The following is a 72,089-nucleotide window of genomic DNA, read 5'->3' on the forward strand; positions in this document are numbered from 1 at the left end:
CTTAAGAGACCCCGTTTCCAAATAAAAAAATATAAAATAGGTCTGGAAGTGTAAGCCAGAGGTAGAAGGGTTTCCAGGAGTACCACCAAAAAAAAAAAAAAAAAAAAAAAAAAAGGGCTAGGGTGTAGTTCAATGCCCCTGGATTCTATCTCCAGTAACATAAAAAAAATTCCTCCTCATATTCCAGAGCAGTCTCGAAGTGACCCCACACCCACCCAGACTGCTACATTCATTAAGAACCCGTGGCGGTCTGGGCTCATCACTGATTCCTATGAAGGGGCGTGGGAGCTTTCATGAAAAGCTGGTGTTAGTCTACCCTGACGGGCGCTCCTAGGGAACATGAGGGGAAAAGGCAGTAGGTGAGGGTTAAGCCTCTGCATTTCCTCTAGGTTCTGGATGGAAGCCAGGGCCTTGAGCATGCTAGGCAAGTGCACCGGCCCGAGCAGTGAAGGCTCTGCACCAGCGGAGGGCGCTGCCAGCGATGGAGGCTTACTCCCGAGGCCCAAGCGTGGAGAGGCTGCTCTTTGACCCCGACACCTAGCCAGGACTGGCTGACCACCAGCTGGGCTGGGAACTAAGCCCTAGAGAGCTGGAAACAAAGACACATACACTTCCAGGTGTGGACTTTTATTTTCACAAAAAGACAACAATGTCTTTCCACATACAAGTATTTACAAAACCCAACTGATTCACCAATCTAGAATCTGGGTTTTTTCCACTTCTCAACATAGTTGGGAACATGGAAACAATAATACCCACACAATTCCCAGAGATGGAATTTCTCCATCAGACAGTGCAGATTACCTAGAAGTGCACTTACCTGCACAACTCAGTCTAAGAACCTCAGGATATAAACCTCATGGCCGAGGCTTCAGTCATCTATTTGGTTTCATACCATGCAAACCTGAACAAGTGTGCTGCTACACTAAACTGAAAACCAGTTCTCATTTTACACTTAAAAAGGTTCAACACTTTAACAACTATACAGAATATGAAGGTTTATTTCAAAAAAGATTACATTTTTTAAACCAGGATACACAGATGCACTTAACGTAACAGTACCTTTTGCAAAAATAGGTTACATAATACTCAGAAATGCAAAGAACAATCTTATTTTCTAAAAATTAGACAGCAGACCTAAGCTTACACAGCCTTCAGGACGGAGGCTGCAACCGCTCCGTGACGAGTGACCCCAGAGCCTGACACACCCAGCCATGTGCAAATCCCCACTAGCGCAGCTGCAGACTCCACACAGCAGCCGGCAAAGCAACTTCAGTCCAGTCTCCTCAAATGTGTCTTGGTGCTGTGAGAAAAAAGGTGAGTGATACACAAAACTATGAAAAGTTACAACAGAACTATTTAAACATCTTCTCTAAAATTGAGAAAAGCAATCATGTTAAATTTTTTAAAAAAGAAAAAAAGTCTGACAGAACTCTCAAGCAAGTCAGAGGTCCTCTTCACAAGTAGTCAAGTAAAGTTTACAGGAGATTTCAATAAATTATCTTGAAACCATGTGGAGAGGGCGCGCCTTCAAAATCGCCGTGGAGGTCCACCCTTAAATGGTTTAAACCCGGAGCTGCTTCCTCTCGGCATTGAATTGCCACTAATTTGTACAATTCTATTAATTGGAGATGTGTTGCTGAAAAGGTATGAGAGGAAAAAAAACTGTTAGAGAACAAAGAATGAGTGACTGTGGCAACAGCTGCGCGGCGCTCGCCGCCACCACGTGCCGCTCAGTTGCGTCATCTGCGTTACCTGACTTCCTGTGAGCACCACACCGTCACTAACCCTGGTGCGCTCACACCGTCACTAACCCTGGTGTGCTACCAAGAGGAGCCGAGGCCTGGAAGACACAGTCCTCATCCGAGGCAGAGGCCTCCTCAGCAGTGGAGTGGGAATCTAAACGCGGGCAAGCTCACTCCAGCCCCACCCTTCTTCAGGAGCCACTTGACCAAGAACACAGGAACCAGTGGTTCGCAGTGTGGACCCTAGACTAACAGCAACCCTCCCTCAGACCACTGCAAGGGAAACTGGGGGGATCCCCAGCGATTTGCTTGAGAGATTCTGCTATACACTAACGCTTGAGGACCCTGTTTCAAAATAAAGGATAAAAAATAAATAAAAAAAAGTAGAAAGAAAATTAACTTAGGAAACAGAAGAATTTCAAAATGAAGAAAATCAATGGTGTGAACAGAACTTAAAGAGCCTGAGAACTAAAAAAATTATCTCAAAAGTCACTGGTACGCTGGGCGTGGTGGCGCACGCTTGTAATCCCTGCACTTGGGAGGCGGAGACAGGAGGATCTCGCAGGTTCGAAGCCAGCCTCACTGGCTTAAGAGACCCTGTTTCCATATAAATATAAAATAGGTCTGGGAGTGTAGCCTGGAGGTAGAAGGGTTTCCAGGAACCCCAGTAATTTAAAAAAAAAAAAAAAAAAAAAAAAAAATATATATATATATATATATATATAGTCACTGGTGATCTTTTTGTGTGTGGGGATTGAATTCGGGGGCATTCTACCTCGACCTACAGCCTCAGCCTTGATGGGATCTCGCTCAGCTGCCCGGGCTGCCCTGAACCCGCAAGCTGCCTGCCTCAGTCTGGGTGGCTGGGACTACAGGCCTCCACCACTGCACTCTGCTAACACTGCTCTCTAATGGCGGGTGACCAACAGAACAGGTGTGCCGCGGCCACGCACCAGGCGAGTGTGTCCTTTAGCACAAGGGAATGGGAAAGAGAGGAGGACGAGGGGAGGGAGAAGCTGAAGATCTGCCACTGAAGGCCACAAAGGCGACTGTGTGAGGAGGAAAATCAAGCTCACCCCTTAGTTTATGAGGAGGCTGTGGATTAAATGTCCAAAAGTTCCGTTAGTTAATGGAGAGGGAGGAAACAGAACATACAACATATCTTCGGTTTCCTTGTGTGTATGTGTGTAGTACTCAAAACTGAACCCGGGGGCATTCTCCGAGCTAAAATCCCAGTCCTATATTATTTTTATATTTATTTATTTATTTACTTACTTATTTATTTATTTTTCAGGTCTGGGGATGGAACCCAGGGGCGTTCAACCTGAGCTACACCCCCTGCCCTATTTTTATTACTTACTTATTTATTTATTTATTTATTTATTTATTTATTTATTTATTGGTGGTACTGGGGATGGAAACCAGGGGCCTTCTACTGCTGGGCTACATTCCCAGACCTACTTTTTTTTTTTTTTGGTGGTTCTGGGGCCCCTGGAAGCCCTTTTACCTCCAGGCTACACTCCCAGACCTATTTTTACATTTTTATTTGGAAACAGGGTCTCCTAAGCCAGCGGCTCGTGGCTGGCTTCGAACCTGTGCAATCCTCCTGCCTCTGCCTCCCAGGTGTGGGGATTACAAGCGTGTGCTATCACGCCTGGCTTCCCAGACCTATTTTATATTTTATTTGGAAACAGGGTCTCGCTAAGTTGCTGAGAGCCTCACTAAGTAGCTGAGACTAGCTTTGAACCTGTGCGATCCTGTCTCAGCCTCCCAAGCTTTTATTCTTTTATTCTTTATTTTGAAACAGGGTCTCACTAAGTAGCTGAGGCTGTCTGCGAACCATGATCCTCCTGTCTCAGCCTCCCAAGTGCTGGGATTACAAGCATGAGCCACCATACCCGGCTATTTTTTATTTTTGCCATACTGGAGATGGAACCCAGGAGCATTCTACTTCTGAGCTACACTCCTAGCACTATTTTATTTATTTATTTATTTTTTGGTTGTGCTGGGGATAGAACCTAGGGGATTTCTAACTAGGCTATACTTCCAGACCTATTTTATATTTTATTTGGAAACAGTCTTACTCAGTTGCTGAGAACTTCACTAAGTAACTGAGGCTGGCTTGGAACCTGTGATCCTCCTGTCTCAGCCTCCCACGTACTGGAATTGCAAACGTGCACCACCATGCCTGACTTTATTTTTTTATTTTGAAACAGGGTCTCCCTAGCCTTACACTGTGATCCTGCCTCCCAAGTACTGGGATCACAGGCAGGCTATACAGTAAACAAGATGGTTCTAACATGAGGTTAATATTCATTACCTCCTGGATTCTGACACAGAAACATACATGTATCTGCATGGACTCCACAAAATGCCAACCCAATCAACTTACAATGATACTAACGCACAAATGAATATCAGCTGCTCTGCATACAGTACTTTGGGAATTCTGAGTTAAGATGGAGGAAATGTTTGGGCAGACCTAGGATTTGTATTAACTGCAATTTATCCGAGAAAGTGAGGACTATAAAAATGAAAGGATCAAGGTGTGCTGTGTGACGAGCTATTCACCTTGAATGCTGGCCTAGCATGCCTGCTCCTGCCCGGCTGTCGCCCATCCGCCGGGCGTCGTGATAGCTCGCCCCCTGAGAGGGCGGGCCGTGCCACTCCTTCCTTGGTCCACTTGGGTCCCGTCCGTGCCGTTCAACCACATGCCGCTCTTCAGGATAGTGCTAAAGAACAACAGGAAAAGAGAAGTCGTGACGCCGGTCTCACACCAACTCAAGTATACTGGCATGCCGTTCAAGCAAATTAAGATGCGGCCCGAGGAGGTAGGAGGATGAGTGATGCAAGCACCTGAAAAGAGCTCCTCTCCACCTCACAGCGAGAAGCGACTCGCTGCAGAGCAGGGAGGAGGAAACAAATGTGCACCGCTATCGCTGCTTCTCTATTCTCTAGCACCCCGGCACTTTTGGCCTTAGTACTTCAAAATGCCTGGAGCTATGTATGAGAAAACATATGTGCACACACGTAAAAACCTTAAGACAAAGCAGGGCGGGTACACGATCAACCTGCCAGGACGACACACAAACGGTGCACAAAGTAGCAGTGGTCCTCTATCTTACGTGGACTACGCAGCGCGACAGCTCTTACGGCGCGCTGCTACCTATGACGAGGAAGAACAGAAAGGGGAACATAAAGAAACCAAACCACAGACACAAGGATTGAAGGGAGTGTGACACCTAGTCTACAGGAAATGAAAACGAAGATACAGACAGAGTTAGCTCCAACACTGGCCAAACCACTTGCAGACCAACAGTATGAAAAAAGAGAATTTTCATGGGCAGGAACAAGATCTCCTCCTCAGGACATACTTTCTAAGAGGACGGCTGAATGCCGAAGACTCATCTGTGAGACTTAACTCTAATTAATGCAGAATATCTGGACTATGTATATATTCAGCTTTATAAGTTCTGTTCAAGCCGGACATGATGGCCCATGCTTGTAACACCAGCATTAAGGAGGCCGAAGGATCTCAGTTCGCAGACAGCCTCAGTTACTTATAGTGAGGTCCTTTGCAACTCAGTGAGACTTTGTTTCATAAAAATAAAAAGACTAAAAAATAGGAGGGGGGGGGTTAGGTGTTACCTCAGAGGTAGAATGCTCCTGGGTCCCATCCCCAGTACCACACAAAAAAAGTTCTGTTCAGGTTAAAAAGCCAGAAGAACTTGTCTATCAAACAAACACACCTGCTATTAGACACATTAAAACTTACAGAGCTGTGTACCCAAACCTGTTTCATATATGTGCTAAACAAAGCAATGTACAGTGATATTAGACAGAATGCCAAAAGATTAAAAAAAATGTTTTGGGCTGGGTGTGGTGGCGCACGCTTGTAATCCCAGCATTTGGGAGGCTGAGATGGGAGGATTGCAGCAGTTCACGGACAGCCTCAGCTACTTAGTGAGGCCCTCTGCAACTCAGTGAGGCCTTGTTTCAAAATAAAGAATAAAAAGTAGGGCTGGGGGTGCCACTAGGAGGTAGAGTGCCCCTGGATTCCATTTCTGGTACTGAAGAAAAAAAAAAAAAGTCAGCAAAGTGTCACAAAAATAAAAGAATAAAAAGCAATTTAAAAGCCAACCATGAGCCGGGCGTGGTGGCGCACGCTTGTAATCCCAGCATTTGGGAGGCTGAGACAGGAGGATCGCGGTTCGTGGACAGCCTCTGCTACTTAGTGAGGCACTCCTCAACTCAGTGAAACCAGGTTTCAAAATAAAGAATAAAAAATAGGGCAGGGGCTGTAGCTCAGAGGTTGAATGCCCCTGGGTTCCATCCCCAGAGCCGTAAAAAATAAATAAATAAATAAACAAAGCCAAGCATGGTAGTACATGCTTGTAATTCCAGTACTTGGGAGGCTAGAACCGGAGGATTGCAAGTTCAAAGCCAAACTCAGCAACTTATTGAGGGTCTCAGCAACCTCATGAGACCCTGTTTCAAAATAAGAAATAAAATCAGGCTGGGAGGCATAGCTTCAAAATAAGGCATAGTTTCAAAATAAGAAATAAAATCAGGCTGGGAGGTAGAATGCCTCTGGGTTCAAGCCCCAGTATATAAAAAAAGAAGGCAATTTAAAAACATAAAATATTCTAGCCATCTACCTTTAGAAACAAGAGAACAAAAACAACACAAAAAAATTCTTATTTTGGTTCTACACTTTAAGCTACCTATGAAGGAGAGAAAAAATAATAAAACAAGCAAATACATAAAACATAGCTATCATTAGGAAGGCTCAATAACCAAATATAACAATTCTCAAAGCATAGCAGAAGGTTTAATTAAAATGAAAAAAAAAAAAATTTTTTTTTTGCAATACCAGGGATGGAGCCCAGGGGCATTCTACCTCCGAGCTACTTCCCCAGCCCTATTTTTTAGTCTTTCTATAATTTTGAAACAGGGTCTCACTGAGTTGCAAAGGGCCTCGCTAAGTAGCTGAGGCTGTCTGCTAACCGCCATCCTCTGGTCTCCGCCTCCGGAATGTTGGGATTACAAGTGTGCACCACCACACCCGGCTCAAAAAAGTAAGTTTTTCAAAGCTAGTATCTTACTTCTTTAGATTACTGATGTTTATTCACCACAAAATGGAGAAAGATTAGGATCTTTTATAAGAACTAGCTCAGTCACTCCAATTTAACAAATGTAGGCCATATCAAAATGGCACCCTAGCTGGGCGTGGTAGCGCATGCTTGTAATCCCAGATCTTGGGAGGCTGAGACAGGATGACACAGGCTCAAAGCCTGTCTTAGCAACTGAGCAAGACTATGCTTTTCAATAAAAAACAAAAAAACAAGAGAAAAAATATCTCCTATATTATTTGTATTGACTTCACAGGTTCTAAAGTCTGCTTCTAAAGAGGCGCCGACACGCCTTCCTCGACACCTACCTGGGCCCCACCGCCCCGGTCTGAGATGATTCCTCGGTCTCCCTCTCTGCTTCCGTAACTCGCAGCACTACTCCGGCCTCCAGGAGGGGCACCTCTCACGCTGTGCCCGGAGACTTCCCTCCCGGACCTTTCTGGTCTTTCAACTCTGTTAAGGACACAAAGCCACAGCTGTTCATAACCCCATTATCATTTTTAGAGGGTAAATGCACGATCCTAGGGGCACTGGTGGCTACCTGGCATCCCGCTTGTCCGCAGAGAGGCCTCCATCGCTCTTCCAGGAGGCGGGTCGAGAGGGGTTGGGTCCGGCCTCTCGGGGGTGTCTAGGGTGGGCCAAGTCCTGCCGGTCATGAATGATCACCGCTCTCCTCTCCTCTCGCTCCCCTCGCACCTCCCGTCTGTCTGTTTCTCTGAGTTCACTTCGTGGTGGTAGAGGCTCATTTCTTCTGGAATCACTGAAGTTTTTGGGATACCTTTCAAAGCCTGGGTCTTCTCTTCGTGCAGTCGGCCGAGCTTTTTTCCCTTCACTTTGGCCAACAAAGCGTTCTCGCCTATTGATGAGAAACAGAGAACACAGGCCCTAAGCACTTCCTTGGCCTTTATGTCTTAACTTTTATAACCTATGTCACTTTCTGTGTGTGTGTGTGTGTGTGTGTGTGTGTGTGTGTGTGTGTGTGTGTGTGTGTGTTAGGAACTGAACCCAGGGATATTCTCCGACTATACCACCAGCCCTATTTTTATTCTTTATTTTGAAACAGGGTCTCAATAAGTTTCGGAGGGTCTCACTAAGAAGCCGAGGCAAGCTTCAAACCTGCATGATCCTCCTGCTTCAGCCTCCCAAGTACTGGGATTACAAGCGTGTGCCACCGCACCTGGCCGCTAATTACAGACAATAAAAATTTCCTTTTAAATTGAGCTACATGTCCAGTATGATAGATGGTATATGGTAGTTGTTTTTTTGGTTTTGTTTTGTTTTTTTGTAGTTCTGGGAATTAAACTTAGGGATATTCTACCTCTGAGCTATACCCCTAGCCCTACTTTTATTTGGAAACAAAGTTACATTAGGTTGATGAGAATCTCACTACTTGCTAAGGTTGGCTTCAAACTTGTGATCCTTCTGTCTCAGCTTTCTAAGTACTGGGATTACAGGCATGCATCACCACGCCTTGCTGATAGTTTTTTTTTTTTTTTTTTAAGAATCCAGGAAAAATGTTATAAAATACTGAAGTCACTACCAAACTGAAGACTGTTTTATTCTTCCTAACAATTGAGGCACAGTTTTGAAGGCAAGAAGATAAAGCCAACCCATTTAATTTTGCTATAATGGCCTATTGGACTAATTTTAAATACATACCCATATTAACAAAATCCTAAGCAACCAAGCATACAATTTGTTCTAAACACTTGGTCTGGCTCGTTACTACTGTGAGTCCTTTTTCTTCTGTGTTGGGAATCAAACCAAGGTCTTCATACATGCTAGGCAAGCACTCTACCCCACTCAGCCACATTTCCAGCCTCAGGACTTGGTGCTCTTTTTTAAAGTAGTACTTGGGATTGGACCTAATGGCACTCTACCATTGAGCCCCACCCCCTCAAACTTTTTATGTTTTGAGATAGCATCTCACTAAGCTGCCTCGGCTGGCCTTGCATTTGCACTCCTCCCATCTCAGCCTCACAAGTACTGCATCAGCATGCTTGGCCCCATGACTAAGTGCGTGTTGTGTGTGTGTGGGGAGGGGTTCTGGGGATTGAACCTAGGGGCATTCTACCTCTGAGCTCCACCCCTAGTCTTATTTTTTATTTTGAAATAGGGTCTCACTAATTGCAGAGACGATTCTCAAATTTGGGAATTCTCCTGTCTTAGCCTCCCAAGTACTAAGATTACCATGCTCAGTTGGCATATTTCTTTCCTATTTTTGTGTGTGTGGTTCTGAGGATGGAATGCAAGGGCATTCTACCTCCATGCTAAACTCCCAGCCCTATTTTTTTATTCCTTATTTTGAAACAGGGCCTCACTGAGTTGCAGAGAGCCTCACTACTAAGAAGCTGAGGCTGGCCGCGAACTACCATCTCAGCCTCCTAAATGCTGTGATTACAAGTGTGCACCACCACGCCCAACCTTAATTTTTTTTTTTTTTTTTTTTGGTGGTACTGGGAGGATGGAACTCAGGGGCATTGTACCTCTGAGCTACACCCCAGTCCTATTTTTTAGTCTTTTATTTTTTGAAACAGGGTCTCACTGAGTTGCGAAGGGCCTCGCTAAGTAGCTGAGGCTGTCCGTGAACTGCCATCCTCTGGTCTCGGTCTCCCGAATGCTGGGATTACAAGCGTGAGCCACCACGCCGGCCTCTTAATTAATATTTTAATAGAGAATCAGAGTTAGCATTAGCAAGGCACATATACTAAAGAGAACAATTTTCAACATGTTTACCTTTCAAAAGATGAAGACTGTACTGCTGAACTCTCTGGAAACCTGCCCCTTTCCCGGTGATCGAAGTCATTAAATCTGTTCTGTTGGCGAGAGTAGTCAGATCCATGGCTGAATCGCGCATCTGTATCTAGAGACAACTTTTTATTCTCGCTCCAGTAAGGATCATCTCGCCTTGAAGAGAAATTTTTGTTTATTTATAAAATTACTTTTAAAATAATAAAAAACCACTCACTTGGAGTCATACATACCAAATGTTAGAACTGCGTGCACAAGAATCTACTAAACTCAGGATGTAACACATTCAGTGAGGAGCACAAGCTAACAGAATCAATTGCTTAGTCACAAAGTTATATAATGTTAGGGAAGTTTAAAAAAGAAAAAAAGCTAAAAAACTGCCTGTTCATTTATTTATCTTTGTGGTGCTGGGAATTGAATCCAGAGGTATTCTACTTCTGAGCTATGTCCCCAGCCCTATTTTATTTTTTATTTGGAACCAGGGTCTCACTAAGCTGATGTGGGTGGGCCTCACTGAGTTGCCGAGGCTGGCTTCAAACCTGTGATCCTGTCTCAGCCTCCCAAGTACTGGGATTACAGGCATGCACCAACACACCTTTTAAAATGATGAAATGGAAGAAATAAGTAAAACAAAACCTTTGACACCATGTTAAATAAACTCTAATCAGGCCAGGTGTGGTGGCACAAGCTTGTAATCCCAGTAATTGGGAGGCTGAGACAGGAAATGTGGTTCTTGGATAACCTCAGCTACTTAGGCCCTCCACAACTTAGTGAGACCCTGTTTCAAAATAAAGAATAAAAAAAAAAAAAGATAGGGCTAGGGGTATAGCTTGGAGGTAGAATGCCCCTGGGTTCAATCCCCAGTACTGCAAAACAAACAAACAAACAAACAACAACAACAAAACGCTCTAATCAGCAGCCCACAACTTTTTAAGTTATTTTTAACTTTGGAAAGGCAAGTCTCAAGCACAATTCATTCATTTCACACAATTAAAATAAAGCACAGAGGACTTATTACAAGAAAGTTAAATAAATGTATTAATATTTTAGTATTTTTTTTTAAACTGGGGATTGAGCCCCCAAGGCACTGAGCATTCTACGACAGATCTATGTCCCCAGCTCATCCCCCACCCTCACCCCCGTACTGGGGATGGAACCCAGGGGCATTGTACCTCTGAGCTACAACCCCCAGTCCTATTTTTTACTCTTTATTTTGAAACAGGGTCTCACTAAGTTGCAAAGGGCCTCATTAAGTAGTAGAGGCTGTCTTCCTCTCTCAGCCTCCCAAATGCTGTGATTACAAGCATGCACCACCATGCTCACTTCTAGTTTCTTTATTTTGAAACAGGGTGCTCACTAAGTTGAGTAGGGCCTAAGATGCTGAGGCTGGCTTTGAGCCTGCAATTTTCCGGTTTCAGCCTCCCAAGTACTGCAATTACAAGTCTACACCACCACATCTGGCTTATATTTCAGTATCTATCAAGAAATATTAATGTTAATGTCCCAAAGAATCCGTATTTCAGTCTTCCCAAATTTTTGACTTCCATTTTAATACTATCTGGACTACTGATAAAAATTTTCACAACAAGTCTGAGTTTAAGAACCATTACCAAAACCTACTATCACAATGTATTCAGTCATAATGAAAATCATTCAGCAAATGGAAGAAAAGCAGGCTTCTCCTCCTTGGCAGGGCACTGTACCCACTTCAGTACTGGAATCCTTCCCACGTATGTTGGCCGTGACTTTTTATTCCAGGCATGTTAGATTAGACTTTTGTGTATGTGTGTGATACTGGGATTGGACCCAGGCACATTCTGCCTCTGAGCTGGCCCTATTTATTATTTATTTATTTCTTGGTACTGGGGATGGAGCCCAGGGGTATTTTACCTCCAAGCTACACTCCCAGCCCTATGCTTTATTCTTTATTCTGAAGCAGAATCTCACTGAGTTGCAAAGGGCCTAAGTAGCTGATGCTGTCTGCGAACCACGATCCTCCTGTGTCAGCCTCCCAAATGCTAGGATTTACAAACATGCGTCACCACGTTTGGCCCTAATTTTTATTTTGAAACAGGGTCTAAATTTCAGAGGACTTCACTAGTTTACTGGGGCCGACTGCAAACCTGTGGTCCTTCCTTCTCAGCCTCTCAACTGGGATTACAGGCCTGTGCCACCACACCTGGCTGGGAGCCTATACTTTTTTTTTTGGTGGTATTGGGGACAGAACTCAGGGGCATTTTACCTCTAAGTGACATCCCCAGTCCCATTTTTTTTCTTTATTTTAAAATGGAGTCTCATTGAGTTGCAAAGGGCTTCACTAAATAGTAGCTGAAGCTGTCCTCAAACCGTGATCCTCCTGTCTAAGCCACCCAAATGCTGGGATTACAAGTGTGTGCCACCACGCCTGTCTTGAGCCTATGCTTTTTTTTGAGGGGGTGGTGGTCTGGGGATGGAACCCAGGGGAATTCGACTTCCAAGCTACATCTCTTGCCCTATTTATTATTCTTTATTTTGAAACAGGGTCTCACTAAGTTGTGGAGGGCCTCACTAAGTAGCGGAGGCTGTCTTAAGTGGGGAATCCTCGGTCTCAGCTTCCCGAATGCTGGGATGACAAGTGTGCGCCACCACAACCAGCTTGAGCCTATACTTTTTAACATTTTAGTCTTGGCTCAATGGAAGTAAGACAGCAAATATAACTGTAAAAGAAGAAAGTAAACAAGTACCTATGGTCTACATCACGAGGACGTTTCAAAGAATTCCTTTTTTCCTGTTCATAGCGAAGCTGTTGCTGTTGCCTCCTGAGCTCTTCTCGTTCTCGAGCAATTCGCTCAGCTTCCTTACGACGCTCCTTCAGGTGACATGAAGAACCAACCAATACAGAACGAAGACACGAGGTAAGTATACATGCAACTGTGTCTTACTCTGGTCATTAAAAACCATCATAGGTGAGTACTAAGCAAAAAACACACCTGGGATGAACAAATTTGATTTCGATAATCTAGATTATAGTTATTGTTCCATAACATTAAAAGGAATGGGTTGCATGGCAAGAATTTGGGAAGGTCAGATTTAGTTTAATCATTTGACTAATAAAAAAGCCCCTAAAGGGAATGAGAAATAAGATTTCTTAATATGTACAAAACTAAGTGCCTTAAACCTTGGGTTGCAATTGTGCAAAGAGAGGCATTATTTCCTTCCAGCCTTGGGAAATCATTCCCACTATGATATGTAAGAAAATATTTATTATTTCCCAAGACTGGGATAGTGACAGAGCCTGGATTACAACTACTCTGGACTCATAGTCCTATGCTCAGACTATTAGGCTGCCATTATATTGCAGAGCTGGGGTTATTACCAATTATCTAGAACAAAGTCACTATTAAATGTATTTTAACTAGTTCATTGTTGTCTTTCAGGGATACTTAATTGCTCATTAGCTGAATTCATTCTATGAAGCTTTACAATGAGTAAAGCAAATTTCAGGGCAAAAAAAAAAAAATCACAGGGTTTGGAAAAGGTGAGTTATTTAAGATGAAAAGATTTTCTGACTGCACCTGTTCAATACGAATGCGTTCCCTTTCCAAGCGTTCGCGTTCCATTCTCTCTCTCTCTAGTTTTTGCCTTTCAATTTCTAGGCGCTCTCTCTCTCTCTGTAAGCGTTCCCGTTCTTCCCGTTCACGAATTATTCTAATGCGTTCTCGCTCTCGATGCTCTCTCTCTGCAATCTCGCTTCGTCTAACAAAAATCAGTATTAGGAATACTTAAATTATGCTAGCACTGTGTAAAAGAGAATAGCTTTTGAATTTGAATTTTTCCTTGAGGTTGTCAATTTTAAACGTCAACTTAATCTCAATAGTTTTAATGTAAATGGAAAGAGAACTCAAAATAAAACTTTAAACAGATTCCATATTATTGCTTATTTATAAAACTGTTAACTAAGCAGCTAAATTTTTATAGAATAGTTGACTTTTAGATGATTTCTGTTTAAATAAAAACCCCACTATAATAGCCCACTAAATTGACATTCTAAAGAAGGATATAGTTTACATATGAGTTTTAAAAACTAGCTTCTATCAATTGTCTTTGATAGAAAACATTACAATGTCTACCATATATATTATCTTCTTATATATACTTCCTTTTGATGACTTAGGATTATTATCTTAAAACATCAATGATAACAAATGTTTTATATAATAAAACAGTGCCTTTAAAGGGCCTTTTGGAGTGGCCACTGGCTCCCAATAGATGGCTCTGGGTAACGTGCTTTTCTCAATCAGGGGCAGTTAATCATTTGCTGGGCTCAATTAGGCATATTAGATTTCTCAGAGTGTTCCTGTTGTTTCCTCACCCTCAGGCAGTCAGCATACTTTTATATCAATGAACATATCTTCCTCTAGCAATCCAGTGTCTCTCAGTGGGTCAATGGATGACTCTCATAAAAACTAACTGATGGGGAACTTTAGTGGCTAGGGACCAAGAACTCTAACTACCTTATGATGCATGAAGTATGAGGGTAGTCCCAACACTCCTCATACCTTTCACAAATGCCACACTGGACACTGATGTCATTTAAAAAACAAAAAAACCCCAAAAACTTCAGAAAACACCTGAACCTAGAACTTAACTCCATTTTTAATACATACTGGGCTTGTTTGCTGGCTTTTGCATAGTTTTTATATACAAAATTTTTCAGTAATGCAACTCCACATAAATAGAGGGAAAATTATTCTTTTGTGAGACTTCACCGAGAGTTGTTTGCCATTTCAGATGTCAACACTCTCCTGGTATGTGACTCACCAATCCAGTCTGTAATTGTAGTTTTCACAGTGAGTCTAGATAGAGTACAAACATCTGAGTATTTCATTAAGTCTTCTACAGTCATGCCTAAACATTTGCATCTGGAATATATATTTTGTTATGAATTACTTTTCTTATTTATTTACTTACTTATGTTTATCTGCCATACTGGGAATGGAAGCTAGGGGCATTCTATCCAAGCTACACCCTCAGCCCTATTTTTTATTCTTTATTTTGAAACAGGGGCTGAGTTGCAAAGGGCCTGAGGCTGTCCGTGATCTGCAATCATCCTTTATTGCCCTCCCAAATGCTGTGATTACAAGCGTGAGCCGCTTGCTTTTCTTATTTATATCATAGGTAAGTCATTACATTGATTTTCTGGAATTTATTTGTATAGGTAGGTGTGTTATACATCGATTTTATTTCAGAAGAGTGAAGAGGGAATCTGCAACAATTTTTTATTTCAAAGGGATTTAGGGCTGCATACAGTGGTGCATGCCAGTAGTCCCTGCTACTTGGGAAGCTGCGATAAAAGATCCCATGAGTTCAGGAGTTTGAGATCAGCCAAGACAACACGGTGATGCTCCATCTCAAAAATAAAATAGGAGTGTTGGTCTGCTAGGTTTGAGTCACTGCTCTAGAAGCTCCGATTCCCACACTCCTCTAGACCTTCTGTTAACAAATACAGGGAGCTAAGCATGTTGGGATTCTGGCTAAACAAGGGAGAAATGGGTTTGAGTGCTGTATAGATACTTTCCTTTTACTAGAGCTGTATGGTTATGGTTGTATTATCTAAGTTGCTAGACGCTAATACTTTTTTCCCTTTTGTGGTACTTGGGGATGGAACACAGGGGCATTCTATCTCTAAGCTATATCCTCAGCTCAATTTTATTCTTTTATTTTGAAAGAGGGTCTCCCTAAGTTGCAGAGGCTGGCTGTTAACCTGCCATTCTCCTGCCTCAACCTCTCATATACTGGGATTACAAACATGCGCCACCATACCTGGCTCCTAACACTCTTTCAAATGAAGATAAAATCCCCTAAGTAACCTGAGAAAATATAGGTTAACACTTGGAAAAAATATATTAAAAACCTGTTCATGAAAGTATTTCATTCAAGTGGCACCCAAAAATGGCTACATGAAAGTAAACTGAAACATGTTCATCTATTGAGAGAGCCTCACTAAAAATAGGAACATCTTTTAAAAAATATTTTCACAGTTTATTTTAAAGAGAATGCTTACCTAAGAATAAAGTTCAAATACAATAAGGCTCATGAAACAAATCTTTCTTCACTTGGGCACTAATCCAAATAATTTTTTTTTTTTTTTTTGGGTGCTAGGGATTGAACCCAGAGCCGTGTTACCACTGAGCTATAACCCTATTTTTATTTTTAAAGTTAGAAACAGGGCCTAAATTGCTGAGGCTGGTCATGAACCTGCGTTCCTCTCGTCTCAGCCCCCCCCCCTTTTTGGCTAAATGTGTTAAAAATTCATCACAGTATTTCAATACTGTAGCTGATACTTTGAAACTATTTTTTAAAAATCATTTTTTCCTAGAAAGTCTTTTTTTTTTTTTTTTTTAAATGGCAGCAGCTTTGGAGTAGAGGAAAGAGCATTGGACTTGGAGTCAGAAGACTTGGATCTGAGTCCCGACTCTGCCACTCATTGGCCATGTGGCACTGGAAGAGTCATTTAGCCTCTCTGGACCTCCGTTTTTTTTTTTTTTTTTTAATTAAATATTGAGCATAACTAACGCTAGAAAATTGTTAAATTGGAGATAACAGATGGAAAGCACTTTGCAAACTGTAGTGTTAAGAGAACTTAAGAAATTATTCAATAACACTGCACTTTTTTGGAGTGGCAAACAGTCTTCTCTGGGAATACAATTTCTAGAAATGCGGGTTTTAACTAGTATTAAAGATGTAACTCTACTTAAAGGTAAGTATAAAATAGACACTTCTCCTACCTTCTAAGTTCCACTGCTCGGCGCAGTCTTTCAAAACGAACTAAATGTTCTCTCAGCCTTTGTTCCTTCATCTTTTCAAAAGGCAAGATCTCTTTCCTTCTGTAGTCTTTGTCCCTTTTTTTATCTAGGCTAGCTCTTTCCTTCTCCTTGCTTCTCCCATGAATCTAAAGAAAAATAATTATAAGAACTAGAAGTTACAATAATTTGGGTTTTACTTTTCAAATTTCTTTTTTTCTTAGCTTTTCATGCTTTTTTAAATATGAAAGCATACAAAAATGGTTACAGAGATAACAGAATAATCTACTTTTGGAAACAACTGAAAGCATTTAGCATACACTCAGAGACTTACTTTCTCATATTTTCCTCTTCTTGATGGCTTACAATGATCTCCCTTAGTTTGGTCTAATATTACCATATGTCCTGGACTCTTTGAACCTAAAAGAAGAAAATTGAGAAATAAATACATGTCTAAAAATTTTTTATTGAAAAAGAAAATAAAAACGTATAAACTCTAAGTTATTAGGCAGACAGTCATAAACCAATGTATGAAATATAAAATCTACTTATTCTGAAAACTTCAAGATTTAAAATATTTTAATCCAATATACTTACAATTATACCAAAAGATCCTAGTTCAATATAAATCACTGCCCATTTTCAGTTAGCTTGAGTATTTTTACTATATCCCCAAGCTTAAGTCAGCTCACATTTAATAGTTAACTTTTTTTTTTTTTTTTGGTGGTACTGGGGTTCCCGGAAGCCCTTCTACCTCCGGGCTACATTCCCAGACCTATTTTTACATTTTTATTTGGAAACAGGGTCTCCTAAGCCAGTGCGCGTGGCTGGCTTCGAACCTGCGCGATCCTCCTGTCTCTGCCTCCCAAGTGCGGGGATTACAAGCGTGCGCCACCACGCCCGGCTAATAGTTAACTTTTTATATATTTTATTTTTGTGGTACTGGGGATGGAACCCAGAGGCCTTTACCTCTGGGCTATACCTCCGACCTATTTTATATTTTGTTTGGAAACAGGGTCTCAACTAAGTTGCTGAAAGCCTCACTATGTAGCTGAGGCTGGCTTCGAACCTACTCAATCCTCCTCCTGTCTCAGCCTCTCAAGGACTGGGATTACAAGTAGGTACCACCACGCCGGCTTTAACAGTTAACCTTTTAAAGGCACTTATCTGGAAGCATATATTTGTTTCTCAAGAGCAGAAGAGGAGAAGACAATCGACCCTACTAAGTCTCTTTTCCTACCAAAGACACCTAACAACAAAGTGTAAATATTCACCTGGATTTTTGATCTCAGGTTTTCCCTTCCACTGTAAACAGTAAGTATAGAATGCATTAGCAAGGGATCAAAAATAAAGATACATAGCATACTTATTCGCTTCTTTTCTTCATTTTTTTTAATTGATTCTGAAGCTTGGCCGCTTGCTCCATTATCATTCTTCTCTTCTTTACCTTCTACTTTCTTAGTATCCTTGCTTTCTTTTTTTTCGGATTTCTCAGATGACCTTTTCTCTTCTTTTTTGACAGAGGCTTGTGTCCTGACCATATCACCCCAGATAAGAAAACAGAATGAGAACTACTTCATTAATTAATGTACAAAAAGTCTATCTGCTTGTCAAAAAATATTTTAACTAGGCACCAAACAAAAAGTTAAATAAGAAATAAATCCTTACTTGTTACTTCTATCACTCATATTTTTTTTATCTCCAGAACTTCTTGAACTACTCTTTTCATCATTTTCTTTTTTCATTTCTTTCTTAGAAGGATCCCCTTTTACCTGAAAGGTTTAAATCAGAAAAAACAAATCTGTAATTTATTTTTCTTTTGGAGTGTGTGCGTACTACGGGGAGTTGAACCATGGGGGTGTTCTACTTCTAAACTACACTCCAAGTCCTATTTTTTTTTTTGGGGGGCGGGTCTGGGGATGGAACCCAAGGGCATTCGGCCCCCAAGCTATACCCCCTGTCCTATTTTTTATTCTTTGTTTTGAAACTGGGTCTCACTGAGTTGCAGAGGGCCTCACTAAGTAGCTACGGCTGTCTGCGAACCGCGATCCTCAGGTCTTAGCCTCCCAAATGCTGGGATTATAAGCATGCGCCACCACGCCCGGCTCTCCCAGCCCTATTTTAATTTTTATTTGAAACAGGGTCTCAGTAAGTTTTGTAAAAGGCTTCACTAAATTGTTGAGGCTAGTAGGCAACCTGTGATCCTACTGTCTCAGCCTCCCAAACACTGGGATTACAAGAATGCACCACACCATGCCCAGCTTAAAATTTGTAAGTTTTGAAGTTACACTTTCATATTTATAAAAAGTATGTTGAGCCAGGTATGGTGCACACACCTGTAATTTCAGTACTTGGGAGGATCAAGGGTTTGAGGCCAAACTCAGTGATTTAGCAAGGCCCTCAGCAATTCAAAATATAAAACAAATGGGACTGGGACTGGATGTGTAGCTCAAAGGTAGAATGCCCCTTAGGTTCAATCGCCAGTACCCCTAAAACTTATACACACAAGAAGTGTGCTGATGACAGACAAACTGGAAAAGACAGAAAATTATCAGGTAAATAAAAAGCTAACACATAAAAATAAAAAATCATTTCTAATTTTACTTCCTAACAGTATCATCTTTAAATCGAGAATTATGGATTGAATATTCCTTATCTGAAGCTCTTGGAGCTAAATGTATTTCAGGTTTCAGATTTTGGAGTATTTACAACACAGGCTTTTCTAGTTGCGTATTCTGAATCTAAAAATTTAAAGTTCAAAATGAGTTGGGTTTGTAATCCCAGTACTTGGAAGGCTGAGACAGGAGGATCACAGGTTCATGGCCAGCCTCAGCTATTTAGGCCTTCTGCAACTTAGTGAGATCCTATTTCAAAATAAAGAATTAAAAAATAGGAAGCTGGGCATGGTGGCGCATGTTTGGAATCCCAGCATTTAGGAGGCTGAGACAGGAGAACTGTAGTTCCCCAAAAGCCTCAGCTTTTAGGCCTTAGTGAGGCCTCACTTAAGGTGAAGCCCTTTTTAACTCAGTGAGACCATGTTTCAAAATAAAGAATAAATAATAGGGCTGGGGGTGTAGACCAGAAGTAGAATGCCCCTGGATTCCATCCCCAATATCATAAAAAAAAGAGAAAAAAAGAAAAAAGAAAAAGGAGATGAGAATATAGCTCTCAGAGGTCGAATGCCCCTGGATCCAGTCTCCAGTACCAAAAGGAAAAAAAAAAAAAAACGTCCAAAATCCTTCAAAGTTTGAAGCTTTTTGAACACTGATTATATTTAAAACTTTTCTGCCGGGCGTGGTGGCGCACGCTTGTAATCCCCGCGCTTGGGAGGCAGAGACAGGAGGATGGCGCAGGTTCGAAGCCAGCCGCGCGCGCTGGCTTAGGAGACCCTGTTTCCAAACAAAAATGTAAAAGTAAGTCTGGGAGTGTAGCCCGGAGGTAGAAGGGCTTCCAGGAACCCCAGTACCACACACACACACAAAAAAAAACTTTTCTGATTTTGTTTTTCCAGAACAGGAATATTCAACCTGTGCTGGCCATCACATTACTCTCCTTTTTATAAACTTTTGGACAAACTTACTTTTTCAACAGATATCAGCTGTCCATGTAGCTCAGTACGATGAAGATGTGCGATACACCTTGACACCTCTGTGCTTGAAGACATAGTTACGATGCCATAGCATTTTGCCCCAGGACTTCGAGCATTTGTAACTACCTTTGCACTAAGAACCTGTAAAATAAAATTACACTTCTTTTTAAAAAGGTTTACAATTGAATAACTACACACATTTCTAAACAGATGAACTTCAGACTTGAGGTTATTCAAATTAAACGGTAGTCAGGACATGTCAATTTAAGATAAATTCTGGGTATATGTTACCCCGTTTCATATTTTTGTGATCATCGTCTGCCTTGCTAATATGAACTTAGTAATTATTCACAAGAATAATTCAAAGTGCCAAAAAGTCATAACCCTGTTTTTGGTTTTCATTTGTCTACCCCCCCAGCAAATATACAGCCAAAACACACCAATGAAGTTATAAAACAATTAACAAAAGCAAAAAAATTAGGTTTGCACCACAATTACCTATCTGAGGTGTACTCCAAATCTCTTAGCAAGGTTCTATAGTTTAGAAATGAGTACTGACACTTTCCTGAGTCACTTTATATTTCAAAGCAAGTGTGTGTATGGGGGGGGAGGGCACCAAGTACTGTGTGCATGTATGTCACTGTCAACATGGTTTACATTAAGATGTGAGAGTATAACGCACCAATAAAAGCATATTATAAAAATAAAAATAAGTAAAGAACCAGTTCCAGGTAAAAAGCAGACCTAAAATATCCCAAAAATATATGCCCCCAAATTGAAAGACAATGCTTTCCACGTATGTGCTTTGAAATTTTTATTAACACACAAATGACACGTACTTTCAATTCTATAGGACGGATAGTTAGAAGAGACAAAACGAGGATGAATGAGTGAGAAGCGTGAGAACAATAATCTGGTGCTGAAAGACAAAGACAGTGCCAGAAGGGGTAGACAGGGAGTTTAGGAGGTTTTAAAGTGTGGATGCCTGGACACTAACAGGTTTTATCTCAACTCTGGGAAAGGCCGATTTGCCCCACAGAAATTTAGGTTTTTAAGCTCAAAGTTTTGTTATCAAGCAGATGGTATCCTAATATGATTTTAGTCCTAATAAATACCAACATTAATATATGAAGTTTTCAAAGGTAACAATAAAAGCACATAAAATAAAAAATAGAAGTTTTCATATCTTTAATAATACATTACTGAAAGCAGAACAAAAATTCTACAGCTGATTATGGAACTAAATTTTCAGTGTTCTGTATTGGACACATACAAGAGCCTTTTCTCAGGCAATCCTCAAAAAGAAAAGAAAAAAAAAAAACACACCAAAACCTCCTAAAATCAACAGGACAGGTTTTTATAACATTCATCAGTGGCTATTTATCAATATCAGTCATTCATTGTATAAATCCTTCAAGCCTATCCTGTACACAAAGTACAGCAGACAAGGTCCCTTCCCTCAAAAAGCTTTTAGTAGAGTTAGGTAAAATAATAGGATATATATGAAAAACTAAGGTAAGTAGAAAGCAAGAAAGAAACACTTCAGTCCAATGCAACATGCATTATATGAATATTCTTTACTACTTCTCTTCTTTTAGTTCTCCCCTTAAATGCCAGAGAAATCATTCCTAATGAATGAATCATAGTAAAGACCCTTCTTTTTCATGCTTAACACATACCACTTTTCTTTCACAGCATTTAGGACAACTTCTGGTTAAACACACACATGTGCATGTATGCGCACACATATATACATTTACACACACACACACACACACACACACACACACACACAGTTTTACATTTTTCTCTACCATTGAAATAATGGAATCTCTATAGGGGACATATTTGCCCTCCCCATTTATATATCCTACTGCCTGAGATCAGCATTTTATTTTCAAGGTGATCAAATTAGCCTAAGCAACGTGCTAGATCTTAGGCTAGGTACTAAAAAAAATCATGATTACTAAAACTCAGTCCTTGACTTAAATGGATTTAAGGTTTAGAACACAAAGATGCCCAGGGCTCAAAGTGAGGTTAAATGATAAAACACCATTCAACCCCTAACCCTATTGGACCATTATTCACAACTCAATAATTATACCTGTATCAATCCTAAGAGATAAAAAGTTAGAATATTTACATGATACTATTCGAATGCAATGTATTTCAAATACAGATACTAGAAAGATGAATACAAAGGTAAAAATAATGTACCTTTCCATATTTGCCAAAGAGGTTCTTCAAATCAGCAGCTTTGGTATTAGAAGAAAGTCCACTAACCCAGATATTTTTAGTTGAGCTTCCACTGCTACCACTAGTACTACTTGTACTTCCTAGAATAGATTTAATATCAAATGTTTAAGTATCTTACTCAGAATTATTTTTGCAAAATTACAAGGGGCATGTTCTTTCAAACTATAAAATCCTTCCTTTAAATTGATACTATTATTTTACTATATTCAAAATTCTATGACTTTGCTATGATTAAAATCAATCAATAAACAACATAACCAGAGAGGAAAGAAATTCTACTGCATGAGTTCTAAGTTAAAGTGGATGAAAAATCAGTTACACATCTTGGATTTTTTTTCTGTTAGGTTTTAATAATTTATACTCTAAACTAACTGTATTTAACACAAGCGACCAGGAAGCAATCTAGGAATGAACAGTCTGCTTAACTGCCTCTTCTGCAAGATTGTGGACTTTAGATCCTGAGAAACTAAAGTGGAAGAGGGAAAAGTCAGAGTAAATAATAAGTGTTTTCAAAGGTTAATAAAGACTAAATAGTTTGCCACCTTCAATCTCTTCTAGAGAAAGGGTAAGAGAAAATGAAAATTATATGCAGCTAGATAAGACTGATCAAATAAAAAACAATCTGGGGTGGGGGCTGGAGATTAGACCCAGACACATTCCACCTCCAATTTTTATTTTTCATTTTGAAAGATGGCCTTGCCAAAGTTACCAAGACTGCCCTTGAACGTGCAATCCTCTTACTCTCCCAAGTACTGAGATTACAGGCATACACCATCATGCCCCAGTAAAAAAGCAATTTTCTAAAACAAGAATAAGAGCCGGGTGTGGTGGCACACGCTTGTAATCCCAGCGTTAGGGAGGCTGAGACCGGAGGATCGTGGTTGGCGGACAGCCTCAGCTACTTAGTGAGGCCCTCTACAACTCAATGAGACCCGGTTTCAAAATAAAGAATAAAAAGTAGGGCAGGAGATATAGCTCGGAGGTCGAATGCCCCTGGGTTCCATTCCCAAACCCGAAAAAAAAAAAAAAAAAGAAAAAACATGAATTAGGCCAGAGATCTTGAAATCATTTAGCATAGGTAAATTATTATATGAATTATACTCTTCTATACTGTTTTCATGCACAATTCTTGCCTTCATAACATATAGACTGTGTATTTTAGAATACAAGCCCAGCCAGTCACCCTTTAGTGCTTTTTTCAAACATGCCATAGTAAAAGAAATAACTTCTATAACTCCATGCTATAATATGTGGGAACAATAATAAAATTTTAGTACTTTAAAAAGTTATATCACAGTATGAGTTGAAAAGTTACAGTGTTAAGTCAGGTGTGTTGGCACATACGCTTGTAATCCTAGCATTCATTCGGGAGGCTGAGACCGGAGGATCGCAGTTCGGGGACAGCCTCATCTACTTAGTAAGGCCCTCCGCAACTTAGTGAGATCCTGTTTCAAAATAAAGAATAAAGCCAGGCATGGTGGTGCACGGTTGTAATCCCAGTACTTGGGAGGCTGAGACAGGAGGATCGCACAGGTTTGAAGTCAGCCTCAGCTACTTAGTGAGGCTCTAAGTAACTTAGTAAGACCCTATTTCCAAATAAAATATAATATAGGTCTGGGAGTATAGTCTGGAGGTAGAAATCCCCTGGGTTCCACCCCCAAGTACCACCAAAATAAATAAATAATAGGACAGAGGGTGTAGCTTGGAGATTGAATGTCCCTGGGTTCCACCCCCAGACACAGAAAAAAAAAATTTTACAGCGTCAAGTTATACAAAGAGGAATCAATGGGGTTTTTTTGGTTTTTCTGTATTAAGGACTGAACCCAGGGTTGTTCTACCACTAGGCTGTACCCCTAGCCCTTAATTTTCATTTTTTTGTGATACTGGGGATTGAACACAGAGGCATTCTATCTCTGAGCTACCCTCCCAGGCCTATTTTTATTTTGAAACGGTCTTACTAAATTACTGCACACTGGCCTTGAACCTCCTGTCTCAGCTTCCCAAATACTGGGATTATAAGTATGCATCATCACACTCAAGTGAGGAATTGAGGTATTGACTAAATTTTAAAAAATATATATATATATATATTTTTTTGGGGGGGCAGTACTAGAGATGGAACCCAGGAGCATTCTACCTCCAAGCTATAACTCCAGCCCTATTTTTTAATTCTTTATTTTTGAAACAAGGTCTCACTAAGTCGCAGAGGGCCTAAGTAGCTGAGACTAGACAAGAACCCAAAACCCTCCTGTCTCAGCCTCTCAACTACTGATAGTACAAGCATGCACCACCACACTCAGCTTAAAATGTCTTTTTTTTTTTTTTTTTTTTCCCTGCGGGTTTGGGGATGGAACCCAGGGGCATTTCACCTCCGAGCTACACTCTCTGCCCTATTTTTTATTCTTTATTTTGAAACCATGATCCTCAGGTCTCAGCCTCCCAAATGCTGGATTACAAGCGTGCGCCACCTCACCCGGCTTTAAAATGTCTTTTTATTTTATTTATTTATTTATTTATTATTATTATTATTATTATTATTTTTTTTTTTTTTTTTTTTTTTTTTGGTGGTACTGGGGTTCCTGGAAGCCCGTCTATCTCCGGACTACACTCCCAGACCTATTTTTTATTTTTGGAAACAGGGTCTCCTAAGCCAGCACGGCTGGCTTCGAACCTGCGCGATCCTCCTGTCTCTGCCTCCCAAGCGCGGGGATTACAAGTGTGCGCCACCATGCCCGGCTTTATTTATTTTTTCGGTACTGGAAATGGAACCCAGGGGCATTCTACCTCTGAGCTACACCCTCAGCCCTATTTTTTATTCCTTATTTGGAATCAGGGTTTCATTGAATTGCAAAGGGCCTCACTAAGTAGCTGAGGCTGTCCACAACCTGCGATCCTATTTCAACCTCCCAAATGCTGGGATTACAAGCCTACTCCATGATGCCCGGCTCAAAATATCTTAAATATTAATGACTGATGTTTTCTATTTTAAGACAGACATTCACCTAAGGACCTGTTTTATCTTATGAAATGTGATCTTTTTTTACTAGTAATATTGATACCAGGTACACATCTACTTGAAGAAAAAATTTAAGATAGGAAAGTAGGCAGTATTTCTAAAATCATTAAGCTTCTAAGTTTAAAGGATAAGATTTTAAGCCGGGCGTGGTGGCACACACTTGTAATCCCCGCGCTTGGGAGGAGACAGGAGGATCGCGCTGGCTTTAAGAGACCCTGTTTCCAAATAAAAATATAAAATAGGTCTGGGAGTGTAGCCCAGAGGTAGAAGGGCTTCCAGGAACCCCAGTATCACCAAAAACCAAAACAAAACAAAGGATAAGATTTTATGAACATTTTGTATTTTATCTACGAACTCAAAATGTAAAAAAGTGAGTATTACAACTGTCAATTACTAGTTCAAATCACTTAATTTTCCACTATTAAAATACACTAACAAAACACATTAAATAAACCACAGAGGAGTCATATAATCCTCCTTTAAACACTCAAGAGGTATTTTAGGACTTTAAAGTTCCCGAATAATGTATTTTCCCTTAAAATACATTACTAGAAAGCAAATATTTTTCAAGTAGACATAGCATATATACAAGATAAAACCATTATACCGCATGGGCATAAGATAACTAGAGATTTTCCAAAACAAAAAGCAAACAAATACTGTATCGTAAAACTTTTAATTTAAAATAATTTTCCTATACAAGACAACCACTAACCCAAAATAAGTCAAATTAGGAAATAAATTTTAAAGCATTAAAATAGTGTATATACTGGTTATACTAATAGAATTATGGCCTGATTTAAAGAATAAAGAAAGAAAGACCAAATATTAGAGACTGATTTTCTTCTAAAACATTAAGACTTCAGCTGGGTGTGGTGGTGCTCGCTTGTAATCCTAGTACTTGGGAGGCTGAGATAAGAGGATTGAAGGTTTTCAGCCAGCCTCAAATACTTAGTGAGGCCCTCCACAATTTAGTCAGCCTCTGTTTCAAAATAAAAAAATAGGGCTAGGGTGTAGCTCAGAGTAGAATGCTCCTAGGTTCTAGTACCAGCACCACATTAAAAAAACCAAACCAAAACAAAAGACTTCATAATGCACAAGTGTTATTTATTATTTACATTTCCTCCTAGAGAACATGGAAGCAGATGTGATCATATAGAGCGGTTAAAAATCACTGCAACTAAAGATAAAATACTTCTTCTTCTTTTTTTTTTTTTTTTGGTGGTACTGGGGTTCCTGGAAGCCCTGCTACCTCCGGGCTACACTCCCAGACCTATTTTATATTTTTGAAACAGGGTCTCTTACGCCAGCGCGGCTGGCTTCGAACCCACGCGATCCTCCTGTCTCCGCCTCCCAAGCGCGGGGATTACAAGCGTGCGCCACCACGCCCGGCAAGATAAAATACTTCTAAAAATTATAATGTAAGAAAATGAAGTATCTATTAATATACAATTGATTCGCTCAAACCCGGTAAATTTCCCTAGCAAGTGAGCTTTTCACATACTCATCCCAGCTTACAAAATAGGTTACTGAAGAACAGCTTTAATCACAGAGTTTGCTATAATATATCGAACTTTATAAGTTACACAAAAGCCATCCAAACTTTTAAGTCAGTCAACAAAATGTTTAAAGACTAAATGTCAGAGAAAATACAGACAACTCTTTTTAGTGAAAATATGCAAAGTTTTTACTGAAGTAGACAGGAAACCGTTACCTTTGTCATCTTTAGAGGATATCTTGCTGTCTTTGGGTTCCTTTGAAGAGCTAAAGAGGCAAATCACCAGAAGAAATTGAAAACAGAAAACAAAAACAAAGCAAAAATCGAGCGTCTTGGTATTGACTACATTGCAATCTAGTGCTATTTTCACACAAATTAACAATTCCAAAAGCCTAGGTTATGTTTTTGAACAAATGACTCCCTTAGGATTCTTGCACTGATTTTCCCCAAGATGCCTGAAGATCTAGATTTTCTGACAATTCTATTCAGTGGATATATGGCCATCTTCTCCAGATTTCAGGACTGGGACTTGACTTCATTTTGTGTTCTTAGAACTGATAGTTGTTCATTAACCATCATCACAAGGATTTTAAAAAATAAAACAAAAAATTGTCAATTTGAAAAAAACAAAACAAAAACAAAAATAACCAGAAAAACCAAATATATGCTGACAATTCGACAATGCAATCAGTAGGACACACTGCATATTATGAAGATCTTCAATTTTTTTAAAAGTAACTTATGACGGTCAAAAATATTACAGGCAGGATCATAAGACACTAATTACTGTACATGGTCTTGAAGCCACCCCCTTAATGTAGAGTGATCTTATTGAATGCTGGAATTCAGTATCGTAAAGAACTGACATAGAAAAACAAACCTCTTTGCTTGACCTGCGGCCCCAGTAGACGAGGGCCCTTTCTTCAAAGTATCCTTTTCTTTTTCTCCAGATTCTGCTTTCTTAGCACTTTCTCTGGCTTCCTTCTCGGCAGGATCACCCTTCACGCAGTCTTCCTTCTTACCATCTTTATGGTTCGCATTCATCTCATAATCCTTGGCTTCCTTCTCCGGGCTCTGTGCAATGGCGTCCTGCCCATCTTTTGGCTTACTTGCTTCAGAATCTGTAATTTTCACATTTTTACCTGTTTCTAGGAGGTCATCACCATCAAAATCCAGAGTGATGGCATCTTCAGCCTGGATTGTGACCGAGATGTTGTCATCCTCAGCTTCTTTCACAGTCGCATTAGCTTCCATCTCTTCATGAGCTGTGTGATCAGCCTCAGCTAGGTTCCCTTCTGAAGGAAGAGGTTTAGATACTTCTTGTGTACCATCACCAGAACCTGCTATATCTAAGAGGATTTAACAGGAATAAATATGGCAAAACAAGAAGTTTAAACAATTTCATATTCATAAGCTAGAATAGGACCTAGAAAATATAAAGCCAGTTATTAGCACTGATGGAAGGTTAGGGGGAAAAAAAACACAAGGGTATTAACTAACATAAACAATCCTTTACCCAGGATCACTTATTCTTCATGGGAAAGGGATCTCTATATACAAACATCACATAATGATAGTGAGATATGGATCCATCCTTGAAGATAATAGCTCTTCCTTTCTGGTTTTAAGTTAAATGGAATATGGAAGATTTTTTTCCTTCATGGGATAGTGAGAATTGTGCCGATTTGTTTTTCAGTGCTCCAATCATCTTGGGATTTAACCCTTGTGACCTTCAGAGCTCCCACGGTGACTTCCTGGAAGGTCACATTCCGAGGAAATCAGTCTTCAAAGTGTCATCTTTCCAGGGTGTCATCTTTTTCTTTCTTCAATTCCTGGGTCGTCTGTCCAGCATCATATGGAACACTGCTACAGAAGGCTCCGAAGATGTTCCTGCTCCATAATGTCCAGGAGATTGGCTATTTCCAGTCTTCATCCTGTCCAGTCAGTCCACAATGACTGTTTTCAAAGATGTCTTGCATTCCCAAAACACAAAAAGGCCTCAGGTATGTGAGATTTTCAGTCAGTGGGTTGATTTCATTCCTCATTGCTTCAGGGTTGTTTATTCTGCCTTGCTTAGAAGCCTGTTCCACGTCCTTTCTAGTCCAGAGAAGATCCTCTGACTTCTGTCCAAGAGCTCAACCTCATGCTGATCACATGTATTGCTACTGATAGCTCTATAATTGTGTTGGATGAGATAGTTCTCCTAGAGTACTAAAACTGTCAAGACTGTGAATGTTTCTTTAAACAACAAATACAAAGTCAGTTTCCAGTTCACTCACCATTTTGGGAACTAGTTGCAGAATTCATTATGATTTATATACTAGAACTCCAATAAGCATGTAAGAGTTACTACAGCGTCAGTCTTAAGGACATAACTTACCGTGCGCTAGAAGTTATTTTTAAAATAAAATTAAAATTAAAGTAAAAAACGGCATTTTTCACTATAGTAACGGATATGTACTATTAAGTTAGAATCTACCTTAAGTGTTCAAAAGAAAATCAAGTGAAAAATTAACTGAAGATGCTAACTTAATTCACTAAATTGATAAATTTGAAACTAAACTTAATTTACAAGTAAGATTTCATATAAGGAATGTTTTCATATAATTTACTTTTCTAAATGTTAGCATGTTTTAAACTCTACTTAGCATTAAACATACCTTTCTCATTTTCTTCTTCCTCACCATCCTGAAATTTAAAGAATAATCAAATGTAAAATAAATTCATTTAAAGTTATAGTAATAGCACAAAATCTGTTAAGTTAAACTGGTAGATAATTTAATAATATTAATTAGGGATATCTATCACTAAGAAATAAGGATATTCCAATCAGACCAGGGCCCATTTAGAGAAATGTAGCACCTGCCTGGTATGTACAATTTTAGGAAAGAAAAGGGGAAATCTGTGGATGACTCCATCAACAAACAAGTAAATATTAGTTTCATTATTCAAAGCTAGTTTCTATAATCTATCAAAGAATAAAAAGGTTTCTAATTATCTTATATCACTAAGTTCACAGGTACTGTGTGTTGTATATATTACTGAGGATTGAAGCCCAGAGACATTCTGCCTCTGAGTCCTGTCCCCAGCCCTATTTTATTTTTTATTATGAAACAGGATCTAAGTTGTAGAGGCTCTAAGTTGCTGAGGCTGGCTGTGAACCTGTGATCCTCCTGTCTCAGTCTCCCAAGTATTAAGACTATAGGTAGATGTTACCGCACCTGGCTCCACAGGAACTCTATTGTCTAAAATACATTTAGTGTTCAAAATACACTTTTTCAAGGGCTTGAATGTACATTAGTAAAACAACAACAACAACAACAAAAAACACACTCATTAAGCATTTCAGACATGAGGAAGATGACCACTAGACTAGTTAGTTTCAAATTACTCTGTGTGTGTGGTGCTGGGATTGAACCAGGGGCATACTACTTCCAACCTACACTCCCAGTCCTTTGTTATTTTTGTTTTTAAATGGGATCTCACTAGATTGCTGAAGTCTCACTGCAGTGCTGAGGCTGTCCTCAAACCTGTGATCCCCCTGTCTCACCTCCCAAGTACTGGGATTACAGATGTGTGCCACTATACCCAGCTTCCAGCCAATTTTAAAATGGTATCTGTTGGCCGGGCGTGGTGGCGCACGCTTGTAATCCCCGCGCTTGGGAGGCAGAGACAGGAGGATCACGCAGGTTCGAAGCCAGCCGCGCGTGCTGGCTTAGGAGACCCTGTTTCCAAATAAAAATGTAAAAAATAGGTCTGGGAGTGTAGCCCGGAGGTAGAAGGGCTTCCAGGAACCCCAGTAACACCAAAAAAAAAAAAAAAAAAAAAAGGTATCTGTTGGCCGGGTGTGGTGGGACATGCTTGCAACCCCAGCATTTGGGAGGCTGAGACAGGGGGATTGCAATTCCAGGACAGCCTCAGCTACTACTTAATGAGGCCCTTTCCAACTCAGTGAGACCCTGTTTCCAAATAAAGAATAAGAAATAGGACTGGGGGTGTAGCTTGGAGGTAGAATGCCCCTGGTTCCATCCCTAGTACCACAAAAAATAAATAAATAAAAATGGTGTGTTATTACAAAAAAAAGGCACCCAACTCATTCGAAAAAAGTGACTTAAATTTTAAAATATTTAATATTTTTACTTCATGTAAAATATGCTATCTTGAAAACAGGAATGTGACACAGGGGAAAATATTTATTTTTCTATTAAGCTAGGCATGGTGGCACATGCTTGCAACCCCAGCATTTGGGAGGCTGAAACAGGAGAATCATGGTTCATGGAAAGCCTCAGATACTACTTAATGCAATTAGTTGAGACCCTGTTTCAAAATAAAGAATAAAAAATAAGGCTGGGGGTGTAGCTTGAAGGTACAGTGCCCTTGGATTCCATCTCCAGTACTAAAAAGGAAAAAAAAAAAAAAAGAGAGAGAAAAAATAATCAAAGAATTCTGAATTCTGACACATCTGGTTTCAAGAGGTACCATTAAGAATTTGTGACAATACTGGGCGCACGCTTGTAATACCCGGCCTTGGGAGGCGGAAATAGGGTTGAGCTGGTTTGAAGCTAGCCTTGCTGGCTTAAGAGATCCTGTTTCCAAATAAAAATATAAAATAGGTCTGGGAGTGTAGCCCAGAGGTAGAAGGGTCTCCAGGAACCCCAGTACCACCACCAAGAAAACAAACAAACAAACAAACAAACAAAAAAAAAAACTGTGACACCATTTGGGAGGCTGAGACAGGAGGATTGTCATTCACAGACAGCCTCAGCTACTTACGCCCTCTGCAACTTAGTGAGACCCTGTTTCAAAACAAAGAATAAAAAATAGGGCTGGAGGTGTAGCTCGGAGGTAGAATGCCCCTGGATTCCATCCTCAGTACAACAACAACAAAAAAAAAAAAAAAAAAGGAAAGAAAATATTACAAAAATCACTGAAGTAATCATATAAAAATAGAAACATTCTCCAAATATAAGGGCATGTAAAAGGCAAATATATATATATATTACTTTGTCGCAAATTAAAAAAAAAACTTTAAGGACTGTTTGAATATACAATGGTAATATGTAAATGCTGAGTAGTAGAAGTAGACGGTTTTAGGTCAGGTGGTGTAAGTCAGCAAAATCAAAGCCTTACAGCGCTGACTCTCAAACTTGAGCATGCATCAGAACCCTGGGAGGCATGTCAGACTGTTGGGCACTAACCCCAGGCTAGCTGATACAGAAAGTCTGAAGCAGGGCTAGAAAGTACACATTTCTAACAAGTTTCCAGTGATGCTACTAATGCTGCCAGTCCAGCGAGGACAGAGAACTATTCCTGCTTTAGAACTGACAACCTCTCAGAAAAAAAAAAAAAGAAAAACTTAAAGTAAAAATCAACAAATAAAGACTTTATATGGCACATTTATCTTACAGTCCCATTTTTGTTTCAAATATAAGCATTCATTCCTTAATATGTCAAATGTTTTACTATGTGCTCAAAATTATATCTCAATTACAATAATATTTCTAAAAAAAATTGTTCTTTGGGGAAATCACTGGAGATCGAACCCAGGGGTATTCTATCTCCAAGCTGCAAGCTACATCCCCAGCCATTTTTCTTTTGAAACAGGGTCTTGCTAAGTAACCACATGCTAGCCTCTAGCCTATTATCTTCCTATCTCAGCCTCTCATATATTGGGAATAAGAAATCACTGTAAATACTATTTTAACTAAAAATTAACATATGCAATGCATGGTGGCACACGCTTGTAATCCCAGCCTCAGCTACTTAGTGAGGCCCTTTGTAACTCAGTGAAACCCTGTTTCAAAATAAAGAATAAAAAATAGGGCTGATGGTGTAGCTCGGAGGGAAAATGACCCTGGGTTCCATCCCCAGTACTGTAAAAATAAATATTAAAATTAACATGTGTTAATGTAACTTCTATCCACAAATGAGCCATTATTTTACATGTTACAGAAACAATAAAATAAAAATACTTGAAATCAGGCTTAGGAAGTAGAATAAGCCAAAATTAATAAATCATTAGTGGCAATGTAAATAACTATAAGTATTATATTGCACAAAGAAAATTTATTTTTTCAGTAATGGGGATTAAACCCAGGGACAGTCTACCTCCAAGCTACATACCCCAGCCCTAATTTATTTTATTTATTTATTTATTTATTTATTTATTTATTTATTTATTTATTTATTTATTTATTTATTTTGTGGTACTGGGAATTGACCCCAGAGGCATTCTATCTCCCAGCTATATATCCTCAGACCAATTTTATTTCTTATTTGGGAACAGGGCCTCACTAGGCTGCTGCTGAAATCCTCATTAAATTGTTGAGGCTGTCCTTGAATCTATGATCCTCCAGTCTCAGCCTCCCAAGTACTAGGATTACAAGTGTGTGCCACCACACTTGGCCTTTTCTTGATTTTGAAACAGGGTCCCATCAAGATGTGGAGGGCCTCACTAAGTAGCTGAGGCTGGCTGAGAATCTGCAATACTCTTGTCTCAGCCTCCCCAATACAGGGATTATACCTGTACACATCATGCCTGAAATATACTTTTTTTGGGTGCACTGTAATTATACATGATGAGGTTCAGAGTGTGTGTGTGTGTGTGTGTATGCACTTAGTGTGTTTCCCTTCACATCCCATCCTAAGAATTTCTTACTAAATTGCTATATCTGAATTTACTTTTTTTTTTTTTTTGCAGTATTGGGATGAAATCCAGGGGTATTCTTCTGAGCTACACCTCCAGCCCTATTTTCCATTCTTTATTTTGAAACAGGGTCTCTGAGCTGCATAGGGCCTCACTAAGTAGCTGAGACAGTCCACGAACCGCAATCCTCCTGTCTCAGCCTCACAAATGCTAGGATAACAAGTGTGCACTACACGTCTTCCAAAGAATCTCACAATATAAGTTTCTTCACATAATGCTAACACTAGTCATACTGCATAACCTTAATTCTTATAGGAAAGAGGCTTGACCCAGCTTCCAGAAAATAAAAATGAAGATGGAACACAAAAGAAACTAGGGCTAGTAGAAAAGATGAACCACATATACAAGTACATATCACTTTACTGTGCACCATGTACAAAAACCTAACACTACTGAGGTGAAACCGAAGTCCTAAATAAGCCACAAATTCTTTGTAATAAGAACACAAACCAAGAAAGACAAGAATTTTTCCTATCTAAATCACACACACACATCCCTTATTTGAAAAGAACCCAGCCGGGCGTGGTGGCGCGCGCTTGTAATCCCAGCATTTGAGAGGCTGAGACTGGAGGATCACGGTTCGCAGACAGCCTCAGCTACTTAGTGAGGCCCTCTGCAACTCAGTGAGATCCTGTTTCAAAATAAAGAATAAAAAAATGGGCAGGGGGAGTAGCTCGGAGGTAAAATGCCTCTGGGTTCCATCCCCAGACCTGCAAAAAAAAAAAAAAAAAAAAAGAACCCCCCCCCAATTGAAAACAGATTCCTTTCAATTAACCAGTTTTGAGTTTAATTTAAAAAATATCAAATGCTCTAGAAGGCAGGTACTCATGCTGCTTACAGTGAGATAGATCTACAACCCGAAGACGAATCCTAAAAGACTTAATACAAAAAGCTCTTCTAATTCCATTTCACTGTAGGAGCAACAATGAGCACTAAGAGTCAAAGTCAAGCCTGGACATACTTTTTTTTGCGGGTCTGGGGGTGGAACCCAGGGCATTCAACCTCTGAGCTACACCTCCTGCCCTATTTTTTATTCTTTACTTTGAAACCAGGTCTGAGTTGCAGAGGGCCTCACTAAGTAGCTGAGGCTGTCCGCGAACCGCGATCCTCCGGTCTCAGCCTCCTGAATGTTGGGTTTACAAGCGTGCGCCACCACGCCCAGCTGGACTTACTTTTCAGTCAACTAAAAGTAACATGTATTTTACTACCTTCCCCTAGACTGATTTTGAGATAGGTATGTACAGGTGCTAAGAAGACACCACCTTGCCTCTGATATGTGAATACTGTATTCAGCTTGACTGAATATACTTCAAAATAACCTTAAACGAATAACTGCCTGCCATCTACCTGGCAATATGCTAAACCTCAGGAGAAATACAAAATGCTTGGCACAAAAATTTTTTTTTGTCAGTATTTTTTTTTTTTTTTTTGGTGCTGGGATGCAACCCAGAGGCGTTTTACCTTCGGGCTACACTCCCATACCTATTTTCTATTTTATTTGGAAACAGGGTCTCACTAAGTTGCTGAGAGCCTAAGTAGCTGAGGCTGGCTTTGACCTCTGCAATCCTCCTGTCTCGGCCTCCCAAGCACTGGGATTACAAGTGTGCGCCACCATGCCTGGCCACTTATTCCGTGTTTATCACTGACACAGTTTTGCTTTGTGGTATGTCATCCATCTAGACAAATTTAACATATAAAATAGAGATCACACATGGCATATCAAGAATCAAGTAAAATGATGGGTGTAAACAGTAAAGCACTACATAAAGAAAGCTTTAATGGGTGTATTCATTTCGAGTCACCCCTCCATGCCAGTCTGGTATGGAGCTGTATTTTTACTTTCTGTATTTCTATCTTTAATAAACTTCTTTAAATCTTAAAAAAGAAAGAAAGAAAGAAAGAAAGAAAGAAAGAAAGAAAGCAAGCAAGCAAGCAAGCAAGCTTTAATGGAGTAGAGTTAAACCCAACTTTGAGACACATGGATCTCATATGACAAAAATGGCCCTTTAGTTTAGTAAAACATTAGGGGCAAGGCAAAAATAGAAATCCTACACATAGCTGGGTGTGGTGGTGCATGCCTGTAGTGCCAGTACTTGGGAGGCTGAGACAGGAAGATCACAGTTTCTTGGCCAGCCTCAGCTACCTAGTGAGGCCCTCTGCAACTTAGCAAAATCCTATTTGCAAATAAAAAATAAGGCTGAGGGTATAGCTCAGAGGTAGAAGGGCCTTGGGTTCCATCCCCAGTACCACAAAAAAGGAAGAAAGGAAAGAAGGAAGAACAAATTGTATTAGTCCTAGATCCTGGCACATAGAACTGTGTGATTAGTAGTTATTTGTAATTTTTTTTTGTGTGTGTGTGGTACTGGGTGTGGAACCCAGGGGCTTTCTACCTCTGGGCTATACTCCCAGACCTTTATTTTAAATATTTTATTTGGAAACAGGGTCTCACTAAGTTGCTGAGAGCCTCACTAAGTAGCCGAGGCTGGCTTCGAACCCGTGCGATCCTCCTGTCTCAGCCTCCCAAGCGCGGGGATTACAAGCGTGCGCCACTATGCCCGACATTTGTAATCTTGTCTTACTGGACTGGAGATCTCAATACTTGAGAATTTTCTGAACATTTTTCTCTAAAATAATCTTGTTTCCTAGTGCTACTTCAATATTTTTTTTTGTGGCTCCAATTTTCACCTTTTTTTATACACAAAATTGACCAAAACAACCTTCCCAAAGGCACAATAGTATAATTAAACTAATGAAAGTAGAATCTGAATCAAATTCTATCTAGTATAATACATTTCACCTAAAGGCTAACACCTAAAGACTTTAGCCTCAAAGTCAAAACCTGAGTCCTGGCTCTGAATACATATATCCTTATCCAAGCAAACTGCTTATTATCTTTTAAAGGCAAGTAACAGAATAAATCATTACAATTTAAAAAGTTACTAAGAAAGGGAGGGCAAAGAAGGGTGAGAACTTTTTTGAATATCCCTCTCATGGCTATGACTCTGGAATCATGTAAATATTTCAATTAGATTAAAATTTCTAATTTTTTAGTTTAAAAATTACACTTACTTGAAGTAGGTTAAAGTTTAAAAGCAATACCTAAATATTGAAAATAAATGAAACACACCAGCCTAAATATATATGTTGCTGAAAGAATCATACAGAGCAGAACTAATCTAAAAAATAAGGGGCTGGCGATGTAGCACAGTGGTAAAGCACTTGCCTAAATCAGTAATTTGTTCATTCCTAGCATGGTACATCCTTATAACATACACAACTTAGAAAAAAATCTTAATTCTCAGTAATAATATTGGTGATAATGGTACTATTATTTAAAAACTATTTTGCCCGTGTGTACCATAAGATAATGGAAATTAATAACTTGGAAGTAGCTACATGAACTAAAAATTGACTTTATCTTTTCCTTTTTGTGGTAATGGGAATTGAACCCAGAGGCATTCTACCGCTGAGTTACACTCCTAGCCATTTTTATTTTTTGTTTTAAAACAGGGTCTCACTAGGTTGCTAAGAGTCTCTCTACTTGCTGAGGCTGCCCTCAAACCTAGGAATCCTCCTGTCTCAATCTCCCAAGTACTGAGATTACAGGAATGAACCACCATGAAGGCTGATTTTTAAAAGCAAAATAAATGAAAGCAACCAAATCTCCAACACATTCTCTTACACTGTAAATTGAAAAGGCATACAAACAATGAACAGCTCAGTACAAATGGACACCTCTACACCCAGATTGTTGCCCTAAAACACCATTTACAGCTAAAAGAAAGAAATGGCTAACTTAGGACAAAAGGAAGAAATGGAACATCTCTCTATATCAAAAATTAAGTAATCAATTAGACCACAAAATCATGTTGCAAAGATATGACATGCAGAGGCTATCATCAGTTAATGATGGGACAACTTAAACATTAAGTTAAATGGACATCAAGTATACATTTAACATATTCAACCCATGAATTCAAAGTGAAACAGAGGGGGGGCTTAAGAACTCACTGGTCACTCAGTGTTGGAGGTGCTAGCTCATTATTCTGAAAATTGGTAAATAAAAAGAAAGGTAGGACATAAATCCTGACTCTCTTTTGTAAACAGTATTACTAGGTAACCAAATAGACTAGGAAAAAGTTTTCTTTCTAGAGATATTCTATGACTGGTATCAAGAAAAGTCACAACCAAGCCAGGCGTGGTGGGCACATGCTTGTAATCCCAGCATTCGAGAGGCTGAGACAGGAGGATCGCAGTTCGCGGACAGCCTCAGCTACTTCGTGAGGCCATTTACAACTCAGTGAGACCCTGTTTCAAAATAAAATAAAAAAATAGGGCAGGGGGTGTGACTTGGAGGTTGAATGCCCGTGGGTTCCATCTCCAGACCCACACACAAAAAAAGTCACAACCAAACCAGGCATGGTGGCACTTGCTTGTAATCCCAAGACCTGGGAGGCTGAGAAAGGAGGATCACAGGTTCTCAGCCAGCCTCAGCTATTTAGTGAGGCCCTCTGCAACTTAGCAACTTAGTGAGACTCTATTTCAAAAAATAAATAAAAAATAAGGCTGGAGTGTATCTCAGAGATAGAACACCCCTGGGTTCAATCCCTAGTACCACCAAAAAAAAAAAAAAAAAAAAAAAAAAAAATCACAACCAGGTGTCAAGTATATCTAAATGAAAGAAAATAATTTGACCTATGAAGTGGTTATGTGTTTTAGGAGGAGGGGGGGTGTTGGCCCTTAATCTGATATAATGCCCATAGATCCTATAACCAATTTACCAATTTATAGTAAATACAGTAAGCCAAGGAACATAATGAACAACATTTCAGAATATAAGCAAAATCTAGATATTGGAAACTCAGCAACCCGAAAAACTGCACCAGATGCTTGTTTTTATAAATATTTTTACTGAAATACAGTCAAGCCCATTCATTTCTATATTGTTTATGACTGCTTTCATACTATAGTGGCAGAGTTGAATAGTTATAACATAGATCATATATATGGCCCACAAAGGCTAAAATATTTACTATCTGGCCTTGGTAAGAAAAACTTTGCCAACCCTTGCTCTACAGGATGAATAAATTTTTTTCAAGAAATAAAATACCGGGGGAAAAAATTAGAAGGAAAAACTACAGACCACAAGAAACCTAATAATTTCAATTAATCACTATGTAGGGATCTTATATCTAGATTCAAACAAGATCCATACAGAAAAAAACCCATAGCCGATTGAACATCACAATATTATCTGTAAGCCAAGCGTGGTGGCACATGCTTGTAATTCCAGCACTCAGAAGACTGAGAAAGGAGGATCGCGGTTCTCCGACAGCCTCAGCTACTTAGCGAGGCCCTCTGTAACTTAGTGAGACCCTGTTTCAAAATAAAGAATAAAAAAATAGGGCAAGGGGGATAATTCTGGGGTCGAATGCCCCTGGGTTCTATCCCCATTCCCTGACCGACAAGAATATTAATTGTATATTTAATGATATTAACATTTTAACATTAGAAATGTGAAAAAAAATGAGTTCTGTTTTGTGTGTTTGAGTGTGTTGATGGGAACTGAACCATGAGGTGTGCATCTTCGCTACTGGGGACTGAACCTAGGAGTGTACATCTGAGCTACGTCCCTTAGACATTTTTTTCCTTGCAGCACTGGGGATGGAACCCAGGGCATCCTACCTCTGAGAGACACACCCAGTCCTATTTTTTATTCTTTATTTTGAAACAGGGTCTCACTGAGTTGCAAAAGGCCTCACTAAGTAGCTGAGGCTGGCCGTGCACCTGTGATCTGGGATTACAAGCCACACCCAGCTCCTTAGACCTTTTTTAATTTTTTAAATTTTGAAACAGGGTCTCACTAGGTTGCTGAAAGTCTTGCTAAGTTGCTGAGGCTGGTCTCCGTCCTGTGATCCTCCATCTCAGCCTCCCAAGTACTGGGATTACAGGTATGTATCATCACACCTAGCGGAAAGAGGTCTCATTAAGAGATATAAGCTTAAAATTTTCAAGGTGTCTGAATTTGTTTCAAAATACTATAGAAAGGGGAAAGTGCATGCAGGAAAAGAGGAAATCAGATCAGCTATAAGTTGATAATAGTTAAAGCTGGGAGATGGTCACACACTATGTAACATCCTTAATGCATAGTCTGAATCTTCCTTCCTAAGCACCACAAATACTGGGATTATAGGCCTGTGCCACTATGATCAGCTACACTTAATTTTCTTTTCTTTTCTTTTCTTTTTTTTTCCAGTACTGGGGATGGAACCCAAGGGCATTCTACCTCCAAGTTACAACTCAAGCCCTATTTTTATTCTTTATTTTGAAACAGGGTCTCGCTAAGTTGCAGGGGCTTCACTAAATAGCTGGGGCTGGCTGCAAATGGAGATCCTCCTGTCTCAGCCTCCCAAGTATTGGGATTGCAAGTGTGCACCACCATGCCAGAGTTTCTTGATGTTCCACTACACATTGTTTATAAAGAGGGAAAAGGCCATTCTACTTAAGAGTAAACTTTTCTATAGATGTAATGTCCCAATCTTTTGACACAATATCACAATATGGTTAAATCTTGTCCTCTGAAAAGAAGTAACTTTTCTTTCACTATTGGGATGGAATAGGAGTAATGCCATGTTTATTATTTTTATTTTATTTCATTTTAATTTTTGGTGGTACTGGGGTTCCTGGAAGCCCTTCTACCTCCGGGCTACACTCCCAGACCTATTTTATATATTTTATTTATTTATTTGGAAACAAGGTCTCTTAAGCCAGCAAGGCTGACTACGAACCTGCGTGATCCTCCTGTCTCCGCCTCCCAAGTGCGGGGATTACAAGCGTGCGCCACCACACCTGGCGTAATGCCATGTTTATCTCATTAAAACTCGTAAAAACTAGAAAAAGGTACTCATCCCTTAAAATACTTTACTTTCATCTGTTAAGTTTGTAAAAGTAAGTCTCTTACTTTTTTACAGGAACCCTTAAATATGACGCTATCACACAACTTACAGTTTATACCAGTGTAGGAGGGGCCCTGATGAAAGTTAAAAAAAAAAAAAAACTAGTTGCCAAAAGAATATGAAGAGCTCTACTTCACCCTTTTGCAAATCATTAATCTAAAAAAGGCATGGCTCCAATCTGAAAGCTAATCTTCCTCATCTATTACCATGCAGAAACGAATGTACTTGGGGATAGGATGGATGACAGGCCTATAGACTTTCACAGTCCTAACATTTCTTTCCTGAATATTCCAATAACCAGAGACATTTCTTCTCTACTGCAATAAACAGAGACTTAATATACAGCCTCATTGACATCTGTGGGTGACCAGTATTTCAGAAAAGAGATCTGTAGGAAAGGCATGACCAGAGGCGACCAGCTAAGCAGTCTATGAATACAGCTCCACTAAACACTCTTCTCATAAACACTACAGAAAGGAAGGAAGTAACAGACTTGATCACTGTTCTTCTAAGTCTAGTAACCCAGGAACCGCTACCTCTACTTCAAAGTATAGCATTTGAAGAGGACACATGACATGGGTTAAGAAAGGATAATTTTTTAAATTATAGAAATTGAACTATAAATGTTTATTTATAACATCTATCTATAAACTGTTAAGCTACTTATCTATATATAAATCAAATTTTATCACACATTGAAGTGCATTTTCCATACATATACACCAAGTAAATGTCTAGAACGGAGATCTTTAAAATCATTTTTATTCTAAGTTCATCCTAAGAATGCTAAACTAACAAAAGTTTAAACAAATCTTTGAAAAAACTATTAGTACTTGTAAATGAGTTAGCTTATACCAAAGTGACAGTAAAAAAAATACAGATTACAGAATGGTTGGATGTTTTTAAATTCTGAAAATGATAGGAATCTTATAACTCCCAATTACCTTTTGGCAAGAGAAATGTCAGCTGCTAAAAGTATATTTGTATACACCATATAAATAATTCTACTAAATTTAAGGCAGTTTTATGAATTAAAGAATTATATAGTCAAAATAAGATCACTTTTCCAAGCCCTTCCACCCACAGTATCAAATTCATAGGACTAAATATAAACTTACTTGGGCTGTTAGAAAGGTATCATCTTCACCTTCTTGGGCTTCGATTTCCTACGTAAAAGGGTATACAATAGCTTTGCTTTACAAAATATCTGGGAAACATGAGAATATTTTTATGCTTATATCTGGTTATTATTTGCCTTGTATGTTGATATTGTGGGTACTAAATCAATGCTTAAAAATTTTTTAAATTAGCTACATTGTGACAGAATTAGAGAAGTCTTGAGCCTATCAGGCTAGGTGGAAGGGATGTATTTTTAGCATTATTTTCTTAAGATGTACTAATATGCTTCAAGCAGGATAAATGGTCTATTTCAAAGGAGAGATCTGAAAAATTGTCTGCCTTAAATGAGACTTTTGTAAGTAATTTTCCCATCCTTTATAATGAACTAAGAAATGCACATGAAAGTTGCTTATACCTACTAAAGTATAGGGGAAGGGGCTGGAAAAAAGCTGGCAATATCAGAGTGAAACTGGTACACTCATTCATAGTGATATAGAAAAAGATAACCTTAAAACTTCAATGCCAAAATTATAGGGGTTGTTATTAGATACACAGAGAGCAGTCTAATAAACATGAGGATTACGAAATCACATGTTACATGAAAGCACAATATAAAATAGCAATTTATGGCATGAAAACAATTATGTAAAATATATAAATATGTACAAATAAAAAATTTAAAAGGTCACCTTTTGTGATAAGGATTATAAGCAACTTTTAAAATATTTTTTAAGCCGGGAGCAGTGGTACACACCTATAATCCCAGTACTTGGGAGGCTGAGACAGGAGGATCACAGGTTTGAGGATAACCTCAGCAAGTAGCGAGACTCATCAACCTAGTGAGACCCTATTTCAAAATACAAATAGGGTTGGGGGTGTAGCTCAGAGGTAAAATGCCTCTGGGTTCAATCCCCAGTACCACAAAAAATAAAAATAATTTTTAATACTGAGACTTCCAAATTGAACTAGAAAATACTTATTATTTAAAACTTAATTTAGCTGTGTCAAGTTTTAACAAAACTGGCTAAAGACCTGACTTTCGATGTCCTCTTTCTCTATATCTTCTACTGCTTCTGCCTCTATTAATTCATGAGCTCTCTTGTTCTCTTCGGCAGAAAGTAATTCCTTGGAATGTATATTTTCTTCTTCATGTTCACCAAATTCTTCAAAGTCCTTTAGTTCGTCATTTCCATCTTGTTCATGTGCTTCTTGATTCTCCAATTCACAGTCCTTTTAATGGTAAAAAAATTTGGTACAACTCGAAGCAAAGTAGTGTAGGCCATCCACCAAATGTTTGTGATAATTTACATCTCTAGATGTGCCAATAATTTTTATATGATTTCCAGTGTTAAAGTTCAATCGTTTTACCTTACACATTAACTGTGCCTTTAAAATTAGAGGTCAGATCATTAAACAATGAATCTGAGTTCTCAAATCTCTCACAATGAAATTAACACTAATTTATTTAATTAGAGATATTTACCAAGCCACAATCTAGAAGCTGTCTAGAAGACATGACTTCAAAAAATTATATGATTTCAATTTAAAGTCAAAGTGCCCAGAAATCTTATATACTAAGACAGAAAGTTTATTTCTAATTAATAAGAAACTTCAAACTACTGTACCAATGGCTTGAGAAATATGCAAACAACTAATTTAAATATATTTTCAAATCTCTCAGTGCCACAATGCAAATTAGGTAGGAAAAATAGGTTGGATTACAGGTCTATGTGCCCTTCCAAGTTTATGGATATATGATATTTTAATGGAAACAAAACCAAGCAGTCTGCTTAGTTTCCTCTTTGATTAACTGTAGAGAAAGGGCTGAAAGCAATGAATATTTATTTCCCCTTCCTGTCCTACTCTTATAATAAGTTTAGCAGATTTGTTTTTTAAAGTTTCTGGTTCAAAGGGGGTAGGAGCAGGGACAGAACAATTAACCATCCACAACTGAACTGCAGTGAGGGAACTGAGATACCCAGCAAAGGAGGTGTGCAGGGAGAAGGGTTATGACTGCTCTGGGATGTGGACAGCGTGGGGAGCAGAATGCCCTGATTTGATCAATCTCATCAGAGTGTGAGTAAGGGAACCCTGTATTGAAATGGAGTAGCTTATTGTATAATGATTAAAAAAATAAGAACAAGAAAGATCAAGGGAACTTCACCTACTCTGAAGTGGCAGTTTTGACCAGTTGTCTCTCTTATCCACAGAAGCTACTTCTATACTATTCAGACATTCAGACAATAGGTGATATTTACCCACCACTATTGTATAAATTCCAAAATCACCAACACCAGGAGACAAGGAAACAAATTCACTTAATTCCTATTAAATACATATATTCTAGTACTTCCAAAGTGAGAAAATAAGTATTAAAAAACTGAAGATGTATTTAGAAATAATTTTTTTTTAAAATCTCCTTTGCTCTTCTAAGCATTATGACCCGGTTTGTTTAATAAAACAAAGGCATCCTTTTTAGCACATTCAAGAGAGAGTACTATTGTTCTTCCAAATAAAAGTATGTGAGTCCTTATAACATTTCAAACGACTAACATTTTTTAAGAGCTGAAGAACTAAAAGCATTTGAAAATTAAGATATTTCACAAAGTCACAATGTTTATCAGATTACAAATACTATACTTTTAATTATACACTTACTAGTGAAAACAATTAGAAAAATAACAAAGGAACATACCTACTGAAATTTATACTACACAAGTATAACCGAATACTCAAAATGAAGAGTTCTTAAAGGCTCAAACAAAAACTGATTATAGGCATGCCATCATTACTTTTAACGGATTTATGGGGAAATATTTTCTAAAATTATCTGCTTTCAAGCTTAATTTCTCAACTAAACGCCCTTTTTCGCTATGTCTGTAAAAGGTACAAAGTGTGAGCTGTGTGGTGCTCCATGGTATGTGTGGAGTGGGAAGGGTAGAGAGCTAGGAGATAGGACAATGAGGTGGGTGTGTGCACACGAGGTGACTTCATGGTGGAGCACAAGATCCAGAGACATAACAACAGGGACTGACTACACACAGAAAACAACATGGGAATAAAAGTACATAAATTGAGAGGAACTATGCTCATCAACTGATACCTGCAAAGGCCACAATACTTAAAGACCTAACAATGGGTAAGCAGACCACTTTTCATTAAAATGAAACAAAATAAAAATCCCAAATACAATTAGAAATTATTTATTGCATATCGATAGTATACAGAACTGCCACAGCCCCAATTAAAATTACATACTTTATTTTTCTGGCTGGTCAGTTTTAAAGTACATTCCTTTTTGGCCAAAGAAACATGGCTTACTTATCTTTAAAGGGCAAATGAAATTTATTGACTGATTTGTGTGTGTGTGTGGGGGGGGGTACTGGGGATTGAACCCAGAGGCATTCTAGCTTTGAGCTATACCCCCAGCCTGATTTTCTTTCTTATTTGGAAACAGGGTCTTGCTAGGTTGATTAGAATTTCACTACTTGCTGATGCTGTCATCGAACCTGAGAAATTTAGTTTGATCTTTAGTGGACAGCAACATATCAGCAACTTTCTCTCTCCATTTTAAGGTCCACATTGAATCTAAGTCCTTTTGTATGTTATATACAAAAGAAACAATGAGTAGACAAAAAAAAAAAAAAAAAGGTTACCAAAATCCTTCAAGCTGGTACCCTATCTGAAAACTAACATCAATTGTCCTGTAGTTGGTCCCCATCTCACATTTCTACTTAAAAGCCTGGACAAACAGATTCTTATTTTATTAGTTTTATGTCTCATTTAACTAAAAGTTTATTATATTTCTCAACTATGAGAGCAAATGATGCTGACAATATTCCCTGAGTCTCTCTTTTCATTTAACCTACATATTTCAAAGTCTATTGTTCAAGTAAACTACATGAAATTCATCATGCAAAACACTAGGCCCCAAATGAACATCTTAACCTGAGTAATTAACACTTTACCTTGAAAGTATCATCTTCCACAGAAGCATCTCCACTCAACTCATCTGCTTCCTGTTTTTTACCTGTGAAAGAAGGAAAATGGGCTAACAACCAATATTTTATTACTTTAAGTGCAAATGCATTCCAAGTTAACTCTGTAATATCACCACTCCCAAATCATCTGACAAAGCTAATGCCACCTGCTTACAAACCACCTGGCACAGTTGTTCCAGACAACAACAAAAGCTTTATTAACAACACTATGGTGTCTCACTATAATATGCTTTTAACTTATCATCTCAACTAACTTTACATGGTACATTTTTCTTTACACCACCTGAATTCTCTCAGAAGTAGCAGTACCTTCCAAAAGTATTCTATCAAGTGTATATGTAATCAAATACCTAAGCTCCAGACTAGTATATTTTCATAAAGCCTTTCCTAAATCTTCCTTTCCAGTGAGTTTTCTCTTTGGCACCTGGGACTGAACCCAGGGGTAGGTATTCTACCTCTGAGCTACACCCAAGCTCTCTCATTTTTTATTCTGAAACAGGGTCTCATGAACTTGCTGAGGGTATCGCTAAATTGCTGAGGCTGGTGTCAAGCCTTCATCCCTGTCAGCCTCCCAAAATGGGATTACAAGTGTGCACCACCACACGTGGCTCCAACAAGGTTTCTCTGAAATAAATTTCTAACACTTTCATCATCTTATAGTCCCGTCAGTTAATCACATATCGCTTTTTACTCTGTTTACAGACCATCTTGCCCCAACAGAGAGAAGCAAGTGCTCAAATCCAGTGACTACTTTTTGTGAACCTGCAATCTTCCGGTCTCAGCCCCCAAAGTACTGAGATTACAAGCATGCACCATCACGCCTGGCTTACAGTGACTACTTTTACGCTAGTTTTTTATATTGCCCCCCCCACCTTAGTATAAATAGTTCTGGTCACTGAAATAATGACTGGTTTAAATTATTCAAAGCAAGTAGAAGTTACTTCAAAATGAAAACAGTAAATAGATTCCAAAAGACTTTCTCTGCATTAGCTCACATCTTCAAAACGCTGTAAACTGATGTGATTTTTAAACTATTACCGGTAAAAAAAAAAAAAATCCGGGCATGGTGGCCCACGCTTGTTAATCCCAGTGAGTGGGGAGGTTGAGACAGGAGGATCAAAAGTTTGCTTCGAAAATTTGTGGCCAGCCTCAGCTATTTAGTAAGGTCTTATTTCAAAATAAAGAATAAAAAATAGGGCTGGCATATAGCTCAGAGGTAGAATGCCCTTGTTCTATCCACAGTACCACACACACACAAATTTCATTTCTTTTTTTCCGGTACTGGGATGAAGGAAGCCAACTAATGAACTTCCCCTTGCCAGCACTGATAGTGCTAGTGCAGGCTTCATGGACTTTAGGGTGGAGAGTTTAGCTGTTAGGACAAAAAGAGTGAGAGAGGCCCGAACAGAAAGACAGCTTCCCTTTTCCTAGTCTCATCTAGCCTACCTTAAAGGAAGGAAGAGCCAGGCACACAACTGTAATTCCAGTACTTGGGAGGCTCTCAGCAACTTAATGAGACCCTGTTTCCAAATAAAAAATAAAAATAGGGCTGAAAGTGTAGCCCAGACATAGAATTGCAATGAGAAACAATTATCCTCATTTTACAAAAGAGAAAACCTGATGACTGAGATTATACCCCTAGTACCACAATATAAAGAAATGAAGGAAGGATAGTAGATTTGAAGGCAGGCAGGCAAGTAGGCCTCCCTTTTCCTAGTCATTCCAACCCCTACATTTGAAAGAAAGGAAAGAAGGGAAGGAGGCAGGAAAGTCAGTCCAGAATGACCAGCCTCCCTTTGCCTAGTCTCACCAGCCCCTACCATTCACCTATTCCCAATTCTAAAACCTTTCCATGAATGAGGAAAATAAGATACAGGACATTGGTCCTTTCAAGTATGTGAAAAGCACTATAAGGAGCAAGGAGTTTCTGTTTACTCAGGTGGTACCCAAAGTTTATGAGAATCAAATGTTTGTAGTTGCCGGGTGTGGTGGCACATGCTTGTAATCCCAGCATTCGGGAGGCTGAGACAGGAGGATCACGGCTGGTGGCCAGCCCCAGCTACTTAGTGAGGCTCTCTGCAACTTAGCGAGACCCTGTTTCAAAATAAATAAAAAATAAGGGTAGGGGTATAGCTCGGAGGTAGAATGACCCTGGGTTCCATTCCCAGACCTGCAAAAATAAATAAATAAAAAAATAATAAAAATGTTTGCAGTTTAGGGAAAACAAAATCCTAGTGTACTATGCCCTAATTCTCTTTAGCATCAAATTTAACTTATATATTAGAATTCTGGCCAGGTGTTGTGCCACACACTTGTAATCCCAGTACCTAATAGGCTAAGACAGGAGGATTGCAGGTTTGAGGACAGCCTCAGCAAGACTCTAATCAACCTAGCAAGACTCTTTCTAAATAAAAATATGGCTGAGGGTGTAGCTCAGAGGGAGAATGCCCCTGGGCTCAATCCCCAATACAAAAAAAAGAAAAAAATTTATACAAAAAAAAAACCCTATCTGAATATTTTGTCCTAACATCTAAAATTAAGATTACGACAAAGGCAATCACTAAGAAAATCTATCCATTAAGAAATGTTTATTAATTTGTTAAAAGAAAAGAGTAAAGACGTCCCTTTCCTACAAAACAATCCCGGATGAGTAAGAGCTTATTAAATTTTTGTTATCACATTAGAAAAACAGTTGCAATAGTAGGAAAATCTTATGGATGCTGCCTTTTGGGAGAAAGAAACTTTAAAAATCTTGAGCACTTTTCCCCACAAACATACCAATGAATAATCTATAAATTTAGCTTTGGGAGAACTCCTTTAGTTTGCAAATGCTAAATTTACTCCTTGCAATTAAAAACTGCTTTACAATTTAGGAAGCACTTAAATAAAAAAAGTAAAACGAGTTTACCAGGCCAATTTCACAAGAGAAAGTGAGCCCGAAGTGAAATAGTTTCCTCAAACACTAGCAAAAAGCATTGCCAAAGCTGGGAGCTCAGACTTCTCAATTCATTTTATTACCTTTTACATTTCACTATGACCTACTTAAAAGACATTATTCTAGTAAGGAGTAGGTAATTAACACAATTCACAGATCTTATCCTGAATGGCAGCCTTAACATAAGAAACGACATATACTATGCATATTTCATGGTGAATTCCACTTGCTTTAGTTTACTAACAGAAAAATCAAATTACACATCAGCAACAAAAACTACCAGCAATCACTACTGCTACTTAAGTAGCATCTATGGTCCAGGCACTAAGAATGCTTTACAAAAAAATGTATTAATAATTCATTTATTTTGTCCTTTTAACTATTCTGAAAAAATTATTGGGGGGGGTACTGGAGATGGAACCCAGGGACATTCTGCCTCCAAGCTACACCACTAGCCCTATTTTTTATTATTTATTCTGAAACAGGGTCTAAGTTGTGGAAGGTGTCACTAAGTAGCTGAGGCTGGCCGCAGAACCCAGATCCTCCCACCTCAGCCTCCCAAGTGGATTACAAGCCACCATGCCTGGCCCTAAGCTAGTTAAACCTAAGCCTATTTTCACTCTTCAAAACAGCAGATCTTTGAGGAGCTACAATATATCAGGGTTTCTTTTTTTTTTATCTTTTACTGTAAATAAATATTCCAAAAACCACAGCAATAAAGTTTAAAACTATGAGATTCACAGAGATTAAGCAGCACAGCCCATGACACACAAGCAACAAGAGGCAGAGAAAGGGTATGCAAAAAGGCCTAATTTTGCTACTCCACTGTTTCTAAAGGTGGTATTACAAGAAAGCACTAGAGTGGGCGTGGGGGAGCACTTTGTAATCCCAGCATTCGGGAGGCTGAGACAGGAGGACAGCAGTTCACAGATAGTCTCAGCTACTTAGTGAGGCCCCATGCAACTCAGTGAGACCCTGCTTCAAAAATAAAGAATAAAAAATAGGGCTAGGGATGTAGCTTACAAGTGGAATGCCCCTGGGTTCCATCCCTAGTACAAAAAAGAAAAAGAAAAAAAAAAAAAGAAAGCACTAGACAGTTAACAGTACCCAGCTTATAACTTAAAAACCACAAGGATAAGACTTACAAACGTAGATAGTGATAAAACTAGAGTAAAAACCTCGTAGATACAGACTACTTAAGGAAACTGAAGTTTTGCATTCGCTTTCATAATCTGTAACTCTGAGCTTGTTTTTTTTGTGTATGTGTGGTACTGGGGTTCCCTTCTACCTCCGGGTTACACTCCCAGACCCATCTTTTTATATTTTTATTTGGAAACAGGGTTTCTTAAGGCAGAGAGGCTGGCTTCGAACCTGTGCGATCCTCCCGTCTCTGCCTCCCAAGTGCGGGGATTACAAGTGTGCGCCACCACACCCGGCTCTGAGCTTGTTTTATATATGCTAAAATTAGAGGTGGCACTGGAGATTACCAAGAGGCGCTCTACCACTGAGCTGTATCCCCAGTCCTTTTTTATTTTTTTTTTTTTGAGACAGGGTCTCAAGTTGGCCAGGCTGGACTTGAACTCTTGCCTCAGCCTCCTGAGTCTCTGGGATAGAGTTATAAGCCACAATGCAGGGCTTATAATTTCTTCCTTTGTGTCGAAAGTATTGTCCCTCCCCATATAACTCATGTGCATCTTTTTAAAAAGGATCTTGCTAAATTGCTGAGGCTGGCCTTGAACCTGTGATCCTATCTCAGCCTCCCAAGTACAACTATTACAGGCATGTACTACCATGACTGGCTGTGTGTGTGTGTGTGTGTGTGTGTGAGAGAGAGTTAGTTACTAGGAATGAAATCCTAGGGCATTTCACCTTCAAAGTATCTTTTTGTTGTTGTTCTGAAACAGGGTCTCACTAGGATGCTGACAGTGCACTCGAGCCTGTGATTCTCTTGGCTCAGCCTTCAAAGTACGGGAATTACAGAACTGTGCCCCACACCTGGTCATAGCATAGATGATGCAAGATGTGCATCATCCAGCCCAGAACCCAGCACAACACAGCACGATCAGCATATACTCAAAGCATCATTTATTTCCTGGCTGATAATAGAGTACATAAGTATTCCTGACTGATAATGGAGTAAGCAGGTTGAACACTATTAGGCCCAACTGCTACAGTTTTTTATAAAGGTCTGGATTTGTATTAGGCCCAACTGGGACAAAGGTTAAGAGTTGATCTGACAAACTAGTATTGTCTGCAACTCCAACATGTCAGTAAGACTGCATAACTTTAATGATGTCAGAAAGTACATCACCTAACTTGTAATATCTCAGACGACAAAGTCAGGAAGGGCCAGGTGTGGTGGCGCACACTTGTAATCCCAGCATTTGGGAGGCTAAGATAGGGGGATCACGGTTTGTGGACAGCTTCAACTACTACTTAGTGAGGCCCTTTGCAACTCAGTGAGACCCTGTTTCAAAATAAAGAAAAAAAAATAGGGCTGGGGGTGTAGGTCAGAGGTAGAATGCCCTGGGTTCCATCCCTAATACTGCAGGAAAAAAAAAAAAAAAAGATAAGCCAAACGGAACAACAGTTTCCAGCTGTAACTGCTCCCAAACTGCATACAGTATCCTAAAATAATCAAAAGCCATGCCTTGTAAGTTAATTGTTTACATGTGTTTTAGCTTCTCAATTAACTGCCATTTTACTAATGAAATCATATTTCTAAAGAGCCTTGTATATTGTCTTGAATACAGTCATCCAATATAGGTCAGTTTTATTTTTTTAAATCTACATCAGAAAAAAAGGAAGACAATGAAATATATTCTGCAAATGTAATTCACCTTCATATACCTGAAAAACAACAAAAGTATATTTTAAAAGTCTCTTAAGTTTATCATCTAAAGATAACCAGAATAAACATTTTTGGCATGCACTCGCATAGAGGATAAATTTAAAAGGGTAGTAAAAAACTTAACTGGTTCCTAATGGGTTAACCTTTTTAAATCAATTTTTTAAAAGTCTGCTTAACTTTCAGCACAATTGTGAGAACCAAACACCAATGTAAAAGCTTTTTTTTATTGTAAAGTATAAAGTATACAAAACACTTTGGAAACTGACAAGTGGAAAGAGAGATGAATGAAAATGGTGTTTCGAGCTTTAGTCTGAAACAGTCAGTAAATGCAACTCGAGTTGCATTTTTTTTTTTTTTTTTTTTTGCGGTCTGGGGATGGAACCCAGGGGCATTCTACCTCCGAGCTACACCCCCAGCCATTTTTATTCTTTATTTTGATGCAGGGCCTGAGTTGCAAAGGGCCTCACTAAGTAGCTGAGGCTGGCCATGAAACTGTGATCTTCCTGTCTCAGCCTCCCAAATGCTGAGATTACAAGCGTGTGCCACTGCTACCGTGGCTGGCTCCAGTTGCATTTTTAATTGACCTAGAAAAGCTTCCAGAAGATGCCTGGACCCCCAACAGAGAAAAGAAAACCAAATCTTTTTTTTTTTTTTTTGGGGGGGGGCCTGGTGTCCTGTATTCTTAAAAACTCATAGACTCTATGCACAGAGTAGATTACCATTTAGATGACTGAATGTAACTGAAGAAACCAGAAGGATAAGAATATAGGAGAGAGGTAATTATTTTCAGATTATCCAGACTAGAGAAAATATGAATTCTCTCTGCCCTTATAACACACTCTGTATATGTAAGAACCTATTTTATTGTTGAAAAGGAGGAAGGGAGAAAATGAGCACTTGCACACAAACCTACACATATTTTAGATCAACAAAATGTTCCTCTATGACAATTCAATGGAGTGGGGTTTTGTGCTATTCTTGCTATTTAGTAATTTTCTGGATTACCTAATTTTTAAAATAAACCCATTTCCCTACAGTAATGTACAAACATTACTGTAAAACATAATGTAAACTACTGTTCCAGGGTAACAGAGCTGCTATGTAAGTCTATTCAAGCTGTGGAGTTTATGATATAAACAATTAGCTCCTGTAATTGTACAACACTAACACCCTTTTATAATATGTCAAAAGCTGATGCTGGGCGTGGTAGCGCACGCTTGTAATCCCCGTGCTTGGGAGGCTGAGACAGGAGGATTGCACGGGTTCGAAGCCAGCCTCAGCTATTTAGTGAGGCTTGCAGCAACTTAGAGAGACCCTGTTTCCAAACAAAATATTAAAAATAAAGATCTGGGAGTATATCCTGGAGGTAGAAAGCCTCTGGGTTCCACCCTCAGTACCACCAAAAAAAAAAAAAAAAAAAGCTGATAAATCAATACAATCCACCCATAAACTTCATTAAAACCTTTTTCCATGCCATCAACAAAAAATCATGACTTGTTTTCCTGTATAATCAACACTTATTTTACATGACTTTATGAAAAAATTGAATAGTATTAATGTCCTTTGCTTCTAATTTAGAGTACCAAGAAGATGACTGACTTGGAAAAAGTACATATTAAAGTACTACAAGCCGGGCATGGTGGTGCATGCTTATAATCCCAGCATCCAGGAAGTTGAGACCAGAGGATTGTGGTTCGCAGACAGACTCAGCTACTTAGGCCCCTTGCAACTCAGTGAGACCCTGTTTCAATAAATAAATAAATAAATAGGGCTGGGGGTATAGCTCAGAGGTAGAATGCCCCTGGGCTCCATCTCCAGTACTACAAATAATAATAATAACATTAATAAAAAAGTACTGTACTACAAAATTTAAATCTGAAAACGCCATTATTCCTGAAAATACCATATTAACATAGTGAAATAGCTAAAAATGTACCAAAGTGCATTGGCAATAAACATATTCCAAATTAGTTTCAATGTCAATAACTGCATTATATATAATCTTGAAGAGTATACAAGTCTTTTGTTTAAATTTAGAGGTTAAAAAGTCTTAAAAAATTCCATTATCAGCCAGGCATGGTGGCGCATGCTTGTAATCCCAGCATTCAGGAGGCTAAAACCAGAGGATAGCAGTTTGCGGACAGCCTCAGCTACTTAGTGAGACCCTGTTTCAAATAAAGAATAAAAAATAGGGAAGAGGGTGTATCTCGGAGGTCAAATGCCTCTGGGTTCCATCCCCAGAGCCGTTAAAAAAAAAAAAAAAAATCCATTATCAGATGAACCAGTACTTTAAAACTATTCTTTATAACAAGCTAATGAGAAATTAGTTCTACCTGTTTAACTGCTTCTTAACACACACCCAAGTAACATGACAGTAAATCTCAATGGGTGAAACTTTCACTAAGGTACTCATTAAAAACTCCCAGCAAAGACTATAAAGACTCGGGAGAGAGCCACTCCAAGATCCAACTGTTTAACTATAAATAAATAACTTTCATAAACATTAATGTAAATAACCAGAACATACTAAAACATAATCAACACTTACTGGATGTCTGTGCTCATATTCTATAGTATAGAGAATTCAGGCTTTTTTCTCTAATTTGTAAGAACACAATCATTTTGTTTTCCTCCCGTCCCTCTTTTTGGTGCTGGGAATTGAACCCAGGGTGTCACCCACTGACCTACATACACATATACTTTCTTTCCTTCTTTTTTCTTTACTTTTTGGCAGTACTAGGGATTGAACCTGAGGCATTCTACCTCTCCAGTCCTATTTTATTATTTGAAAACATGGTCTCGCTAAGTTGCAGAGGGCCTTGATAAGTAGCTGAGGCTGGCTGTGATCCTCCTGTCTCAGCTTCCTAAGTACTAGGATTACAAGTGTGCGCCATCACGCCTGGCTTTTTAATATATATATATATATATATATATATATATTTTTTTTTTTTTTTTTTTGGGTGGTACTGGGGTTCCTGGAAGCCCTTCTACCTCTGGGCTACTATATTCATCTTCTAAAAGGACAAGCTTAATGTTTTGTTTTGTTTTTGCAGTACTGGGGGCGCAACCCAAGGGCATTCTACCTCTGAGATACACTTCTAGTCGTATTTTCTTATTTTTTATTATTCTTTATTTTGAAACAGAGTCTCACAGAGTTGCGAAGAGCCTAAGTAGCTGAGTCAGTCCACAACCACTATCCTCCTGTCTTAGCCTCCCAAATGCTGGGATTTCAAATGTGCGCCACCACACCAGCTCAATGTTTTACTTAAGTAAAAAATTTTTCCAAACACATGAACTCCTGCTTATCACTTAACTTTTGCTACCATAAGAATATCACAAGAATGTTTACTTTTCCTGACAAACTGTTATATGGAGTGTCTTGCTGATGCAAAGATTGCTTCTAAGTAATACCGCATTGCTCTTTTTCTTTTCCAATAATTTGTGCTAAAGAATATGTACATTAAGGGCCTATGAGCTTTCTTGTTCCTTTCTTATATATCCATTTTAGTTGAACAGAAAGCACTTTCCCTCTTGGGGGGTGGGGGGGATGTAACTCTTGCAGCCAGGGTCTATATGCAATGGCTAAACTTCAGACTATAAAAGCCTTACAGATGCCAGGCAAGGTGGCGCACGCTTGTAATCCCTGCGCTTGGGAGGCTGAGACAGGAGGATCGTACAGGTTCGAAGCCAGCCTCAGCTACTTAGAGAGGCTCTCAGCAACTCAGTGAGAACCTGTTTCCAAATAAAGTATAAAATAGGTCTGGGAGTATAGCCCAGAGGTAGCCCCAGTACCACCTAAAAAATAAAAAATAAAAGCCTTACAGATGAAATAGTAAAAATTTCCAGTTTTACAAAAGAGAAAACACCTATTGTAGAGAAAAAAATGACCAAGATGAAATTATTTTCAAGACAGATACCACTCAGTAAAATAAGATTTGGCAAAATTATTTATTTATTTAGGAACTGGGGCTTAAACCAGGAGCATTCTACCTGTGAGTTACAGCCCTAGCCCTATTTTTAAAATTTTTATTTTGAAAAAGTGTCTTGCAAGGTTGATGAGGTCTCACTACTTGCTGATGCTGTCTTTAAACCTGCAATCCTCCTGTCTCAGCCTCACAAGTACTGAGATTACAAGCAATATGCCACCACGCCCAGCTAAAAGGATCTTAATGCTGTAATTTACAAACTAGACTGAAAAACGGATGTTAAAAATTCACACTTAATTTCTTATATTTTTTATTTTTTTATTTTTGGTGGTACTGGGGTTCCCGGAAACTCTTCTACCTCGGGGCTACACTCCCAGACCTATTGTTTATATATTTTTATTTGGAAACAGGGTCTCTTAAGCCAGCACGGCTGGCTTTGAACCTGCGCAATCCTCCTGTCTCCGCCTCTTAAGTGCGGGGATTATAAGCGTGCGCCACCACGCCCAGCTATTTTTTTTATTTTAAAATTTGTTAAGTATGGGAATGTTAACAAGTTTCCCTATAGTAATTTGATCTCTAAAAACTATTATTATTTGGCACTGGGGATTGAACCTGGGGACATTCTACCGCCAACCAACATCCCCAAGTCTTTTTAATTTTTGTTTTGAACGAGGTCTCATTAAGGTGCTAAGGGCCTGGGGTATAGCTCATTGATACAGTGCTAGTGTAGCATGGGCAACTCTCTGGGTTTGATCCCCTAAATTGCAAAGTAAGTAAACAATAATCTTATCTATAGGCATCTTAATTGAAGTTAATTCAAAACAGGTTCTGAGTTGGGGCTCTGCATTATGTTATTTTTATTGTTAGGGTTTTGAGAATAATGCTAAGTGGATTTCAAGGAAACTAGAATTATCATACTAATAATTACTAATAAGGCTCTAAATATTAAGTAGCTGGCTACAGACAAGTAAACACAAGGTACAGATTATAACTAAACACCCTCAAGACACCTTAACCTTAAGAGTTTAAGGATGAGGTCTAAACACCTTTATAATCCATATAAAAAATTTAGCATACTGATAAAAATGTTTATTCTTCAAAAACATAAAAAATTTATGAAAAAATTTCTTCAATCTTCATATTGCTCAAATTATTTCCAAGGGCACGATACATTAAGTTCCTAATCAAAACTGAAAAAGAGGTATAAAAAAATTAAAAGCTGGTAAGAATTGAATGAATCAAATGAAGTTTACCTTACATGCTAAAATCATTAATAGTTGACTCAAAAACTTGGAACTATGACTAATACACAGCATCTGTCAAAACTATCATAATGTGCCAAATAAAGATGAATCAAAACACTACACGAAACATGGTTAATTCCTAGTATACTTTTTAATTTTTTATGCTTCCTTATTTTGAAATAGCCTCTGGTTTCTTCAGCCAAAGACTTGATGTAAACATAAGGTAATGTATTTTCATAGATGAAAAAATGTACTCTCAAAGTGATACACTCAGCCCTAGACCTTCAAGATAACCATTACTCTTCTAAATTCCATCTTCACCTCCGCCATTCCCCTCTCACCCAGGACATGGTTCTTAGCTCTTTTCAATTTCCTTTGGTACAAATAGGGGATTCAAACCTATGAAGACCCCAAGAGCCTAGTCCTGAGACCAGAACCTAAGGTCAAAACTAAATGTTCTCTTAATAGATTAATAGAGCCAACCATTGTATTCTAATTGCAATCACTCAGTGGTTATAATTTCATTCGGATCGCTTAAAGCAGCAAGGAAAGTTCAGAGTACAACAACAAAATGTTGCAGATGTTCATGACATACACTGCATGGAAATTATGGAAAGATACTGGAATATAGATATATCATGTCCACCTTCTGCCATTGTCCTTTATAGGAAGGAGGAATCTGTAATTATTAAAGATTTCACTGACCAGACATTTTTTAAAACATGGTTAAGTCCCATTCATTATCAAAATGTTCATTTCAGACCACTTTTAACTATTCACGAAATCACCATATCCTGGAAGTATACCTAGCCTATTTTAGAAGCTATAAAATAAAAATTTATAATATCCCTAGAGCTTAAAACTTTTTAAAAAGCCAATTAATCATGGGTTTTCCCTACTTTGTTAGTATGATTGGTGAGGTCTTTTTGAATTTCACTGGAAATTATTAGAATGAATAATGGCAGAAATGCAAATTAAGTTCACCAAGTCAAACAAAATACTAAACACAAAGGTTACAGAACTTTAAAATACTAAAGACAGCAAGGAGCCAAGGTGAAAGATTTGGTAGGAATTCCATTAATACTCTGCCAATTGTGGGGCAAGGTAGACATGTATTAAACTGGATTTTATTCTTCCGGTCTTCACACTATTAAGGATCATTATGCAACTTGACTTTGTACTTTTTTCGGAAGCAATAAAGAACTATTCTCACTTTCTCGTCAGCTTGAGCCGAATCGTGAGGGTTACAAGTTATCCAGAGCCTGGCAACAGTAACTTTTCTTCCTTGACCCAAGACGGCAGAGTGCCAGAGGGAAATAGCAAAGAGTAGCACTATATAAACAGGGCAAGTGGCACAAGAGCAGAGGCAAGTTATATAACCAAAATATATTTTAAAATATGTTCATAACTCGTAACAACCTTTGCCTTTGGTTGGTTTCTTGTTTGGAGTATCAGTTGAAACAGTTAATTCAATATTATCTGGATCGCCTCCTTCCTCTTCAATAGCCTACATTAGAAAGAGAAGTTAATATGCTACACAATCTATCTAAACTTATTTTATAAAAACGAAATGAAAAAATAATTAGCAAGCCTCAAGACATTAGAATTGCCAGCTATTCCGTAAACCGACTTCAGAGAGGAGTCATTACACTACACAAAAGAGCGAGGGAAACTTTCTGGGGGAGATATCATTAGGTATCAAAATCGCGTGGCGTTTTGGCTCGACCGAGCCGATAATTAAATATCACAAATCATCATACTGAGCACAGATCTCAATACACTCGACTGCAGAGGCGTCTCTAGCTACTCCAGGAAATCACTACAATTAGAGTCCCTAATGTCGCCTGCAGCGCAGACCTCCGGCTCCTCTCTCCCACGACTCCAACGTAAACCGGCAGCTAAGCAGGGATGAACAGACGATCACGCCGACGCCGACACCGGAGCCAGCGGAGCGCAGGACCCCGGCCCCGGCACCCCCGCCCGGGAGGCGGCGGCTGGCAGGTTAAACGGCAACTTCGCCAAGTCCCCGGGCGGCCGGCGGCGCTCGCGTGGCCCAGGCCGAGCCGCGGGCGGCGGGGCGGGCTCGGCGGCCCCAGCCCCGGCGCGGCCTAGGCCGCCTCCCGCCCTCGCCGGGCTCACCTGCTTCAGGCGGGACACCAGCACCGTCTTGACGCCGGTCACGTCCAGGTTCCGCCGCTTCAGCTCGCCCTTGAGGTCGATGACGCGCAGATCCGCGATCCTCTTGCCTTCCGCCGGGCCCGCGGCGGCCCCGGCTGCCACAGCGCCGGTCGCGGCAGCCATCTTAGGAGCGCGGCGCGCCGCCGAGGCAGCGAGTGGGCCGCAGGGCGGCGGCGGCGGCGCCAACTTCCACCCAGACCCGGCGGCCGCGCCGCGCCGCGCTGCGCACAATGAGCGCCGCCCCGCCCCGCCCCGATCACGCCGCCCCGCCCCGCGCCGCTCGCCCCGCCCCGTCCCGCTCCGACTGGCCCCGCGCCGCTCGCCCCGCCCCGCCCCGATCACGCCGCCCCGCCCCGCGCCGCTCGCCCCGCCCCGCCCCGATCACGCCGCCCCGCCCCGCGCCGCTCGCCCCGCCCCGCCCCGATCACGCCGCCCCGCCCCGCGCCGCTCGCCCCGCCCCGATCACCCAGCCCCGCCCCGCGCCACTCGCCCCGCCCCGCCCCGCGCCGCTCGCCCCGCCCCTATTACGTCGCCCCGCCCCGCGCCGCCCGCCGCCCGCCGCCGCGCGTGCGCACTGGCCGCCGCCGCCAACCGCCCAACGTCCGCCGCCCGGGCTCGCGGGCCCCTTGGGGAGAGCGGCGCCGGGTCCGCGCAGCCCGAGTTCACCGCCCAAGGCCCGGAGGAACCCCGGGGCTCTGAGTCCCGAGAGAGAATGGGGGCTAGGGTTGAGCCCGGAGGCGCCCCACCTCCAGGTTACACCCCAGCCCGCTTTTATCTTATTTGGAAACGGTCTCCCCGAGTTGCGGAGGGCGGAGGCTCGTGATCCCGGGACCCGGGAGGCTGACAGGACAAGCCTCCGCTCCTGCGGGAGGCCTTCCGCAGCCCGGACCCGCCTCGAAGACGGGGAGCCGGGCAGGCGGCGACGCCTCGGTCCCCGCGCTCGCGGGGCTGAGACGGGAGGCTCGCCAGGTTCGAAGCCAGCCTCGAACTGAGCGGGGCTCTCAGCACTCAGTGAGACCCTGTGTCCAAATAAGTGTAAAATAGGGTTGGGAGTATATCACGGAGGTAGAAAAGCCCCTGGGTACCACCCTCAGTATAGTAATAATAATAATAATATAGGGCTGGAGCCAGGCCTGTTAGCACACACTTGTTATTCCAATACTTGAGAGACTGAGACAGGAGAATCGGAGCCTCTAGGTTATAAGGCTCTAGCAACTTAAGGGGACCCTATTTCCAAATAAAGGATTAAAAATGAGGCTGGTCTCCTGGGTTCAATCCCAATACCGAAAGGAAAAAAAAAAAAAGGCTGGGAGTTTAGCTCGGAAACAAGTTGCCGGGGCTGGCTTCGAACCTGAGATCCTCCTTCCTCAACTTCCCAAGTACTAGGATTACAAACGTGCTCCGCCCCGCCCGACTTAGTCCAGTCATTTACAGGGCAGCCCCAGGGCGATGCGTCCCACTGGCTGTCCCTGTGAAAATGTTATGCCTTTGCCCCGATGTCTACTCTATTCCAGGGCTGCCCTGGTTACCTTGAAAAACAAAAACTTTTATTGGCCTCGGTTTGCCATCCACCCCGGTGGACCTGAAGCTCAGCGCGAAATAATTCACTGAATGACGGAATGAGTTTATAAGTACTTGTTGCCATTATCCTAAACCATGTTCACTGTTGTGTCCCCAGAATTTGGGATTCCAAGAACAGTGGCCATCTTCTTATGGAGGACTGGCCCATACAAATGAGAAAAAGTTCCTGATCATGATTTTAGCCAATATTACTTAACTACCAAATTATAAACATTTATGGAATAAAACTATCAATTCTGTAAAGTCTGTATGATGCACAATTGACTAGACTGCCATTTTCTGGTGTCCTCTGCTCCACCATTTCCTGGTTCTAAAACTGAAATCAACTGCCTAGCCTGGTGGTACACGATTGTAAATCCAGTACCTAGAGACAGGAGGATCTCAGGTTTGCAGCCAGCCTCAGCTACTTAGTAAGGCCCTCCACAACTTAATGAGACTGTTTCAAAATTATTAATAATAATAAATATATATAATAATAATAAATATAATAAATAATAATGGGGATTGAACCCAAGGGAATTCTACCTTTGGGCTACACCCCCAGCCCAATTTTATTTCTTATTTGGAAACAATCTTGCTAGTTTGATGAGTCTTACTACTTGCCGAGGCTGTCCCCAAACCTATGATCTTCCTGTTTCAGCCTCCCAAGTGCAAAAATTATAGGCCCATGCCCCACTATAAAATTTTAAAATTCAGAGCCAGGCGTGGTGGCGCACGCTTGTAATCCCAGCACTCAGGAAGCTGAGACTGAAGGATCGTGGTTCGGGGACAGCCTCAGCTACTTAGTGTGGCCCTCTGCAACTTAGTGAGACCCTGTTTCAAAATAAAGAATAAAAAATAGGGCAGGAGGTGTGGCTCAGGGGTCGAATGCCCCTGAGTTCCATCCCCAGACCAGAAAAAAAGAAAAAAAGAAAAAAAATTTTAAATTCAAACTCTGTAGACATCTTCTGGCCCAAATTCTCTCCTCCTTCCCCTGGCTCTCTTGCTCTTTCTTGATGGAGCCAGCCGGCAAAAGTACAGGTTCTGAAGAAAGGCGTAAGGATGAAAGAATATAACTCTAAGAATTTAATTCAAAGGACATTTAATTCTAGCATGGAAGATCGCTAGTCCACTCCTGGGTCGATATCTTTACTGGCCGATCACCGGGTTTATTTTCTTGTGGTCATTTATACAGTTTCTAGCTTCAGGTTACCCCGGGATACAAGAAAGACAAGTCCAAAGTTCGGGGAGGTCAAACAATACCCTGGTGCAACACAACACAAACCTCATCTTAGCTCTGACAGAACAATGGCATCATTAGTTCTGAGAGAGTCTTAATTACTTTGAAACCTCCATGACCCCAAACCTTGTTGACTCTGGGCGAAAGGATAGTCAGAAGTATTCTTTTAGTAAAGATAAGGGGAAGACCTTAATGGCTCCCCACACTTTCTCTTCTTCTTTTTTTTTTTTTTTTCACTCCTTACACCCTCTGTGGATACTTATCATTTTTGCAGTACCAGGGATGGAACCCTGGGGCATTGTACCTCTGACCTACACCCCCAGCCCTATTTTTAGTCTTTTTAAAATTTTATTTATTGCCGAGCATGGTGGCGCACGCTTGTAATCCCTGTGCTTGGGAGGCAGAGACAGGAGGATCGCACAGATTCGAAGCCAGCCGCGTTGGCTTAGGAGACCCTGTTTCCAAAAAATAAAATAGGTCTGGGAGTGTAGCCCGGAGGTAGAAGGGCTTCCAGGAACCCCAGTACCACCAAAAAATAAAAATAAAAATAAATAAATAAATTTTATTTATTTATTTTGCAGTACCTGGGATGGAACTCTGGGGCACTATACCTTGGAGCTACGCCCCCAGCCCTAAAGTCTTATTTTTATTTTTATTATTTTATTATATATATTTTATTATATATATTTTATTATATATATTTTATTATATATATATATATATATATATATATATATATATAATTTGCAGTACCGGAGATTGGAACCCAGGGGCATTCTACCTCCAAGAGACACCCCTAGCCCTATTTTTTTAAAATTATTTCTAATTTCAAAACAGGGTCTCAGTTGCACAGGGCCTTGCTTAGTAGCTGAGGCTGTCCGGGAACAGCGATCCTCCTGTCTCAGCCTTCCAAATGCTGGGGTTACAAGCATGAGTCACCATGTTCAGTTAAGCCTTTTTATTTTTGAAACAGGGTCTCACTGAGTTGCAAAGGGTCTCGCCGAGTAGCAGGGGCTGTCTGCAAACCACAATCCTCTGGGATCCAGCTCCCTAATGCTAGGATTACAAACGTGGGCACCACGCCCTGCCGAGACTTTATTATTTTTAAAAGAGGGCTCACTCGGTTTCTGAGTCTCACTAAATTGCTGAAGCTGGTCTCCAACCTGTCTTAGCCTCCCAAGCACTGGGATTAAAGGCTGTGCCCCACTGAACATGCACACACTGTGTGTGGGGGGCGGGGGGGGGGGTACTGGGGATTTGAACCTAATGGCATTCTACCTCTGAACTACATCCTAACCCTATGTTTGTTTGTTTGTTTGTTTGTTTGTTTGTTGCGGGTCTGGGGATGGACCCCAGGGGCATTTGAGCTCCGAGCTACACCCCCTGCCCTATTTTTTTTTATTTTGAAACAGGGTCTCACTAAGTTGCAAAGGGCCTCAGTAGCTGAGGCTGACCGTAACCGCGACCCTCCTGTTTCAGCCTCCCAAATATTGGGATTACAAGCATGGGCCACCATGCCCGGCTTGTTTTATTTTTTATTTGTTTATTTACTTATTTTCTTTTTGTACTGGGGGTGGAAGCCAGGGGGTTTTCTACCTCCTGGCTATACTCCCAGACCTATTTTTATACTTTCTTTGGAAACAGGGTCTCACTAAATTGCTGAGAGCCTAAGTAGCTGAGGCTGGCTTTGAACCTGTACTATCCTCTTGTCTCAGCCTCCCAAGTGCTGGGATTACAAGCGTGCACCACCACACCCAGCTCAAACAGGGTCTTGCTAGACTGCTAAGAATCTCACAATACTGTTGAGACTGCTGTAGACACAGAGGGGTTATAAGAACCCAAACAACAGTATACTTAAAGGGAATAGATTTTCATTTGGTTGTCTCCTCTTTTTTCTTTTCTTTTTGTACTGGGTATGGAACCCTGGGGCTTTCTACCTCTGGTCTACACTTCCTGACCTATTTTTTTATTCTATTTGGAAAAAGGGTTTCATTAAATTGCAGAGAGCCTCACTAAGTAGCTGAGGCTGGCTTCAAATCTGCGCAGTCCTCCTGTCTCAGCCTCCAAGTACTGGGATTATAAGCGTGTGCCACTACTCCCAGCTGGTTGACTCCTTTTAAGACAACTAAACAACAACAACAACAAACTAATAAAGGAGTTTCTTGTTGTTATTATTGTTTTAATGGTACTAAGGCATTCTACCTCTGAGTTATACCCCTATCCCTTTTGGGTTTTTATTTTTTATATATTTATTTATTGTGGGTCTGGTGATGGAACCCAGGGGGATCCAACCTCCGAACCACACCACACCACACCCCCCACTCTATTTTTTTTCTTTATTTTGACACAGGGTCTCACTAAGTTGTGGAGGGCCTCACTAAGTAGATAAGGCTGTCTGAAAACCGGGATCCTCCGGTCTCAGCCTCCCAAATCCTAGGATTACAAACATGCACCACCACGCCCGGCTGGTTTTTTTGTTTTGAAAGAGAATAAAAAATAGGGCTGGGAGTGTAGCTCAGAGGTGGAATGTCCCTCGCTTCCATCCTCAATACCACACACACACAAAAAAGTCAAGTATTTAGGAAGAAAACTAATAAATACGTAGAAGATTCTACATAGAAAACTGCAAGACTGCCGGGCCTGGTGGCGCACGCTTGTAATCCCCACGCTTGGGAGGTGGAGACAGGAAGATCTCGCAGGTTCGAAGCCAGCCTTGCTGGCTTAAGAGACCCTGTTTCCAAATAAAAAATATAAAATAGGTCTGGGAGGGTAGCCCAGAGGTAGAAGGGTTTCCAGGAACCCCAGTACCACACACACACACACACACACACACACACACACACACACACACACACACACACAACTGCAAGACTTTGTTGGGAGAATTTAAGAAGACTTAAATAATCCAGCTCATACATTCAAAAAACTCAATATTGTAAAGAGATCACTTCATCCTAAATTGATTTATTTACTCAATAAAATTCCAATCAAAATACTATTTTGGGGGGTAAACTAGAAAAATTCCTTCAAATTTCATGTGGGATGCAAATGACTAAGAATAATTAAAAAAATTTTTTTAAAATTTATTAGGTGCTAGGGATTAAGCCCAGGACTTCACACATTTGAAAAAGGAAAACAAGGTACCAGTACGTCTATGATACACTGAGGATTATTTTAAAGTGTAGAGGCAACAAACCAGTGGTATAAAACTGAGGGACCCAAAACAGATCAGATCTATGTGCTTGTTTTGGGACCAAACTGGCACTCTGGAGCAGTGATGTGAGGATAGGATTTTCAATAAATTACCCTGTAATTGCTGTTTTATAACAACACCCAAAAAATCAATTACATGTGGATTATACATCTGAATATGTAGGCTAAATTATAATGTTTTTAGAAAATTATCATGCAAACTGGGCGTGGTGGCGCACGCTTGTAATCCCGTGCTTGGGAGGCAGAGACAAGAGGATCCTGCAGGTTCAAAGTCAGCCGCACTGGCTTAAGAGACCCTGTTTCCATATAAAAATATAAAAATAGGTCTGGGAGTGTAGCCCAGAGGTAGAAGGGTTTCCAGGAATCCCAGTACCACAAAAATAAATAAATAAATAAATAAATAAATAAATAAGGCAGGGGGTGCAACTCGGAGGTGGAATGCCCCTGGGTTCCATCCCCAGACCCGCAAAAAAATAGAAAGAAAAGAAAGAAAGAAAGAAGGAAAGAAAGAGAAGAAAATTATCATGCAAAGAACATGTGAGTGCATCATGCAAAGAAATGTCTCAATGTGTAAATGCAAAATGGAAAGTATAAATAGGAAAATATTCCAGGTCAGATGTGAGCAGTCAGGTATGGTAGCTGTACCTATAAACCCAGTACTTGGGAAGCTGAGACAAGGAGGCTCTCAGGCCTTAGCAACGAAGCAAGGCTGTCGACAACTTAGCGAAACCTTATTTCCAAATGAGAAATAAAAGGGGCTGAGCATATAGCTTGAAGATAGACTGCCCTTGAGTCCAATCCCTAATTACACACACACACACACACACACACACACACACACACACACACACGATTTAAGCAGAGTATACACAGTAAACCATGAACCAAGGAATCCAGCAGGCAAGGACATTACTACCTTAATGCTCTACATTTTTAGGGCACACGGACACTGCTGTGATTTCCTGAACCAGGATTCCCCCCAACATGGTCCCACAAAGAAGAATTCTTTAGAATTCACTGTTGAATACTAGCTTGCTTTTCTATTGAGCTAAGTTACGTGAGGGAGGAGTAAATCAGTCCTTAGGTTTGTCTTCTCAAAGATAACATTAGAAGAATATTGCCCGCACTTGGGAGGCTGAGCCAGGAGGATCGCACAGGTTCAAAGCCAGCCTCAGCTATTTAGTGAGGCTCTCAGCAACTTAGTGGGACTCTGTTTCCAAATAAAAATATATATCAAAAAATAGGTCTGGGAATATATCCTGCAGGTAGAAAGCCTCTGGGTTCCACCCTCAGTACCACAAAAAAAGAAAAAAATATATATATTATATTTTTATATATATAATTTATATATATTATATATATAAATATAAAATGCTACCTTAAAATTAGAATTTCTGAGCCAGGTATGGTGGCGCACGCTTGTAATCCTGTGCTTGGGAGGCAGAGACAGGAGGATCGCTCAGGTTCAAAGCCAGCTGCACTGGCTTTAGAGACCCTGTTTCCAAATAAAAAAGTATAAAATATGTCTGGGAGTGTAGCCCTGAGGTAGAAGGGTTTCCAGGAACCCCAGTACCACCAAAAAAAAAAAAAAAAAAAATTAGAATCTCTGAGCCAGAAGTGGTGGTACACGCTTGTAATCCCAGAGCTTGGGAGATAGAAGGATTGCACAGGTTCAAAGCCAGCCTCAGCTACTTAGGCTCTCAGCAATTTAGTGAGACCCTGTTTCTAAATAAAGTATAAAATAAGTCTGAGAGTATATCCTAGAGGTAGACATGCCTCTGGGTTCCACCCCCAGTACCACCAAAAATAAAAATAAATAAATAAAATGCCATTTTAAAAAATTAGAATTTCTGCCCAGGTGTGGTGGTGTATGCTTGTAATCCCAGCATTTGGGAGGCTGAGACAGGAGGATCATGGTTCGAGGCCAGACTCAGCTACTCAGTGAGACCCTGTTTCAAAATAAAGAATACAAAATAGGGCTGGAGTGGAGCTCAGAGGCAGAATGCCCCTGAGTTCCATCCCTGGTACCGCAAAAAAATAAAAACAATAAAAATAGAATTAGACTTTCTGCTGGATGCAGTAGTACACAACTCTAATTCTAGTAACGGGAGTCTGAGACAGGAGGATTGCATTTTTGAAGACACCTTCAGCTACTTAGCAAAAACCTCAATAATGTAACAAGACCCTCTTTCAAAGAACAAAAATAATAAAAAGGACTGGGGGTGTAGCGTGGAGGTAGAGTATGCCTGGGTTCAGCAAAGAAAAAACACTTCTATTACCTAGTGATAGCAGAGCCATCTTATCTGTGTAATTGCCCTCTATGAGGTTCACGACAAAATCACCCGAAGATGCAATTCCTAAAACACGTCCACGTCATTGAGCAGCACAGGAGAGTGCACGAAGCAGCGGTGTTTATATAATCACCACTTAGAAGCCACTCAGTGTCAACTAACAGTGGATAAACAAGGTTGTATAGATCCTGACAGCGCAGCACTACACCATAGTTGACACGAGGTTAATGTCTTTACTCAACAGAAGTTTATCAAGAACACATAGCCAGCCAGGCATGGTGGCACACACTTGTAATCCCAACATTTGGGAGGCTGAGGCAGGAGGATCGCAGTTTGTGGACAGCCTTAGCAACTTAGTGAGGCCCTTTGCAACTTAGTGAAAGCCTGTTTCAAAATAAAGACTAAAATATAGGGCTGGGGGTGTAGCTCAGAGGTCAAATGCCCCCGGGTTCCATTCCAGTAATGCAAAAATAAAAAAATAAAAATAAACAAATAAGTAAAAAGGAATGGGAGTAAGCCAGGCATGGTTGCACACCATGTAATTCCATGTAATTCCAGTACTTAGCAGGTTGCAACAGGAGGATTGTAAGTTTGAGGCCAGCCTCAGCTACTGAGTGAGGCCCTCCACAACTTAGTGAGACCCTGTTTCAAAATAAAGAATATGCACCAATAAAATAAATAAATAAATAAAAATAAAAAATAAATAAAATAAATAAATAAATAAAATAAAGAATAAAATATAGGACTGGGGGTATAGCTCAGAGGTAGAATGTCCCTGAGTTCTATTCCCAGTGCTGGAAAAAAAAAAAAAGAAGCAAAAAATAAATAAAATCAGGCTAAAGGTGTAGCTTGGAGGTAGAATGTTTCTGGGTTCCATCCTCATTACCAAAAACAAGCCAATAAATATAATTAGGAATCTTAAGACTCAGGAACGGTGGCACATACCTGTAATTCCAGTACAGAGACTCACAGAGGTTGAGATAGGAGGACCACAGGTTCAAAGCCAGCTTCAGCAACTTACTGAGTCTCTTAGCAACCTAGAAAGACCCTGTTTCCAAATAAAAAATAAAATAGAGCTGGGGATATAGCTTAAAGGTAGAATTCCCCTGGTTCAATCTCCAGAACCATAGTAAATAAGCAGGCAAGCCTAGGAGAGCTGTGGATGGAGGGTACTTGCCTAGCATGTAAGGGCCCCTGGTTTTTTCTGTTTTTGTTTGTTTGGTTTGATTTGGTTTGGTTTGGTTTGGTTTGGTTTGGTTTTGCGGTACTGGGAATGGAACCCAGGAGCATTCTACCTCCATGCTCGTACTGGGGTTCCTGGAAGCCCTTCTACCTCTGGGCTACACTCCCAGACCTATTTTTACATTTTTTGGAAACAGGGTCTCCTAAGCCAGCACGCGCGGCTGGCTTCAAACCAGCGCGATCCTCCTGTCTCTGCCTCCCAAGCGCGGGGATTACAAGCGTGCGCCGCCACGCCCGGCTTATTCTTTATTTTGAAACAGGGTCTCACTGAGTTGCAAAGGGCCTCACTAGTCGCTGAGGCTGTCTCAGCCTCCCAAATGCGGAGATTACAAGCGTGCGCCAACACACCCGGCTAGGGTCCCTGGTTTTGACCCACCAGCTTTGGGAGTACCGGGGTGCTAAAGAAAAAAGAACAGGCAGGGAACTGTCTTTCCTTTTATAGTTAAGATTTCCCAAAGAGATGTCTATCTTTGCTGTTTCTTCCTTGTCATTTCACATTTTCTCTTAGCTCCCTCTTGTGCAGCTTCTGTCTCTGCTACTCGTTAACTGCTCAACTCCATAAATACTTGCAGCCGGGTGTGGTGGCGCACCCTTGTAATCCCTGCGTTTGGGAGGCTGAGACCCGAGGATCGCATTTCATGGCCAGCCTCAGCTACTTCGTGAGGTCTTTTGCAACTCAGTGAGATGCTGTTTCAAAATAAAGAATAAAAAATAAGGCTGGGTGTGTAGCTTGGAGGTAGAATGCCCCTGGGTTCCATCCCCAGTGCCGCCAAATAAATAAATAAATAAATAAATAAATAAATAAATAAATAAATAAATGCATACATAAATAAATACATAAATAGATACATAAATAAATAAATACTTCCCAGTATTATGTCCATGGTCCTTCCCTACTACCTATATATTATTCACTGTAAATTACATTTCTTGTTTGAAATTCCTTTCTCTCAATTTCTAGGCTATTGATAGGTTTTCACATTCTCCCAGCTCTGTACATATCTGCTGCATTCTTTGTAAATTCTCTGTTTCTAAGACAACATCTTATTGTTACATCTATAGAAATGTTCTAGTTCTCAGGGTTGTATGGTAGATACTTGAGGTTGACTCAATAAACACCCATTTCTCCTCCTCCTCCTCCTCCTCCTCCTCCTCCTCCTCCTCCTCCTCCTCCTCCTCCTCCTCCTCCTTTTGTGCAGTACTAGGGTTCTGAAACCCAGGGGCATTCTACATCCAAGCTATACCTGTAGCTCTATTTTCTTTCTTTCTTTCTTTCTTTCTTTCTTTCTTTCTTTCTTTCTTTCTTTCTATTTATTTATTGGTGGTACTGGGGTTCCAGGAAGCCCTTCTATCTCCGGGCTACACTCCCAGACCTATTTTATATTTTTTATTTGGAAACAGGGTCTCTTAAGCCAGAGAGGCTGGCTCTGAACCAGCGCGATCCTCCTGTCTCTGCCTCCCAAGCGCGGGGATTACAAGCGTACGCCACCACGCCTGGCTATTTTTGAAGCAAGATCTCACTAAATTGTGGAGTGCCTCACTAAGTAGCTGAGGCTGGCTATGAACCTGTGATCCTCCAGTCTCAGCCTCCCAAGCGCTGAGATTACAAGTGTGCGCCACCACGCCCAGCTAAACACCCATTTCAATCACCCATTTCCTAGCTTTCTTCTGCTATAAAGGTTGGAAAGATGAAATAGGGATGGCCATGTACACAGTGTAAGACCCTGAACTAGAGAGAGAAATCTGACAGTCTCCCTTTTCTCTTTTTTCTTTTATTTTTTTTCTCTTTCTTTCTTTTTTTTTTTTTTTTTTTTTTGTGTGTGTGTGTGTGTGTGTGTGTGTGTGTGTGGTACTGGGGATAGAACCCAGCGGCATCGACCTCCTAACTACACCTTCAGCCCTATTTTTTATTCTTTATTTTGAAACAGGGTCTCATTGAGTTGCAAAAGGACCTCGCTAAGTAGCTGAGGCTGTCCATGAACCAGGATCCTCCCTCCTCTCTCAGCCTCCCAAATGCTAATTATAAGCATGTGCCACCAAGCCCAGCTTCCCTTTTCTATTTAAAAGACTAACTGATGGGGCTAGGGATGTCCAGCCCTAATTTTTATTTTGAAACGTGGCCTCACTAAGTTGCTGAGGCTGGCCGCAAACCTGCAATCCTTCTGTTTCAGCCTCCCAAGTACTAGGATTACACACATACACCACCACACTACTACTTAAAAAAATTTTTTTTAACCTAGAACAGGTATGTAAAATTTGAAAGAGAATTTGTGATCTTTTGTGCATTTTGGGATAAAATTTACATGGCAGGGCTTAGGAGAAAGATTATGGTTACTTGCTGGTATATTTAAGCCATATCAACAATGGATTGCCTGCCTCCAGTCTTTCTATTGCATAACATAAATGAACCACATGTATATCCGCTATTCTTAGTCAAGTTAAAATGCTAACTGAAACCAGGCGTGGTGGTACAGCCTTATAATCCCAGTACTTGGGAGACTGAGACAGGAGGGTCACAGGTTCAAGGCCAGCCTCAGCAAGTAGTAAGACTCTCATCAATCTAGCAAGACCCTGTTTCCAAATAAGAAATAAAATTGGTCTGGGTTGTAGCACAGAGGTAGACTACCCCTGGGTCCAATTTTCAGTACCACAAAAATAAATAAAATGCTGATAGAAGATTGTATTATTGGGCATTTTTTTCCTCCTCATTTTCTCTACAGGGTAATCTTATCCACCATCTCAACTTCAGTGATCATCTGTACAGAATGAACTTAAAAAATTCATGTCCCAGCTGGATGTGCTGGTGCATGCATGTAATCCCAGCATTCGAGAGGCTGAGACAGGAGGATCGTGGTTTGAGGACAGCCTCAGCTACTTAGTGAGGCCCTTTGCAACTCAATGAGACCCTATTTCAAAATAGGAATAAAAAATAGGGCTGGGTGTAGTTCGGAGGTAGAATGGTCCTGGGTTCAATCCCCAGTACAAAAAAAAAAAAAAAAAAAAAAAATCCACATCCTTGTCTCAGCCTCTGAGTTTAGAATGTACACATCCACCTCTATATCCACATCCTTGTCTCAGCCTCTGAGTTTAGAATGTACACATCCACCTCTGTTCAACATTTTCGCTTGGATTTCCACCTATATATATACACATTTTCTTAAGTTTCCCATCTTAAAATAACAAAGCTTCTTAAGCATAACAAACACCTTAAAGAATAATCATGCAGAGATTATATTCAGACAAAACACTAAATTGATATTCTACATCTTATTTTTACTTATCTTCCTATTTCTTCCTAGCCTTTCTGTGATTATAGCCAGTCTCTCCAAAATGTAGCTGGATATTTGCCATCTCAAGGAAACAGAAACTTCTGGGTTGGAGAATAGATGGCCATAGCATAGTTATGGCCAGAAGCAACACGAGATCTACTTTCCCCCGGGAGGAGTCTACCTGACTCCCAGAAGAGCAGACTGTCCTTTCTTATTATTGCTTTCTGAGTAAGCACCTCTAAGTGAAAACATTTCAGATGAGATTTCTATCAGCCACCATTTGTTGAGAGGGATCTGGCTCTGCTACAGTTCTATTATTATTTTATAATGATGCATCTTTGATTATTTTAATTTAAAACATAAAAGCGTCCACCAATCTTTTGATGTATGGTTGAAATAGTCTGAACTGAAGAAAGCCCAACTAGGTTCAAAGATTGCTGATCACACAAGTGATTCACCATTAAACTTTTAAAATCCAGCCAACGAACTGGGTGTGGTGCTACACGCTTGTAATTCTAATACTTGGGAGGTTCAGATAGAAGGATCACAAGTTCAAGTTCAACCTCAGCAACTTAGAAAGACCTTGTTT

At 40.2% G+C, this 72,089-nt stretch overlaps 1 protein-coding gene across 3 annotated transcripts; it reads right to left on the reverse strand.

The window, feature by feature from the left end:
* Positions 1 to 1,530: 1,530 nt before the first annotated feature.
* Positions 1,531 to 58,808, reverse strand: SLTM (SAFB like transcription modulator; the record flags this gene model as incomplete). Of its 3 annotated transcripts, none has more annotated exons than XM_080691791.1 (21): positions 1,531 to 1,639; positions 4,317 to 4,477; positions 7,186 to 7,330; positions 7,419 to 7,733; positions 9,614 to 9,784; positions 12,352 to 12,476; positions 13,183 to 13,363; positions 16,396 to 16,559; positions 16,745 to 16,830; positions 17,777 to 17,943; positions 18,079 to 18,182; positions 19,991 to 20,140; positions 22,217 to 22,335; positions 26,986 to 27,035; positions 27,650 to 27,890; positions 29,430 to 29,457; positions 41,550 to 41,597; positions 42,583 to 42,780; positions 45,519 to 45,580; positions 57,927 to 58,014; positions 58,647 to 58,808. In XM_080691791.1, 21 exons carry the CDS (start codon positions 58,806 to 58,808, stop codon positions 1,531 to 1,533), a joined length of 2,874 nt encoding a protein of 957 aa, XP_080547917.1. The 3 variants fall into 3 exon arrangements, with proteins under 3 accessions (XP_080547917.1, XP_080547916.1, XP_080547915.1); XM_080691790.1 differs by having other exon boundaries at positions 27,650 to 28,064; XM_080691789.1 differs by having other exon boundaries at positions 27,650 to 28,118.
* Positions 58,809 to 72,089: the final 13,281 nt, after the last annotated feature.

This window comes from Muscardinus avellanarius, assembly GCF_963383645.1.
Source record: "Muscardinus avellanarius genome assembly, chromosome: 3".
Taxonomy (NCBI): domain Eukaryota; kingdom Metazoa; phylum Chordata; class Mammalia; order Rodentia; family Gliridae; genus Muscardinus; species Muscardinus avellanarius.